The sequence below is a fragment of the Melanostigma gelatinosum genome (assembly GCF_949748355.1).
Source record: "Melanostigma gelatinosum genome assembly, chromosome: 16".
Classification (NCBI taxonomy): domain Eukaryota; kingdom Metazoa; phylum Chordata; class Actinopteri; order Perciformes; family Zoarcidae; genus Melanostigma; species Melanostigma gelatinosum.
Window position 1 is genome coordinate 9359990 of NC_136649.1, and position 72089 is coordinate 9432078.

General features: G+C 41.1%; 2 protein-coding genes and 1 long non-coding RNA gene across 3 annotated transcripts; 2 read left to right on the top strand and 1 right to left on the bottom strand.

Moving 5' to 3' along the window:
- Positions 1-3238: 3238 nt before the first annotated feature.
- kiz (kizuna centrosomal protein) lies at positions 3239-37128 on the top strand. The gene is made up of 14 exons (XM_079286330.1): positions 3239-3288; positions 15978-16140; positions 17429-17503; positions 18793-19417; positions 19501-19759; positions 22673-22792; positions 23487-23651; positions 24873-25023; positions 26999-27155; positions 27648-27710; positions 29122-29214; positions 29594-29663; positions 35940-35974; positions 36903-37128. Exons 2-14 carry the CDS (start codon positions 16048-16050, stop codon positions 37004-37006), a joined length of 2010 nt encoding a protein of 669 aa, XP_079142456.1. The 5' UTR covers positions 3239-3288; positions 15978-16047; the 3' UTR covers positions 37007-37128.
- LOC306790196 lies at positions 12601-14565 on the top strand. The gene is made up of 4 exons (XR_013772689.1): positions 12601-12713; positions 13048-13132; positions 13423-13482; positions 14302-14565. It is a non-coding gene; the product is annotated as an uncharacterized lncRNA (long non-coding RNA).
- Positions 37129-62696: 25568 nt separating the features above from the next.
- On the bottom strand, positions 62697-64237 carry nkx2.4a (NK2 homeobox 4a; the record flags this gene model as incomplete). The annotated part of the gene is made up of 2 exons (XM_079286687.1): positions 62697-63358; positions 63871-64237. The coding sequence occupies 2 exons, from the start codon at positions 64235-64237 to the stop codon at positions 62697-62699; spliced, it is 1029 nt and encodes a 342-aa protein (XP_079142813.1).
- Positions 64238-72089: the final 7852 nt, after the last annotated feature.

Genomic DNA, 72089 nt, shown 5'->3' on the forward strand with positions numbered 1-72089 from the left:
AAACATAGACATACAAATAAAACCATATGCCGGCACATGCGTGGCTGCACACTGTGATATTTTGCAAAATTTAAAATCAGACCTGGTTCTGAACAGATGCTACTAATATCATCATCTGGACACATTTCATCTTTTTAACACAACTTTGTGAAAATACCGATACCTGTGCCAACTACAAGTGCCTACGTTTTGAAACGATTATAAAAGCCCGGTCAACTCTCTCGCTGGGGGTATCAGCCAATTATAGAAACAAGTGACCATTGAATTAACACATGGAACTTGAAAGCTTTTGCACTCTGATATAGAATGCTCTCTGGGAAAGAAAAATAAAAAATGTCAGACCTTAATTTGCAATTTCACAGGGAGTCACCCGAGTTCTGGTTAAACAATAGGTTTCAACTGGATGGAAACACAATGGGATTGTAAATGTTGAAATGTGCAGCCAACGTGTTGATAAATGTCACCGATCTTCTTAAACATGTTTTTGTAAATGCTATCCAGACAAAAACTAAAAATGAATAACTAACGTTCTGACTGATTTTTTAACTCCTACACCTTCTTTCATCATAGATGAGAATTGAGGATTTGCATTAACAGCAAACACTGCTCCGGTATCTAAGTGATAGTGAAAGGAGCGAAGGGAGAGCCACGAAAACCAGAGCTGTGGAAGAGCAGCCACAAAAGACAGATAAACCCAACACCACAGAGAGGTGAGCCAACTGTTCCAAGTCTCACACAAGGGGAGGAAGAAAAAGGGGAGGGAGGGGGGGGGGGGGGGGAGAAGATAATTTAGCATTTGTGTAAGCTGTTTATCAAATTATTAACTGCACAGATGTTTCTGACTAGCTAGGGGCTGAACATGGGCTCTGCCAGGCAGGGGAACAAAGGTCTGAAGGATTCAACGGAGATGTGCACTGAATATCAATTTAATTTACTAGCTGTTAATTCTCATGCAAATTGTGACCTCTGTTAGGGCGTATCAATGGCCATACACATTGTATGTCTTCAGAGGAGCAGCAGGCAGAAACACTGTAGAAAACTACAAATGGGAAAAATAATATTTTCAGTGCAGCCATTCATGCAGGAAGATTTGGAAAAAATGTATGCACGGCACCTTCTTCTTTTTTTTAACTGATAAACACTTGTAAAGGCTATACCTACTCTATCATCAAAAGTGTTATTGTTTTGCACCTTTTTGGGCAGTCTGTGTTTTTCAAACTAAGAAGGAGCTCTACTGTAGATAACTCACTGTCAAGTTCAAATGAATGCTGTTCAGGAAACAGATAAGAACACATTGTGGAAGAGGAGAGAGGATCATTTATGAGCTGTTTTCTGTGCATTTATCTATGCAAAGTGACTGACATCATACTCACCATTTCGAATGTACTTTAATTGGAGTGTCTTTATTTTTGATGGAATCTCACCCATGGTGCCAGTGCATCTTGATAAGTTTTCTGCCGGATACACAAAAGTAAGGGAGAGCATCGTGAGTAAAACGGTGGTTGTGAATGTCATCTACGTTGTGAACCGTAATCTGCTGAATATGATCACGAATGCACGGTGTGACATTCAACAAAGGTTGATCACTGGCATCAACCCTCCGCTGAGCTCAGCTGGAACGGCAATGTTGCAAGCCCCATTTTCTTCATCACCTTCAAAAAGGGCCGCCTTTCAGCTCACCACAGCACAAACAAAAAGCCTGGCGACAATATCAATTATACATGCAGGAGGCAAACAAGGGGATTTATTTCACAACAAATAGCCTCATGGAGAGATGCTGAATGGGATGTATTAGCATTAGAAAAGGACAACAAAACTCCCCAGTTCAACAGCTAAAGAGCAATTTGATAGGACTGGAATTGGGGAAATTGCTTGATTAGGGTGTGCATTTGGAGGGGGCTGTCAATTTCAGAATCCCAGCAAGGATGTGTTGTGTTGTCCCTTTGACAAAGTGACACACTGCTGCAGTCAAAACATGACATTATGAAAACGGTCAGTGGTGAACTTTGATAATGCAAGACAAGATCGGGGGATGATATGGCATCCATCTGGGTAAATGAGACATCAATCTGTATCTGATAGAGAGTGGGAAGCTTGTCAAATGAAGATGAAGATGGCCCTTTAATGGCTGGTATTCAAATGTTGCAGACATTTTTTGGAAGCAAACGGTGGGGTTTTCTGAAGTATACGGTCCCATTTAATCCTGGTGGCATCATTTACACTTAATTCGAATTAACCGTGGTAACAAAAACACATTAAAGCATATGTATAAAGGAGGTTGAACATTATATTTAGTTTTACACTTTCTAAAAGGGCTGTTTCAGTAAATATTTGTAAGAGTTGTTGGAAAAAATATTAGTTTTTCTTACCCGAAACATTTGTCTTGCCCTTTTTTTTAAAACACTTTTTTTTGTCGTAAACGGCATACCTCTACCATGTACAAATAATGTTTAAAACGGAAGTAACGAGGGGGGCTCCCGCCCGTACTCGCACCACGTGTTCTCTGTTTTTAATCAGCAGGGACTTCTGGGAAGCGGTGCTCATGGTAACCAATGTAAACACCGGCCGACTTCCTCCACCTCCTTTACCTCGTCTCGGCTCTGGAGTTGCGCCAAAGCGGACGGAAATGCCAAACATGGCTCGCAGCGATGACAAGTATTATGAGAAGATAACATCGATCCAACAAAACATGCATAACAGGTGAGCTTTCCCTCTTTTTCGTTAACGGGACGTGGCTTGGTAGAGACCGCGGACTCGAGTTCTGATCTCTACCGCCCGGTAGCCTCCTCCTGCCGCTTCCCACAAGGAGGGAGCAGGCTAGCTACTTAGCTAACCAGCGAAGTCACGGCAGTCTATTTACTTTGGGCGCTTTCTCCAGCTAACAGCAGTACTGCTGCGGCTGTTCTTGCATGCAGCTGAATGAAAAGCTAACCTGACATGAACCGTCAAACGTTAGCATCCACATATTCGCCAAGTTACTCCGAAACTAATGCTCGCGCTTGTTTGTATGGAGTTAGCATTAGCTAACTCGCACAGTGTATCAACAATAACATACGCATGCACTGTTAGCTGATATTATGTAACAGCGTATTTGCATGTCAACATTAGCATATGCATTACAAACAAGTAACGTTAAATAGGTAAGTACCGTTAATATTGCTGCTAATTACTCATTAATTAGCCAAGCAAACCACGGGTGACAGTTCCCCTGACTTGTGTGTGCAGGGAGAAACGGAGGCTGGAGCTGGAGAGGGAACTGTTTGCTTACTCCAGATCCGATAATAGAATGTAAGTTATACTGATTTACTGTATACCAATACATATAGTGTTCTTATACCCTGACTCACCATACCTTGTTCTTATGATTTGACTTTCATATTAAGCTGTGACTTTGCTTTATGAGACATTTAAGTAGAGATCCCTATATGTATGTAAAATTTGTTTTGCAAATTTACAATTTATACGTATGTTCAATGGGTATACATATAGTATTCTGTATAGTCACTTTTGTATTTTTATTTGGAGTAGGCACTGGCATTTGTGTTCATCTGAATTGTTATAAACAATATCAACACAGTCGTGTGTGTGTGTGTGTGTGTGTGTGTGTGTGTGTGTGTGTGTGTGTGTGTGTGTGTGTGTGTGTTTGTCTTTGTATCCCGGTGGGGACTTTGACCTGACTGCACACAGACCCATGGGGACTCGTGTCACCGTGGGGACAAAAACTGAGGTCCCCACCGGCAAACCCCTCCTACAAGCTTCAGAACAGTGTCTAGACATGCCCCATGTAGTTTTCTCAGAAGTCCCCTGGAAACCATTTTCAAGAAAAAAATGTGTGTGTGTGTGTATGAATGCTCCCCTAGTGTATACACACTAGTACTGCAGTCCCCATGAGGTAGGCTGTTCTTGAAGTGTGTATCGCTGTTTGTCCACTCTCTATTGCCCCCTATTGGTCAAAAGTAGTATTACAGTTTGGGAATACACTTTAAATGTGTCTTTTTGACCAAAGATAAGCATGAATGAAATGCTACATTTGATAAAAAATAAATATATGTATAAATAAATAAATACACAAATACTTAATATTAATATTGATATTATTTATATTGCTATAGTTTTTTAAAAATTTGCATGAAAACAACGATAACCATAATGTATATTGTCTATATATTTCTCATGTAAAATGCCTGTTTTAAGTTTCTTCCATACAATTGTAATGATATTTTACCACAATTCATTATCTCATCATTGATATTATTGACAATAACAACAACAATTATAATAATAGTCTATATTTGATTTATTTTGCCATGTCAGAGGTGTAAGATCAATAAGGTCTTGTTTTGTTGCACTGCTTTTTTAAAACTAACTTTTAAACAGTGCTCACTGTTCAATGACAATGATATTGATGATAACAGACAAATGCAGGTTTAGAGTTGTATCCATAAACATAAAATAGGAGTAGAAAAGACATTTTCCTTTAAATCAATACAGCAGGATGGTTTGAGGGGCGGCTATTTTCTTGTGTACACTTACTATTGCAATCGTTATATTAGGCTAATCTCCGTGTAAACTACATATGGCAAGTTGCGGACTCACTGAGAGGTTTTGCAGTAATGACTGAAAAGACAAGGGGAGTAGTAACATCACAAAGCATAGAGAGTCGCAACTTAATGCTTCATCCACACACTCTTGTACAGCGTGGGAAAGCACATTGATATAGCCAGATGCCGTTCTTGAAGTCGGAGAAAAATAAGTCCCATTACTCCCATTATTCATTCACTTGTTGGCGTGTGTGTGGGCTGGTGTCAGCAATGTCTTGCTCCTTATTTATTTATGTTTTATGATTTTGGACTCTACAAAATTAATTGAATTATTTATTTATTATATCTTTAAGCATGTTATAGCATTCTGTGTCAGTTTTTGATTTGATTGTTCTATTATTATACTATTCAAATGCTATGCATCTTCTATAGTAGGTCTATAATACGCCAACTGAAACAGTATAGGGTTACGGTGGTGTGCTTATATATTTACCCATAGTGTTAATACTTAAAGTGCTTTCCTGTTATTTGTAGCCTATAGTATCACTCTAAAACATATTTTACTGTACGATGCCTTCAGCCTGAAATCAACAGGGTGTGAGCTATTTATTCAGGTTTTAGGAGCAGCATATCAGACAGGATATATTACGCAGCAGGATAAAGAGTCGTGAATTTCTACATTGAATAAAATATACTAGGATAGTTTGGGTTTGGTTGTCCTCCAAGGATATTTGAATATTTTTGACTTAAAGTATGCAATTTGACATCATTTTGGACCACTATTACGACCATAGATAACGCTGCAAAAGCTAAAAAATAAACTTTCTGTATAGGGAGTTAGGGCGAGGGACTGTTAGACCCAGCGATGCTGCTGGCCACCAGCCCGCTGTTGTGACCATCTTCTGTAACTAGTGAAGCATTTAAGCATAGTGGAATTAGCAAGCTAGCTAACTAGCCAGTTGTCTAGTTTGCTAGCCAGCTTGCTAATTTAACAATGCTTGAATGCTTCCCTATTTACAGAAAATTAGCCACCCAAGTTGCTACTCATCTGGCTGGTGCTGAAAGTGGGCCCTTCTACATTTCACTCTTTGGTGTACCATGATTTATTTTTCGCACCAGCAGTTCTCACAAGCAGCTGCGAGCTCATAATGCTTTTCTGACCTCTTCATATCAGTTTCTCTGGATGAATCATGATGGCAATTCATAACAGTGCAGTGCCAGTGTTTTTGCACCGTGCTTAAGTATGCTTAGTATGATTTTACAGGGCAAACATTTCCAGAAGAAACAAAAGGTCAGACAAAGCCTGTGATACATGTAAATAATGGAATAACTCCCTGCCTGCTCAGGAGAAAGATAAGCTACCTAGCTCAGTAGCTAGCCATCTGTCTCTGGAGCTAAGTCTGCTCTCTTCCAAGCTGCAACAACACTTAGCCACACAGACGTGCGTTGTCATTATAACAACTAACTCTTCAATAGACCACGGAAAACCGTAAAATGTATTTATATGGTGGCACCCCTTGTAGCTAGCAAAGCTCATTGTAAGTTGTTTTGTAACAACTAGCTATATGGTGGCTACAGGCCTCATTTTTTAACTCTTACTTTGAATATTCCCGTGGTGACCTTCTGATCTAATGCATGGAATCTGAGGATAAAACTCTCTTGCGCACAACACTATATATATACTATAGGAAGAACTTGGAGCAACATTGCATTGGGGTAAGGATAAAAACCCTGACTTTTTGTCCCGCCCTTCCGGACTGCCGAGTTACGATTTTCCAAAGTTCTGTACAGTTTCCCGTAGTGATTTATGGCATTTTGCATTCATTTGGCTTAAATAGACGTTCAGTTAATACCTAGAAAGCAATGGGCTAGCATGCTGACAATTTCACAGTAATTAAATCTTTCCACATAGATTGAGTGGTATGAAAATCAATGGGAAATTCCGTACACCTTTCCTGTAGTAATTTATGGCATTTTGACTTTATCTTGACTTTATTTGGCCTAATTTCCCCAGAAAAGAATGGGCTAGGAGGCTGACATTTTCACAGAAATTCAAGGTTTGTCCATTCATTAAATGGTATGAAAATCAAGTGGAAATTCCAAACACTTTCTCCATAGTGAACTATGGATTTTTGACCTAAGTTGGCCTAAATTCGCATAGAGAACAACGGGCTAGGACCCTGACATTTTCACAGCCAGTCGACCTTTGGCCAAAGACCACGTGGTATGAAAATCAAGTGGAAATTCCATACACTTTCTCCATAGTGAACTATGGATTTTTGACCTAAGTCGGCCTAAATTTGCATAGAGAACAACGGGCTAGGACCCTGAAATTTTCACAGCCAGTCGACCTTTGGCCAAAGACCACGTGGTATGAAAATCAAGTGGAAATTCCAAACACTTTCTCCACAGTGAACTAAGGATTTTTGACATAAGTCGGCCTAAATTCGCATAGAGAACAACGGGCTAGGACCCTGAAATTTTCACAGCCAGTCGACCTTTGGCCAAAGACCACGTGGTATGAAAATCAAGTGGAAATTCCAAACACTTTCTCCACAGTGAACTAAGGATTTTTGACATAAGTCGGCCTAAATTCACATAGAGAACAACGGGCTAGGACCCTGACATTTTCACAGCCAGTCGACCTTTGCCCACAGATTAAATAGTGCGAATATCAATTGGAAATGGACTGTGTTTATTTCACCCAACAGAAAGGATTCGAACCAAATGACACTTATCTTCCCAAGTGGCCGAAAGCCAGTTTACACCAGTCTTTTCTCTAACTTTTTATACTTTAAAACGGGGTAGAGTTTTGAATCCTTTTCTCCTTCAAAGAGGGGCTCGTCACCATTACATACCTATAATCTGGACGTCGTAACTGCAAGTTAAGGTCCCCAAAAACAGCCACAAAGGGCTTAATTGGGGCCTTAATCCCTTATATTAGTGGATTTTTTGACATATGCAAGAATGGCCATAACTTCTCAAATATGGATCCCAGAACCCACATATTGTGGACACACATTGTGGACTAGGCCTACAATAGGATCACCTGAATAAAATCCCTCTAGATTATCTAGAAAAGATTTTTGCCTGTATCAAACTCCGACTTCAGCATGGGGTACACGTCCCTAAACTGTACACCCTGTCGCACTCTTGGTGAGATTAGACCAACTTTTACTTCTGAAGATGTCAGAGCCCTGCTTTTTTAATATGTTGTAGACAAGCCCCAATGAGGCACATTCAAGTTGGATGGGACTCCCTAGCACTTAGCATGCCTGCGCGGGAAGAGGGGCAGTTGGCCTACATTTGAATGGGGCATTTTGAACGATAAAATGAATGGAAAGTGATTACCCAAACGGCCCATCCTTCAACTAGTCATAACTTCTCACAACATGGTTGAATTTGATGGGATATTATGAACTGGGTAAACTGGGTGAGATGGGTGAACTGGGTGAGATGGGTGAACTGGGTGAACTGGGTGAACTGGATGAGATGGGTGAACTATGGATTTGTCACCGAACTCGGCCCAAATTCCCATAGAAAGCAATGGGCTAGGACCCTGAAAATTGAACGGTCAGTCGACCTTTGGCCGATGACCATGTGGTATGAAAATCAAGGGGAAATTCCAAACACTTTTCCCATAGTGAATTATGGATTTCTCACCGAACTCGGCCCAAATTCCCATAGAAAGCAATGGGCTAGGACCCTGAAAATTGAACGGTCAGTCGACCTTTGGCCAATGACCATGTGGTATGAAAATCAAGGGGAAATTCCAAACACTTTTCCCACAGTGAATTATGGATTTCTCACCGAACTCGGCCCAAATTCCCATAGAAAGCAATGGGCTATGACCCTGAAAATTGAACGGTCAGTTGACCTTTGGCCAATGACCATGTGGTATGAAAATCAAGGGGAAATTCCAAACACTTTTCCCATAGTGAATTATGGATTTCTCACCGAACTCGGCCCAAATTCCCATAGAAAGCAATGGGCTAGGACCCTGAAAGTTTAACAGTCAGTCGACCTTTGGCCAAAGACCATGTGGTATGAAAATCAAGGGGAAATTCCATACACTTTCTGCGATGGTACACTTTCTGCTATGGTAAACTCCGTACACGTAGAAATTACGGCCTTTTGACTCAATTCTGCCTAAAGACACCTAGAAAACAATGGGCTAGGAGGCTGAAATTTTCACATTAAGTCAACCTCTGCCCCAAGATGAAATGGTCTGAATATCAACGGGAAATTCTGTACAGTTTTCCCATAGTGATTCATGGCATTTAGCATTTATTTGGCTTAAATAGACGTTCAGTTAATACCCCTAGAAAGCAATGGGCTAGCACGCTGAAATTTTCACAGTCAGTCGGCCCTTGGCCACAAACCACGTGGTATGAAAATCAATAGGAAATTCGGTACACTTTTCCTGTAGTAATATATGGCATTTTTCTTCATTTTAAAGTTATTTGGCCTAATTACCCCATAAAACAATGGGCTAGGACCGTGAAATTTTCACAGTCATTCCATCTTTGCCCCATCGTTAAATGGTATAAAACTCAATGGGACATTCCAAACACTTTTCCCATAGTGAACTATGGATGTCTCTACCCAGATGACACTTATGTTCCGACATGGCCTTCAACAGTCTTTTCTCTCAAAATGTCCACTTTAATTTAAAGTAGAGATTTGATTCATTTTCTCCTTCAAAGAGGGGCTCGTCACCATTACACACCTATAATCTGGGCCTCGTAGCTGCAAGTTAAGGTCCCCAAAAACAGCCCCAAAAGTCAAAATTGAGGCATATGACCTAATCTTTCGGCCTGTTTTGGCAAGTGAGAAACGGGCCATTAAATCGTAGTGAAAGGTTGGAACTGCCTGATTTTTGCATAAATCAGTCGCCTGTGATAAGGTGATCCAGGATCTAAAGCGAGATATCTGTAGAACCTTGGGAAAGCTAACTTCCGGTAGCAGCATGCTAACGACTTGAATCCAATTGAACCTTGAAGAGGGTCCTGTTTTGTCCATCATATGTGAATTTCATCAAAGAAGGCCATTGACAAGTGTTTTAAAATTGATCAATATTAAAAAGTGGTCACAATCCAGATTTTACCAGTCTTTTCTCAAACTTTTTATACTTTAAAAAGGGGTAGGGTTTTAAATCCCTTTCTGCCTCAAAGAGGGGCTCGTCACCATTACACACCTATAATCTGGGCCTCATAGCTGCAAGTTAAGGTCCCCAAAAACAGCCACAAAGGGCTTAATTGGGCTCAATTGGGGCCTTATTCACTTATATTTTGGCATATGCAAGAATGGCCATAATTTCTCAAATATGGGTCCTAGAACCCCCAGATTGTGCACACACATTGTGGACAAGGCCTACAATAGGACCACCTGGAAAAAATCCCTCTAGATTATCCAGAACTGATTTTTGCCTGTATCAAACTCAGACTTCAGCATGGGGTACATGTCCCTAAGCTGTACACCCTGTCGTACTCTTGATGAGATCAGACCATCTTTTACTTCGGAAGATGTCAGAGCCCTGTTTTTTTAATATGTTGTAGACAGGCCCCAATGAGGCACATTCAAGTTGGATGGTACTCCCTAGCACTTAGCATGCCTGCGCGGGAGGAGGGAATTGGCCTACATTTGAATGGGGGATTTTGCCAGGATAAAATTAATGGAAAGTGATGACCAACTGCCCCATCCTTCAAATAATCATAACTTCTCACAACATGGTTGAATTTGATGGGAAATTGCTTGGCAACATTCCCCTTGATGACTTGAATAGGAAAATATTGCGGAAAAATCTGCAGACCCTCTGGAATGCTATCTCCTGTTAGCAGCATGCTAATGACTTGAATCTAATTGTACCTTGAAGAGGGTCCTCTTGTGTCCATCATATGTGAACTTTAGCATAAAAAGCCATTTACAAGTGTTTTTATTGCACCCAACAGAAACAGCAACATGTACACATCATTAACAGTCTTTTCATAATATGTTAGTTAAATACACATATAAATACTTCTGTTGAATACAATGGCTTGTAAATAGTTGTAGTTTCTATTTTATGAATATCAATGGTTGTATAATTTTTTAACAGTTCAAAAATGCTTCTATTACTTAACTTCATTAGAAATGCTTGTTTCATTTCAATGTCCTTTTTTAATTGAATTTTTTTTACATACTTTATACTAAATTCTAGTTGAGCAATAAAGTCTCAACTTAAGCAGGTATTTTATGTAATCCTTCCGTTTTAGTAATTACTATTACCTGTCTAAGTTATTAACAACGGCTGCAGACCAGGCCGAGCCTCAGAGCTCCCTCATGCTGATCGTGACCGAAGGAGTGGGGGATGGGTGAGGTTACGGTGGGGACAGTCAATGTCATGTTCTGTGTAAAGTACCTTAAGTTTCATTGCTGACATTACACAAAACCTGACGTTTACCATCATCATGGGGACCATGGCGTGGCCCCTCCCCCATCAGTGCATGCGCCCGTGGAGAGGTGACTCACTGCCTCAGACTGTCGAGCGGCTCCACACACATGTAACTTGACGGGCTAGCTGTGGAACCTGGATGGAAATGGTAAGTTTTTAATTATTGTCCTTGCTCCTAATGTTGGTACATGTACTGCCATATAAAAAGAGCTGTTGCAATGTGCTGGAAGTTAACCGAGATGGACAGCTAATATTAGCTAACACTAAGCTAACATGTGCAGCTAGCATGTGCAGCTAACAGAGCTGTGAGTGGAGCTGGGTCTGGATAAAGGTGGAGGTGGGTCTGGATAAAGGTGGAGGTCTGAACAGACGTGAGTGCAGCTTCCTGCTGTCACAGTGTTTTAACACATTGATATTCAGGCTAAATGTAGCCTCTGCTCCAAGGAGATGAACTACAGCAACAAGGGCTCACATGTCCTCTCATCACACTGTTCACTGTTTCGGGCTTGTCACCTTTTTCACTCATGAGTTTGCAGGTATGCGATCTGAGACCAGCCTACCGTTAACGGAAGGCTGGACAACTAATTACAGTTAACTACAAATGGATAATTTACACATCGTGGGGCTTTTTTACAGTCACAAAATGATATTTAGATATTGTTTAGAATTTATATTTTATCATCATTATCTTTTCCCACAGAACGTGAATATTATGCTCAACAAAGAGACATATTTGACATATTGAGTCAAGGTTAACTTTAAAAAAAAGTATTTCTTCACATGTAAGCAGATATTGTAATTCAAATAACCATGGGTATTGAAGTAGAATATTTAGCCTCATACTTTCAGAAATAAGTAGATCACCTTACTATAATGCAGCCTATAAGACCAGAACAAATTACTTTTAATTTCAGTCAAAATGTAATAATAGCAGCTCAGGCAACAATTTTAATTACACAAAATTCTACCACTGCAGCTTGAAATACTGAGAAAGTCTTTTGTAATAGTGGAGAATATTATACTGAATACTTCAGGGAGTCTATTGGTTTCAATCCCAAACTGATCATACTCTCAGGGTTTAAATCATATAACTATTTAACCATAGTCTAGACGCAAATGAAACACATTTTGACCCATCAAAGATGATGTTGAAGTTATTAGTTCATCGTAAACCATATTAACATTTCTATCCTCTAATATATTTGCAGGCGCTGATGTGACAGATGGCTTTAACCCTGAACAGACCAACGAGGTAGGATATGTCATCTTCTTTGGGTTCTTAATTGACAGTTAACCTGCTCGACTGTGAATGTCGAACAGAAATCAAAACAATGCTAGAGTAATTCATTTCTTACAGACTACAGCTAGTTAATCACACATATTAGACTTCCATTATTACGACAGTGTTTCCCACAAGGAGAAATTAAATAGTTTGCACTGCAGCCACTTATTCATAATGTCTGATGAAATATAAGTTGTAGTATTTGTTGTTTGGTTGTGTATTATTTTATTTATGTAAAACAGTGTCGATTGGTAGGTAGGTAGGTAGACTGGTAGGTCGACTGATAGGTAGGCAGACTGGTAGGTTGGGAGCCTGTCTAAACATTACAAAAAAATGATTTGTTTTTCAGGAAGAACACCAGCGGTCCAGTGACAATACCGATATTCTTGACCCCACTCCAGCTGATGTCGATGAGGACACAAGTGTTCCAGAGCTCATGAGAACCGACAGTGGAGTTGTAAGTTTATTTGCAAAACTTCACATTCTAACATGAAAAGGGCCATGACATCTGTCAGTTTACAGGAATCAGGGTAATATTTCCAGAGGCTGTGATGATTATTGAAAGCGGTAATGTGAAGTGCCACTACGAGACAAAGCACAAGTCTTTTGAGCTAACGTCTCGCATCTCAAATAAAGGCACAGGAAAATAAACCTAAGAGCCCAGCACTCAATTTCTTTTCTAAACATGTTGCCTAGTTTTAGTCTATTGTTTTGTCTTGACATTTATTATTGTTAAATGCTTGTGATTTTACAATGAAGAATATCCAAGTCTAATCCTTTCTTCTTTTAAGCTCAACAGACAAATGCTCAGAGACAAAAGAGAACCTCTATCAAGTTCTGAGTACAGTGATGAGGATGATCCACATCCAGCCAAAGGTAATATTTCGAGTAAATGTGAGGATTGTGAAAATTTCTGATAAAATATTTCTCTTGGAAAGAAAGCACACACTGTCCAGGTACATTGCTAGCCTTAATCATTTGCATGCCTTTTACCTTGCCTGTATTATTTATTGATTTATTTCCAATCACTTTCCCTAATACAGTTTCCTTAAAATACCACATGAGTGTTTATTCTGTGGGCACCAACAGATTGTAGACACTATTTGATTGGATGTATGAAATTAATTGAAAGTCTGTTATTCTCAGTTTTGCTTGTGTTTTAATAGGTAGTTTGGATGAAAAGATGCTGGTTGGAGAGGCCTCTGGTCAATCACACACAAAAAAAGGTAATCTTTTCAAAGTTGTTCAGTTTCTCACCTAGGATCAAGTTATTTGGTGAGTCCACTGACATGAGAATACATTTTATAGATTCCCTATCCAAAATAGAAATAAACTAATAAACTATCATGTATCGTTATGTAGTATGTAACTTAGTTAATACGTGTATTAAGTAGTTCAAATGAGCTCCACCTTTACCAGCTGCAACATTAAAGTGATACATTCATTAATGCATCGATAATTATTATCCAATGATTTCAGCCTACTATAAATATATTATTTTGTCCATTCTGCATAGTGAGTATACTTTAACTTTCAATATTACTCTGTGCGTTTCTATCACGCACCTGGTTTTTGTGTGCCCAGGTTTTGAGGCTAATGAAACACCATATTAAAGTAACTGGCATCATTACGTAAGGAAATATAATTTCACATCATCCAGTATATTGAATTCAGAATCATCTATGTAAAGGACTCATTTGTTCAGGTCAGTAGATCTCATCTAGTCCTAAATCACATAATGTCCTCTGGACTAAATGGACAATGACCAGTTGTTTTAAATGAAGTACTCCACTTGTGTCATGTAATACTGAAGCTAGTGTTAGTAAACCGTGTCTTTGTTCATACTTCTGCAACTACCGTCTATATTTCTGCTGCGAGTTCTATTTTTGTATTAGACACTGTTGCTCCAAATACTTATGTTACTGCAACTACAGGTTGTTCTACTCGTATTTTGTGTACTGCTACAGTCAAGATCGATACAACATTATAGCCTCAGTACTTGCTGGTTTTTGAATAACATTAAATTACTGTCTCATTTTATTCAGGGTCATCACAAACAAAAAAACAGAAGTGGACCAACGACGAAATCCAGGCTGTGGAAAAAACACTCATGGACCACATCAGATCTTGGAAGGTTCCTGGAATGCATTCAGACGTCACCACTAGCTCTCAAAGGAAGGAGGTGGGAGGCAGTGAAATTTTACACAAAAAACCGAATTGATGCACTAAAGCGAAAGTCTTTGCAAGAAAGGTAAGCTTTTACATTTGTGCACTATTGTGTTCAGATGGAAGACTACAGGTACAATCTTTGCTGGACATTTATGCACTTCTGTTGCTGGACGTTGTTCAATATTGTCAAATGGAAGGTTTAACAGGTTTTTTTTTTTTTTTGAAGAATTCATAATCGTGCCTGTTCTCTTTGACATTCCTCCTTTTCTTTGTTAAATATTTGAATATTTCTATTTGCGTTACGGCATTAAAGTTGTACGAATCTATTTTGTGATACACAAACATATTTTCGTTGTATTTTTTGTTATTTAAAACCATTTCACTACACTTAAAAAGTGTACATTGCAGTGCAGTTGTAATAGAAGTTGTACACAACAGTTGTGAGGCATTGAAAGGTTTTGAAACAGTAAGTGTTGAAATAATGTTTACAGAATTACAATTTAAGTATTGTAGTAGTCAAGTTCAGTATTTGTTTTGCAAGTGAAATACTACTTTGAAATATTATGCTGAGAGCATTGCAGTTGTGATACTGTGATATTCAGCTCCATCATTTGTAGGTTTTTTTTTCAACTGAAATACAAAGCACTGAATATCACAGTATCAAAACTGTAATGCTTTCAACTGTAATATTCAGTGTACTATATCTGAAAAATGCACAGAACTTTGAAATAAAGCTGTGAAGTTTGAACATTTCTGATTCTGATCTGACATTTACATTGAGTGGAGTTCAATATACACAGATGAGTCATTATACAATTACAACATTTAATGGTGAATCCACAAATGCAATATTAAATGAATTAACAAAATATAATACAGAAACAACTCTTTTTTTAAAATAAAGCTCTAGTTTCTATAAACTTACCCTCCATTGAATACCTTATATAGGCTTGAATACCTTATATAGGCTTGAATACCTTATATAGGCTTGAATTCCGTATATAGGCTTGAAAGACACATTTTTAACAGTGTCCCCTGGTGGTGGTTTGTATTATGACATGATAGGAGCGTCCCCGCTGGGATAGAAACACCAGACAAAAATTCAGTTTGTTAAATTTGAGAAGTTTTGATACTTGAGTTGATATTTTGGTTCCCAGGACCAAAACAAAATTTATGTGATGAAAAGTATGCCGTTATTCCATTCAGAAAATGAGGTCCCCACGCGTAACCTCTACACAGGCGTCCCCACCATGTAGCAAAAACGTGTATGTGTGTGTGTGTGTGTGTGTGTGTGTGTGTGTGTGAGACAGAGAAAGTGTTACAAGCACATTGCACCTTTTGGATGTAAGCTGAACAGCCTGTTTTCATCATAAATTGATTCTCATAAATAATAATGTGCTGGGTTGAAACAGCTGAGAGGAGAATTGAGAATAAGATTTAAATTTAAAATGTATTGTGCTTAACCTTTTTCCTCTGAAAAGTCTAGCTCTTATTTTTTGACAATGTTCCGAGATAATATTTCTTTTGAATAATAGTTCTCCACTGCCTTCAGCTCACAGATAAAGCGTTCCAAACTGCGCAGTTATCTCAAGGAAATCTGTGACAGGGGAGCACGAGCAAAAATGAGAAACCTTGAGCTTCTGAGAGATGTGGAGTGCATAGAAATTAGGATGAAGGAATATAGTCCTGACCATTGTCCCCTGCAACAACAAAAGGTATAACACACACACACACACACACACATTTTATTTGTTCAGTGGAATAGTTTTTCTCATTATAGAGTTTCATGAAGAGCAATCTGAACAAACACCCTGCCCACAAGGTTTATAGAGGTTTCCAAAATTTTACTTTTCTCTAAAATATTTGATTGCATTTAATTGTTTATTCATTTTTGGAATACTGTGTGTTTAAAAAAACATTTGTACACAATACACCATGACTTTAGAATAAGAACAATAAACTCACAGACCTACAATAGAATAGTATTGTGTAAGGAATGTATATTAGTTATTATAGCATGTGTTGGATGCACATTTGCCTTAATGCAGTGCTGTAATTTAACACAGAGTAGTAATAGTTGCTTGCAATTGCTTGATGTGACAACAGTAAACACTCAAACTGCAATTTATCACGACAAGCAAATGAACGAGGGGGAAAACAATGAGCGAGTCAGATTATCACTTAAAACTCAACGACAGTGCTTGACAGCTTAATATCAAATTAACAAAATTGGCTAATTATGACTCGCTGAGTTAATTGCCCAATATAGAGACTCTGAAGTGCTCCAGAGGTTTAGTCATTCTCTCCCCTCAAGCAGTTGGTTTATTTCCTCTTGATGCTTTATGAGTCCTACATGTCTGTTGTTATTTTGGTGGTCCTGTTGCTCGTTGTTTCCGTTGTCTAAAGTCCCCCTGAATTTTGTTGTCGAAAACCATAAATTCCTCAAATGGACAGGGAGTAAAGTGACGGTAGGTGCGTACATTTATGACAATTTCAGTGTAATCTTTCTTAGTATTGGTTAACATTTAAAGACAAGAGTGGGCAAATGAGAATTCATGAAAGCGGCCTTTTTTTTAAATGGTCTGGTTCTGTAAACTGCCATTGTTGTGATGAAAAGGTCTGGCATGTTTGAGCTAATCCAAGTGCCCTTCAAATGGCCATTAGCTTTTTTTAATTGGAGTTGGGATTAAGGCAGTAAGTTAGTCTGTGGCCGGTCAGATAAATGTTAAAGTGTGTCAGCAGCCACACAGAGAACAGTCACTTGGGAAAACCCCGCTGTGATCGACTGATGCTCGACGCTGTCACCTCTGCTTTCACACCACATGCAGATAATATTCTACAACACTATCGCAGCGTTTTAACAGACGATTCCTAGTGTTTGCACGAAGAGTGGGGTTTGCCTGTCGCACGCCAGTTAAATGTTATGTCTATCATCCTCCTGTCACTTTTCTGCTCTTATCTTACTCTTATCTCCGTATCATTCTGTCTTTACATCTCTTACAGGCTGACGTTTTCAAAAAGATTGCCAGATTTATGGAAGCAAAGAAGAATATAGGGCAAGGGCTTGATGCAGCAACGGTAATGCAAATATCTGCGACATAAACTATTAGTATGGTAATAAGAATAGCATTCAGGTTTGGAAGTAGCATATTTGTACATCATGTACTTTACACGTGTACTGTGTTTGTGCGCCTGTTTTTACACATACTTTCTTATGTAGCACTTGCTTTTTTTAAATAGTTGGATCCTTCTTTTCTTTAAAAAAAAATGTTTCCACAAATCTCAGTTCTATCAAGCTATGTTTTCAGGTTCAGAATAACAAAGGCAAGTAGACATTATGCCTGGTAAATCTGTAGAGGAGTCTACATTTAAACTGTGTATCTGCAGTAGCACAGGTGTCTAATCCTAGCTGGTGCATCTGTACAAGCGATGTAGTTCAAGTCCATAGCTGCTTTCTCCCTTCACTTAAAGCAGTTAAAGCTCTTTTAGATGAAATGTCTAAGACATCTCATAATAACTTGGAGCATGCCGTCTAGAGCAGTCACTTGTAACTGTGTGCAAAAACCCCCGTCAGCCTGTCGATATTGTAATGAGCAAAATGGTACCGTCACTCCATTATGCATACAAGCCATTGGCTGGCAGTGTGCATGTCCCTCAGGCTGCAGCATTCATTAAGGGAAGCTTACCGGGCTGAAAGCTGGAGACAGATGATAACGGGATATGATTTTCATATTTAATACATTCCTTGGAAGAGCACACGCGTGCCGCAGATTGATAGAAGAATCAATTGCTACTTTAGTGAAACACTTTCTACTTTGCCCTGCAGCTACCGATGGAATCACTCAGCCAAGAAATTAACTTTTCCTCTTTTTTTTACCTACTTTGTGGATCTGCTGGGCAAGGCTGCATGGTTTACAGGGAATGTTATTAAGCAGCTAACTGTTTGGTATTTAAGACGCTTATCAGAAAAGAAACAGAAGCCATGCTTTTTGTTATTACGTTTGGAGGGAGGCTTTTTTTTTTGCTTCACTCTCCCCCCCCCCCCTTGGTGACATTGCAGACATGAATCAAAACTTGTCTAAAGGATTTCTAACAAGATGAAAAGTTAAAACATTGATCCTGAGACATTCTTCGAAAAGACGTTGTGAAAAGAATTCTGACCTTGGCCCAAATAAGATACTTATTCAAATCCGTAAAGTGGATGTTAACGTACTATTTCAAAATAGGCTTATTCAACCTAAGCAAGAAATTTGTCGTCTTTGAAAATTGTATTTATTTACAAATATTATTTTTACAAGGTAATGGGAATTGTGTTGCCAAAAAATGTATATATTTCATCGATTTTCTTTTTTCTCCCATATTTGCAGGATGAAGCTGTGTCTATACAGCACCAGGACAGCTCCCTCTCTCACCCAGCTAGGGGTTTTAAACCACCACCAGCGGTAATCTCTATGGGCCGCCAGACCTCCGGAGGGTCTGACGCTGAAGCTGGCACCACAAGTGTACACTCACACCAAGCATTGCATCGTTCACCCAATCGCAGCGTGCACTCCCGCGAACGTCTACCAAGTGGCCTTTTGAAGGACTTCAGAGTTGGCGGAGAGGATGCCGCCAGCAACCGAGCACATTTATCAGATGACATTTCAGGCTCAAACGATTCCCCCGACGGCTGTAATTTGAGTGACAAACATGAAAGAACGATGGCGGCGCTCCCATCTGTTCCGTCCATTTGTGCCTTAACAGGCGCAGCGGGCAAAGCGCCTTTCGGAAGTGATGATGAACAAGAACCTTCACCTCTGGTGACCTGGACGCGGCCTGAGAAGAGTCCGTCTCCCAGCAGCAGTAGACTCATGAAGGCTGACGATTCCCCTGCAGAACACACTGACTCCCGAGAGGTGGCTCATCAGCCAGCCGTAATGGAAGACGGGGAGCGAGGTCGCAGCCATTTCATGCCTCAAACCACTTTGGGAAAAGAAGCTCAGGATATACCAGGTTTGCAATGCTATCTGCTCGCTTATTACCTCGTCGTGTCTTTTTACCGCCTTGACTTAAATATTTAATGTGTTAACATTCAGGTAGACGCGGGAGCGTCAGCACACCGAGCTCCGATGTGCAGTTGTCGGAGAGCAGTGTTAGTGACCTGTCCATTTCGCTGACACAATCTGAGCTGGAAGAGGATCCGCCTGAGGGTGTGGCACCTGAGAGGAAAGCCACTTCTGGAGGGAGCGGTGATCACAATAGGCGCAGCCCTGAATCATCCCTCCACTCTGACGGGTCCAAGAACACACCACAGTTAAACTGTGAATCCTCAGCTCCAGTGGGGACTTTGGAAAGGTACGGTATGTGTGACTTCTGTACATTGTCTGGAAGTGGATGTGGAAGAAAAACACTAACAAAATGCTTTATGGCAACACATTTCCTAAAAGGCGCACAAATGCAGTCGGTGTTTCTTTCTCACCCCCCTAAGATTGAAGGCTAAGCAAGCTGGGAAAGGAGAATGTTCTGCACAGCCACGCTGAACCACAGAGGGCTGTTAGTGATAGGAGCAGGTGAAGACACCGCACAGTCCTTGCCACCATCACATCAGAGGCTGACAGAGGGGATTGTGGGGGTCACGGTCCATGCCGCCATGCTCTATGAGGCTCAGCGGTGGCTGCGGTGGTGGCAGTGATGCATCTTATAGGGAGAGCTGTAGGGAGACCTGTCACCAACAATATTGCCATAATCCAAGATAATGCTGTAACAGAGCAATTTTCTGCTTGAGAGACCTCAGGAAGTCCCCAGTGGAGGAGGAAATTTGTGGCACCATAGAGTGTTCTGGAGGGTGGGCATGTGGACAGCACTTACAGCCACAAATCCTTAGCGTGATGATGGCCTCTGAGTTGAAGGATCATTTTGGATGGGGTTAGAGCCACAGACAATCCTGTGTGAATGTTTGTGCCCAGAGCTTCTTCAATTTCCCTACAATACACAGTATTTCCTTGAAAAACTGTTTGTTATGTATATTTCTCCTTTACCATATTCTCAGGGACAGTCCCTTTTTTCCTGTTCCTGTCCTTGGATTATGTACATTATGCTTGTTTCCCATTCAACATTTTATTTGTTCGATGAAGTACCCACTTGCACATATGCTCACAATAATACTATTCAAAACAAACACAATATTTCTGAGCATGTTTCGAGTGTGTTGTAAAGACATGCTACACACAGACAAAAGTGGGATTTTATTTTCTCCCCTGCAAGTTCAGCATGTTGGTGCCATGTGTTTCTGTGTGGTCTGCTATACTGTTCATAGTGTGACCTCAAGAGGAGCTGCAGTTAGCCTCCACCGGGGAGACGGTGGTGGGGGCTGCAGCTTTCATTGTTAACACGAAGGGCTTCTGTGTATGAGGAGAAAACCAGAGGCTTTGATGTAAAGCTCAGAGAGCATCCAGGCTCTATCCTCTCCCTCGCTCTCTCTTAAGGTTAGAGTTTATTTCGCTCCCTCCATTCAGCTCACAGTCAGGAAAAACAAGCCTTGGCAATTCATTAGATTATCCCATTATATTTCTCCTCCAGCATGGCTGGGGTGAGTGAGGGTACATGACTGAAATATCCTCCAGGTTTTTTCTTCCAGACTCATCATAATGGCCCCACTGTGTCCTGCTCTCAAATATGTCGTCCCTGAACTGCAGGATGGTTCTGCCTCATTGTTGGCAAGAACGCCACACAAAAAAATCCGGTTCAAGTCGAGAGATGGAATGTAAGCTATATAGGCTTTAAAATTTGTTAAACATTCTGCAATGTCATTAGGGCATTACTTTTAATTTATTTAGTTTCACAAAGATTTCTCAGTAGGTTTTTCTGGGTTTATCTCGTCTCTGTGAAGTTATTGCACATTGCCACGCGGTACTTTTGTAAACTGCGTGCTCACAGTGTGGTTGGACACATCCAAAATGTATCCCTGCACTCAAAGTGTTCTTACTTGTGGTACGTTTTTCCATTCCTTTGTGATATATTTGCCGTCTGTGCCAGCAAGGGGAGATCTTTCCGACACCAATCACTCAACAATGAGACCATTCCGTGTGATAAATCACACCGGAGCCCGTACTGTACACTGCAGACCGATATCGCTGCAGCGAGGCTGACCTCTTCCTCCGAGCTAACAATGCGCCCCTGATGATGTCGACGCACAGACAACGGCAGCATCTAAAGTGAGGTTGGGGACCTTGACATGAAAGCTGGCGACAATACAATGAGAGAGCGAGAGAGAGAGTGGTTTTGCAGCAAAAACACAAACTAATTCACTTTCTCCCTCTCTAAAGGTCTCTTTTTGAAGAGCGTTGACAAATAAAGTGGAAAAAAGAAAGATGAATATTTCAAGGCCCATGCTGATGATAAGGTGAGGGAGAGAGAGGAAAAAAAAGATGGAGCTTTTGCCTATGCTACTTCAGCCTCACTGAAGAGGACTTAGCACGGACGGATTGCACACTACAGAATGTCATGGATATTATTCAAGCTGCCAGCTTAATCAGGATGTTACCAGGAAACAACCTGCAAAAAAGAGGGAGCAATTGTTTGCTGACCCCTAACCCAGGAGCCCATTACAGATTGTCATAAATTCTTTTTGGCCCCTTTTATGTAGGGGGGCTCAGGATCTCTCGGCTTGGGGTTTCATGGGAGAATTGAATGAAGGCCACCCAGAGCTTAATGCGCAAGAAAGAGATGAATTCCCAATATCCACATGCATTAGGCATCCATTTCTCATGTTGCAGCCTCACACAGGACCAGATTAAAGTGTAAATCTCTCACCAAAAGAAATCATTTTGAGGCCCCTTTTTTTTTTGGAACCTTCTTTTCCCCTTTTAATGTGAGATGGTGGTGGTAGTAGTGTTACATGGTTTTAATATTTTCATTATTTTGTATAATCATATTACATATTTATGATGACGTTAACTGATAAAAGCTTATTTAAAGTTCGACTTTAACAGCCGGCAGCTAGTTCTACAAGCTCACACAACCTATCGCTACATGTGGCATTTGAAAAGTCCTGTTATGTGGAGGTACCATTCTAATGATCGGATTCCTCCAGCAGTCCTTGAGTACTGTACCTCAAGGAAATTGCCTGGAAAAACGCATCACCGGTTGTCAGATCAAAGTGAATCGTATTTTCTTTTTCTCCCATTAACCTACAAATAGCAGGATAATCGATCACTTGGCCTCCATTTGTGTTTTTTCTCACCACGTTCATGGGTAATCTGTATTTAGTCTCCGCCAGGAAGGATTCTTTAATCTGCTGGACAACATCGAAGGACGACTCCACGGCGAACGGACCGGCGTGTACGCGGATTCTTCGATTGATGGAAGACAACTCAATAGAATTATCAGGTACACCCTTCCTGTCTTTCCTCCGACTTCTACAATCTTATCCCCCCCCCCCCCTCTAAACGGAATGCTGTGTGTATTTATTTAACGGCCATGGATCGGTTTGTGCAGACGGGGAAAACATATTATCCGTCTGCCAAGGGCTCTCACTTTAGATGAAGTGTCATCACCAACATGCACACGTCTTTATTTCTGAGAGGTTTTCAAACACATGGGATTGTTATAGTAACCGCCCTGTTGAATTGTTATTGGAGGTCAGGGAGATGGAGGATGTGTTTCATTAGACTGGGCTTATTTTTCATCAGCTTTTTTATATTTCATAGCATGATTAATTTACCATAATTGGAGTTCTTGTCGTAAAGTACGGATAAATGTCTGGGAAATGAAAGCTCCTCTTTCCTTTTTAAACCCAGTTCACACTTATCCCCTTCTATGCAAACACGAGTGCTGTAAATGATGTCAACAAAATCTCCACTGGTGAAGAGAGTGGCCATCTCGTGTCACGACCCTCAGTCTAATGTTTAGTCTCGCTGTGATATTATGTGAGCAAGTGTGCATGTGCATCGGTGTGTATGATCACGCTTGTATACTGCGTGTGTGAAGTGTTAGCAGCTGCTGGATGTACTCCGTGTGCTCCTGACCCGCCTGAGGCCGGGGCTCCATGGCAATAGCTGACTGCTCTCTGTATATTGGACAGCCTTTGTAACCGTGGAGCGGGCTTGAATGACGAGGACCTTGAAGCATGTGGAGCAGTCATCCTTCATGAGCTTCAGAGGTTGTCATGGAGCACGGCAAAGGGCTGCCTGCTACCACAGGATCTAGTGGATGCTCAGCAGTCCAGCACTGAGCCTAATGAAATAAGGTAAGGCCTCCTGGTTCGTCTGAACCCAAAACCAACGACCGATGTCAGTGTTTCCCCCCCCAGCTTAATGAAGCGTGTGATTTTGGGATTGTAAATCACAATGTCAATGTAAATCACTCGCGTTGGCTTTCACGTTGCGTTACATAGCAGTGCGTTATGTTACGTTTGTGACAAACTGCAACCTCTGAGATGCCAGGATAAAAGCAGTTCTATGATCAAATATAGTTGTGATACAGTGTAATACAGTGTGTTTTGGGTAGACACTGACATGTTGAACTCTAATAAGTAGTGCTATAACGGAGTCAATAGAGTTCAATAGACTTTCTTTTCATAGAGACAAAGACCAGACTTACAATAAAAATAAATTCCACTTTTCAGACAGTATGTATGTATGTATGTATATATATATATATATATATATATATATATATATATATATATATATATATATATATATATATATATATATATATATACATACTGCATATATATATATATATATATATATATATATATATATATATATATATATATATATATATATATATATATATATATATATATATATATATATATATATATATATATATATATATATATATATATATATGCAGTGTTTTGTTTTTTTTCCTTGGACCAGGAGAGGACACACACTCACAACAGTCAGTGAGATCTTTCACGCTGCCATTCGATACAGTCGCCCCTGTCCACAAATGTAAAGGTCATCTTGGGTGAATGTCATGAGTAAATTAAAATGCCCTATCTGTGACTTCCAGTCCTTTGGATCATGGGCAGTTAATACTCTGAGCCAAATCCATGCTCTGCTTCACTACTCTATTGATTTCACCGAGACCTGCCCTGCTATGCACTCCATCCAAAGAAACTCATCCAGCGGTCTCCCTCTCTCTTCTGTGGAGATGCCTGTTGGCTCTTTGACCCTTTGTCTAGTTTTCAACCAGGTGCTGTATTGCTGTGTGTCTACTCGGTGTTTAACGTGAATTCATTAGTTTTCTATGTCTTCTGAAGTGCTAAGACGGACTAGGCGAGCAGCCTTTTGAGAAAGCTTCATGAAAATTGTATTCATGGTCAAATTTTTAAGCCATTTCTATTTTCCTGATAATCAAAGCATCTCTCACTGTAAGAAGGTGCAATTGTAAGTTACACTGTGTATTGAGTGAGACAGCCTCTCTTTCTCTGCCACCACCCCCACCCTCACCACAGCGCCAGCCTCCCTCCCGATGCCGCTCGGCTGTGGGATCGCTGGTTCAAGCACGCCCTTCTGCTGAAGGAGCGCCGTGTCCTCAGCACCGAGCGCTTGGTCCAGCTGTTCACGCCGCTGCTGCTGGAGCGCCATGCCACCTACAGCCACCAGGTAGCGTTGGAGGCACGCACACTGCCGCGACACACACACACACGCATATGATTGTAGTGACATGCCTTCTTTTTTTCTTCTTTTCTCCAAAAAGGCTTGTGTTTTTGTTTCTTTGCATGTTTTTTTTTTTGTTTTTTTTTAAAGAGAGCTGTAGTTGGTACTGAGTGCCCTCTTTGTGTCTGGTGTTTGAAACCAAGCCCTGCCTGCCGACTCATCAGATTGCTCCACACGTTGACCTAGACAGAAGGGAAGCCCTGACCCCAGCGCCAATCGCAAATTACAGCCTCTGCTTGGCTTCTTTCATCTCACGTGGCGTATTCATGTGAGAAACACTTGCTTTTAATTTGGCATTAGCCAAAAGTATAGCCGTCAGCTGCAGTCCGATGGGATGAGGCAGCCATCGGGACCCTCTCCACAACGGACAAGATTATTTTAGATTTCCCTCTCATTGACCTTGTGCAGATCAATTAAACAAAGAAAGCAATTGCAATTGCATATTCACACTTAAAACCCAAGGATTATGTCAAGAGATTTGTCAAGAATCCGACTTTTCTTCAGAAGGTGTACCATTCTATCTGCAGGAATGATCGTATACACGTGCAGGTTTTTGAGTTATCATTTTCTGCGGACTCATCTTGGTCGGGGTTCTTGTGGCTCGGAGGTCTTGCTCCAGTGTCCCCGACGCAATGAGAGAGGCTAAGAGGGAGACTGTGGAGCTACTCTAAAATATGAACCAACAAAAGACACTGCCATCTACATCATTTTGTCCAAGTGCATCAGGAAAAGCCTGAGTGAAAATCTTTCTCTCCCCTTTATCTCTCTCTCTCCATCTACTCCATCTATTTCTCTATCCCTCCCTCTATTTCTCCTTTTCTCCCATTATTTCTCTCTCTCTCTCTCTTGCTCCTCTCTGTCCCCTCACACAACAGCTTACTCCCCTCACACAAGAGCAAACAGAAATTTCCATTCAGGCAATGCCACACAGCCTGGCCACTCCGATAAATGGGAGCATGCAGCTCGCATGCACACACTCAAAGAGGTCCTTTTGAATATTCAAGTGCTAACAGTTGCATTCATTGATATTTAAAATGCACTGGGTCCGCGAAAGCCCTCAACCCACGGTACATTTGACTAAATCTAAAAAAAAGAACAAAGACCGATATCGGGGACAAGGATCAAGACAGTTTTTATTGTGCTGCAACATCAAATACCAAGTGGCAAGCTCAGATTGGCATGTGTTTGCCTCTCTTCCCCTCGAGGAAAATGAAAGCATGTACATTTTCAATCTTCACTGCGACCTACTGATAACAACTTACAATGTACTTAAAGTTTGCCACTGTCGAAATCCTCCTGATCATCCCCTCCCTATTAGTGCTCATTAAAAGTTGCAAATGGCCATCTGAGGCTGAGAGGCAGTCTTTGATCACGAAAGAGAGATGATGATGGCAGGATTTGATATGGGGGAGGGAAAAAGGAGAGAAAGGAAATCGGTGTATGGCATCTCCCTGCTCCTCATCTCCCGGAACAGCTCCTCTTAATTGTGTATCCTCATCTCCCCAGAGATAAAAACAAAAAAAAAAATGAGCTGGAGAGGGAGGAAGAGAGCAGTTTGTCTCAATTCTCGCAGCCAAGAGGGGAGATATCTGGAACGTGTTGCACATTCACGCCAGGGTGATTGGATTCTTCAGGCGCTTCTCTAATCTCATGGATGAGAAGAGGGAGGGAAAAAAAATTGTGATTGCGAGCGGGAGCGAATGTGTGCGAAATAATCGTATTTTTTTCTTTTTTAGTTAAACGAGTGAGAGAATTTTAAGTTATTTTCTCTTGGCGTTTGAACAGGCACCGCGGCTGCACCTCTGTGCGAGCAGCCATGGCCAAAGTAAATTACTTGCCTAATCGGCGAGAGTTCAATTTGACACTTCCTTCACTAAATGGGAACAATTAAGAGTGTGGTTTTAATTTGTGCCGCTCACAGGCCAAAGTGCTGCTGAGGACACTTGTGTCCCGGTCCAGTGAGGAGTGCCCCTCAGCAGAGGACGAGACTGACTTGTCTTCTTCGTGTGGTCCTCCTCCTCTCCTGGCTGACGGTGATGTGAAGCCTGCCAGGCCGATACAGAAGCAACAGATCCAAGGTTACTAAAGAGTATTAGTATTGAAATAGCCATGGAGCATTCTAATTGGAGTACAATATTAAAAAGCTGGGTTCTGGTTATTTGTTACGGAGGAATGGTTTCATTGTCTAGCAGTGAAAAACTAACTCTCCCCTCAGCGAGTGTTTTTGTTGCAGTTGCCAGTAGAATCCCACAAATGTCCAAAACATCCCACATTGTCTGTCTTTGCACAGTAATATGAAACGAGGCCATTAACAGTGACAAATGTAGACTGCTGCTATTTTTTTTCTTTTTGCAAACCACCTCTGCAGAGAACTAAAACTTTGCTTTTATGAAAGAAATCAATTTCACCATAGAGCCTGTTTTATTAATCCCTCACGGCCCAGTTTTCCTACAGGCTTCTATTCAGAGCTAAAGAAAGACCCCCCCCCCCCCCCCCCCATTCCCATTGCTGTCCCGAGACTCCCGTCCTCCCTGCCACTGCTTCTCACTATGCGCTTCCCTTTCTTACAGAACTACAAAGTGCTGAAGAGGACAGCCAGGACGAAAGCCCTGTGGAAAGTGTTCCTATTAGAGGTAAAAAGGCATCGCCGGTGCCCCAGCATTCACACTGTCCTTATGTTGTGGTTTGTTTTCTTCCCACTGCAGTGAATAATGGGCTCTTTTACACACTGGCTGAGGCAGGACGATCAAGGTGGATCCAGGGTCAAAGTACCACCTGAAGAGCTGTGCTAGTTCTCTCTAATTATCTCCGAGAAAACACCAGCTATGTTTTCAACCTGGCCTGAGGCATTCCGGCAAAGTTGATAATTCGCCTGGCCCGGCATAATGCGGCCGCTTTAATTGTCAGGACGCCGGGGTGGGAAGCGCAAGAGATCTGTCATCGGTTCTCATTATCTTCTAAACAATGCTCTGGAAAAGGCTGGACTTGAAGAACACTAGATGTGAAGGCATCCTGGAAGCAGCTGGTGTGCCCATCCCTGAGCCGCACCTCTGAAATGTAAAGCGACCCTATATTACCCATGGCTATCCGACGGCCTACTGGGTGTTTCATGTGCCTGCAACCCTAAGGTGCACAGCCAGCAACATGAGTCCAGTTTCAAATCGCTACACTTAATCAAAAGAGCCATCGCCATTAAAAAAGAAAACGTGACAAAAGGTTTTACGAGGGAATGGGTTTGCCGGGGAGAGCGAGATCAATGTCACAATCAAATACCGTGACCGTGGTACTGAGTAATTGCCAATGCATGCATGTCTGTATGTTGTTGTTTTTTCATGACTTCATGTAAAAGCAATGCCTGTATAACGTGCTGTGGGTGTGTATATGTTTTCTTAGAACATGACTAAAATTGGCACTTTTTTTGACAAACCAGGTAAAGCATGTTAGGATTAGGTCATTCAAGAGCACAATGTTTCCCTCTCCTTTGATTTGATATGTGTGTTTCAGCAACATCATTGAGACAACAGCCTATTTATTATGTACTTCTGCTTTGTTTTTTTGCCAGCACAGTCTCTTTGCTCCTCTCGAATATGATACCTACTTTTAGTGTTGCCGGAAAGTAATTATGAGTGTTTTTAAAACAGAAAATCAATCATTGCCGTCCTGGTGGGGGATGCTACGATAATGTGAGATGCCGATCGCTGTCTCATGGAAACTGTTGCTACATACTGTAGGCTAGAATCAACAGCTTAGCTGATTGAGCACTGTGTTTTCCCCCTCGCTCCGTCCAGCAGTGAGCGCAAAAGACTCGGCTACTGAAGCGTGTTGTCTCATCAAACACAGAAACCTCTGAAAGTTGGAAACCTGGGTTTTAAGCAAATATTTGACAGTGACTTTTTTTCTGTGTGTGTGTGTGTGTGTGTGTGTGTGTGTGTGTGTGTGTGTGTGTGTGTGTGTGTGTGTGTGTGTGTGTGTGTGTGTGTGTGTGTGTGTGTGTGTGTGTGTGTGTGTGTGTGTGTGTGTGTGTGTGTGTGTGTCCCTGAACAGAGACAAAAGCTTATCAGTTACTTAAACAATCAGCCATGCAGGAAAGCCTGCAGAGTTCTGAGGAGGAGGAGGAGGAGGACGATGGCCTCTCAGGTAAGGGATGCGGGCCACTCTACCAGGCAACTAGCGAGCAACGGGAGCCTAACCATCGGTCAACACTGGCCATATGTTCTCACATAATGACATCACAGCAGGACCATCTTTTTTGTGCTCATAGATTTAAGCTAAAAGCAATCAGTCCAGGTTTTCTCAGCCTTTTGTTTTGGCTCGTAATCGAATTATTTCAGCAATGACGGACTTCACCACTTAACATCGATATCAGTGTGCATGTCAAGACACCAAGATTGAGATACATAGTCTTTGCCCCTCATCAGCCTTACCATAAATTTCTATGTTAATATGCATTTCAGATTAGCTTGTGATGAGATGTTCAAATCAAATGGTTTTATCTGGCCCTGTTTGCTCTTTTAAGGAATAAATCATGGCCATGAAGAGGACCTGGGGAGGGCCAAACGCTCCTCACATCAAGACCCTTACCCTCGGTAAGAACATTGTTATTATTCAACGGGCCACAGGAAATGGGCCACCAGACACCAAAGTGGTTGATGTACATTTGCATGGCCGCTCTCATAATTCCCTGTTAATTTCCATAAGATCAAGGGGGCGCCACCCATTAACTCGCTTACAAAGACAAAAGGCCCCTAAAGCCCCTCTCACTCACCGTTTGCTGGCTTCAGCCGGGTTTTAGAAATCAAAAACAAAAACGGCCGCCACAAAAATAAATTGGGAGTCATAATCTCACTGGTGTCAGGCTTGTCGTCAGAAGGCAAACGGATCATGTCAAGAAGAGAATCAGGGACAACTGTTTTGGAAGGAGGAGACTCAAGTGTTGACCAGGACAAATGTCCTTTTCATTTTTCACCCTCGAAGAAGCATTTCGGCTTCTCAAATCAGAGCCGTAAGTGGGCTGGAAAAGAAGATCTAATGATAAATAGCTCGGTGGAAGCTAACACCGCCGCGGCTACATTTAAATATCAACGCGACTTCATCAAATCTGCAATTGCGTGTCGGGTCCTCAGAGCACCTCTTCACTGCGAACCCATTTGGGCTGCAGTAATGGCTGGGTAAACGTTATGAGGAATAATCTTCTCTGATTTCATGTGATTACTGGGCACCACGCTGACACAAGGGCTGAAGTCTGTATCTCCCTGGCCTGGCAAGCAGGCGCTCCCAGTCTGCCTATTAGCCCAGGGAAGGGCCTAATGGGCTGGCTCTATTGTGGCCCTTCATAGCTGCTGATGTCTGCCACTGCCAGCCCCAGTGACCACCCTCTTTAATAAACATGAGCCAATTTCAGCACCAGACCCTCTCAGGTGGTGTCCTGTCTCGTTGTCATTAATGCGTGTGGAATGCCCGCACTATATGTGATTCAACAAAATTTGCAGGACAAAAAAATAAATAAATGACAGAAACAGACAACGACGTGATCTGTGGTGAGACACAAGTTGTTGTGGACAAAATTGGACGAACGGGCAGTAATGCATGCCCGACGCTGTAATCTCACTAGGGTTAGGAAGGAGGTGGTGACCAGTCACCGTGACCATAATCTTTTCTTTGGTCATGCAACTATTCCCCCCCCCCCCGTCTTCTCTTTGCTTCTCCTGGACGCTCAGATTTTAGCATTCCACGTACCCCAGTCACTTCTTGCGCTTTATTGCTTCCACGAGTGGTCTGGAAGCCCTGCACTTAAGCAGAAGCATAACACTCTCTGTGTCTCTCTCTCTTTTTGCCCCTTCCCCATCTACTTGCCCCGCTTCCTCTCTGTCTTCCTGTGTGTGTCCCCCCCCCACTCGTTAATTATTTGCTTTATTTTATGAGTGACATCAAAAGGAGGATGGAGCTGGACTCAAAATACAGAAATGGCTTCCTCTCTGTTGTCTTAGACGACTAATTATGATTTGCCAGTTAAGCCTGGACTACAGCGGAGGGATTGTAGTTTAAAGCAGAGGCTTTGGTGCAAAAAAATGCATTTATAGCCCTTTGTGAGGCTCCTCATTATGTGTGGGCCCGATTCATTAAGTAATTGGTTTGCAGTTGTTTACATGAGTATTAAGGCCTTCTATTCAGGGCCTTTGAGAGATACATTGTGCAAATGTTGCATGTTATGAATGCAGAATGAGAGGCGGGGGGCCAGTCCTATTGGCCAAACACTGCACTCGGCTGAAAAGCGAGAGAAAAGCACTGGGTGCTGCTTTGCATAGCAATGACTAGGGCCTTAATAAGCTTTACAGATTAAATACATGCAGTCTATACAAGATGCAAAGAGATACTCTTAACACATTTATATGTGCTCATTGCACTATTATGGCGTTGGAGAGAATTGAGGTCTTTCATATTCTTTATTCCCCCCCCCCCCCTCCTTGCTCTCTCCCACACAGTGTTTTTCAGTCAGATACTTTCATAGAATGTGCTGTTTATTGTATTATAACTCGTGGGGAAGCGACTGATTTGTCCATTACAAATCTTTTGCTGTCTTTGTGAGTGGCAAAGTAAAATCACTTTGTGGTTGAGTGGGGATGAAAGGAATAATGCACGAAGGAGTGAGTCTTAATAAGCAGCTGCACTCCATGTAAAGACCACTTGTTCCCCTTTGTGTGCGAGTGCATGCCACTGCTTCCTCTGGTGCAAAGAATCATTGTGCTCCTTTCTACTGTAGGCATTTCAGATGCCACTCCTTTCTTATTTTTCTTCTTTTCTTTTAATACCCCCATCCCCCCCCCCCCCCCCCCCCCCACCTGTTTGAACACATGTGCACAGGCACACACATACAGAACAAAATCCTCCAGCTATCAGCCGGTGTGATGATTGTTGTGCCTAGTGCCTGCTTGACAAAAAACCTTGACTCAACAATTAGTGGTTTACAGCTTTGCCTTGGACAACAGGATGTGCTCAAGCATTCAACCTCAAATCACTCAAAATGTCAAAATCAGAAGCTCTCTCTCTCTCTCTCTCTCTCTCTCTCTCTCTCTTGCTCTCTCTCTCTCTCTCTCTCTCTCTCTCTCTCAGGGAGCCGATGTGTGGATCTCTGACTGGGAGGAGGGAAGGAGGGGTGAGAGGGACATAAGCTGAGAGAAAGGACCGGAGGGGAGGGGACATAGAGAGAGGGAGCGAGAGAGAGAGAGGGAGACAGAGGGAGACAGAGAAACAGTGACGGACAAAGAGGGAGTGAAAGACGTATTCCTGTTCTGAAATCCAGTGGTGAATGAAGGGAAACGCATGTAAACAATTTAACAGACAATATCACGTGGCAGCATCTGAGAACGTTTGTTTTTGGAGAATAGTACTGACTACGTTTTTCTTTTTTCTTTTACATTTGACAATTAATTCATTGATCTCCTTCAGTTTCGACCAAAGAATATGACAGGGGTTATGGAGAGAGGGAGCATTGAGAGGCTCCAGCCAGAGGAGGTCACTGTCCCACAAAAGCTACCTCAAACCAGTAAAGATTGCTCCATTAAAACAAACAAGTTGGCTTTCAAACACTTTCTGTGCTTTATCTTAACATTATTGACTCAATTAAGCTTTTTAAATGGATTTACTCTTCATCTGTCTGCAGGCTGTTAGAGGTGAAAAAAGGACAATAGACTGACATAATCATGAATTTTGAAATCTGTCATTTCTAAGAGCATTTTGTTGGTTTGCTCTTCATACTAACATGGTCGCATTTTTTAGATGCAGATGTGTGTATGTGTCGGACAAGCCGGTCTATGTTAGTCCACAGGGGTTGTGGTGCATGAACAAAATGTAACATGAGATGATCTGTCCTTCAGCCACCCCTTGCACTGGCCATCTCCACCAGACTGCCACCAGTCAGGAGGAGAGCGGCGCTCTGTTGAAGTCATTGGCCCCAATACCTCTTCCTCTAAGTTGCAGTACTCACTCATTGCCAGCAGAGAGCACTCACATGTTAGAGAGGGCCCTCTCACACTGCACTCACAGTTGCCTCTCACTGTTTGCCCTCAGCGAGCGCTACATCCTGCTACCATTCAGGCCTGTTAGAGTACATCTAAACGGAGCCTAAACAATGTTTCTGCGGGGGTCATAGCTGGGATGGGAGTAGGAGTTGATGGGAATGATGAGGTGATGGGTCTCCCTTTACCTTTAGACAAGCACCGCTGCGCAAAAGTGCTATTGTGCTATTAGCATTTGTGTGTGGGTGGCAGGAGCTTATAAAAAAAAAAAAAAGCCAGGGTAAATAAAAGCAGTTTTCTCGCTATCTGCGTGTGCAAGGTTGTATTAAATGCTTGGTAAGCATTATTTCCTCTGTCAGTCCTCACATTCCCTAATGTGACTGTATTACAAGTCAGTGAGTCCAAGCAACAGCCTGTAGCCTAGCTTGAAAATGACTTATGTTCTGTGTGAAGATGTCTTTGTCCATGTGATATTTATTGTCAATGTATAGCTACAGCACTGAACACATTCTTTTATAGAGTAAACCTGGATCAGATGTGTGATTGCAGCCTTTTATAAGTCCAATTGTCTGCTACTTTAACATGAAAATGTTATGTACAGCACGTCGTTTAGGCTGAACAGGTCTGCCTTGACACAGTTGAAAACAGCAATCTCAATGGACCACACTTGTATTTGTGAGGAATGTGCAGGAGTAAGTCAGTGTGTATTTGCTCCACAGTAGATATACCTTATTGAGATATCACAAATGATTTGGTGAAACAGAATCGGGATGCTGCTCTCAGGAGCAAACCAAGCTAATTGTGGCAAACTGACAAAACAAGACGGAGGTTTGATTTAGGAAATACACAGACATCAAGCTCCTGTTGTGTGTGTGAAACCCATCGTGCAATTGTAAAGGTTGTTGTGGACTCCCGCTATAAACAAGAATATGAATTGTAAAGGAAGGAGAAAGAGAATGAGCGAGGCTTTGGGATGGAAAAAAGACATTACAATCGCTGTAATTTGCTTCATTTTACCAGTACTACCTGTCTAGAGCTCGTAAAACACTGGCCAGCCCAGTCTTACATGTTCAGATCATTTGCCTCAATTAAGGGAAACTCAGCAGAAGATGAACTGGCATAAATGTTTATGGAAACGGAATATTAGATTGGTGGGGTCAGATCCAGATCGGGCTCTCTATGGTAATAGCCCTGTCTTGAAATCAGCCCTGTCCCTCACTGAAGTGGAACAGCTGATAGACTATTCCCGTCCCCGGGGGAGGGGGGGGGGGGGAGTTCAAGAAAAGAAAAGCCCAATTTACTCTCCGTAACAGCTATTATTGTGGCAAAGGAGAGGAAGTAATCGTGTATATTATTGCTGTGTTTTTGCTGCTGCGGGGTCTGGTGGATGCAGTGGTTTAGTTGTGCTTCAGCGTCTGTGCTTTATCTCCGATTCACTTTAAACAGCTGAATGTGGATAGCAGGTGGATGACTTTTTTAAAATATTGATACACATATATATTCCTCACTTTACTATACACCCTCAGCCTGTTCCATAATCTTTCAATATACCAGGACTTTTGAGCGACAGTTTTTACAAAATATTTGAAATCTTTATATCGCCAGAACAACTATGATTATATTGTCTCTCTGGTGGCCATCTGTCAGTGTAGTACGGGCAGCATAGGAAACGATTCTGCCAAGCAAGAAGAGCTCACATTTGCTGTTCTTAAACATAGCGTAGTCTAGGGATAACAATACCCACCATCATTTTGGACATATTTTGCCAAACAAAATCCTCTATTTTAACAAAACACTGTCGTATGCAAGCAGATCGGCCGATTATCGGTCATTGTGTCTTTGCTCTCTGTTTGTTGGCACCGTTTCATTGACTCAGCCTCTGCTTTGATTTGCTAGCATTTTAAGCACCTGAGGTTCCGCATGTTGTCTGAACAGATGCAAGAATCATCCAAATGTCCTGTAGGAAGCCCCTTCAGCATGTGAATATAAAGGGTATATTCTAATGATTATGGTATATTTTGCTTTTAGCACCAAGCAGTCTGTTCACAGTTAGGAATGGGAGTTGCATCTTTTCTTTTTATTTTATTTTTTTGGTTCTCTCGCATGCTGCCTTGAGTGGTGCAAAGCAGGAATATATAGTTCGGAAGACAGCAATTGGAACGCAGCCAGAGTAATTTGCTCCTCATACTCGATGTACAGTCACATGTGCCAAGACTTAGTGGAGGGAGAGAGGAGGAGATGAGCGTGATTGAGAGTAGGACAATCAAAGAGGTCATGGGTTTGAATTGATGCAGATGGAGGCGCTCAACAGTTTTTTTTTTTAGTTTTTTTTTGCCAGAGCTCATCTGCTGAAAACTCTGCATCTTTTTTTTTGTCCTCTTCCCATTTCCTAGAAAAGCGTCAACACAGCTCCAATATAGACAGTCCAAACAAATAAGCCATATGGATATGTAAGCTAACCTGGGAGATGATGAGGCTATAGTGTGGGCTCTTGAATAGGCTCTGTGATGATGTAAATTAAAGAGGAGGCCTTTAAAAGTGGAACGGGGAGGTGGGGGGGGGGGGGGCCTTATTGCATATGCATTGAGGTAGATCAAAGCCTTTTTGGAGGTCACACATTTACATAGCGATATCATCAGAGCTCTGGGAACCTGGCAACCCTGTCTTTGGGACTATTTTTGAATGAAGAAGTCCTTTTAGAACAGGAGTCAAGGAAGTTCCCTCTGCTGCACCGTCTGCCTGCTTTGTTTTCCCTTTTTTTTGGGTTGTTTTTTGGTGTACAATAGAATCTCTTTAAAGAAAGAGGTAATAACTTTACAAGGCTAACAACTGTCCTTGTGTTTCCAGGAACTCAAAAGCTCACACTACTCTACAGTCCACAGGTGAGTATAGGCAAAGTCATTTCAATTGCATGTGTCATCAAGAAAATGTCACTTTCATGTTCATGCGGTCACTGGCATGCATTTTTGGTGAATGTTGAGCCACGGGAGGACACTAACAGTTTGATTAAATGTCACTGTAAATGCAGTTCTGCCCTTTTTGAGGATGTGTAAATAATGATAATTGACCTCGAAGACAAATCCAGGTTGCTGAAAGCTTAGATTTATGTTGCCAGCAAGCAGGACCTAAATCCTCCAACAGATAACTAACACAGTCCTCCTTTGGCTCTGCTGTGTTACTGATCAAACCTGCTGCTCTACAGAACCCCTGAGAGATTCTAACGGGATTCTAACGGGAGCAGACAGACAATGTTCTTCGCTTCGACATTTACATTGTTAGATCATTATTATATATATGTATTTGTTTTATCAACACATACCTACATGGTGTCTGGTTCCAGTTGAGGCACACTGCGGTTGACCACTGGTGTCGGATTGCATCACAGTTTCTCTCACTTCACTGCTCTATAGATTGAATAGACTCGCAGCAATTTCTCGCAGCAATTTCTTTAGACCTGAGCTGCCAAATAGATCAAAAGTGACAGTCCTCTGAATACGGCGTGAGCAGTTGAATCTTAATGTATGAGTGCTACACTCTCATCTGTATTGACAGAACAGGACATCGATTCAATGCATATTATCAGGCTGTGTTAATAAAAGGTGGAATGTTAAGATTTTCATGGTGCAGTCAAACTCAAGGTACGATTTAGCTTCTGTGCCTTCATCCTTGAATGCTGATAGAGAAAGCGCAGAATTAAGTGGAGAAAGAAAGTATGTAGACGATGTAAGAGGTTACATCTCATTTAAAGCCGGGACGGGTAAACATGCTGCTCTAATAGTGCATCTCGTATTTCTTTCTCTCCACCTGTAGCTTTCTGGGGCCACTCGGATGACAGCGACTCGGAGATTGAAGCAGCATTGCGTCCTCAACCTTTCGACACAAACGACGATGACATCGATGGCTTCTGTGACTGATATTTCCCCACATATGTTTTTTTTAAATGATCTACATTATTTCCGCTGCAGTGTGGCTCGCAGTAATTCACCCCCCTGACCAGTGTTTTAGTGGTCTGCATTGTAAATCATATGCACGCTGTATCGTCAAAAACAAATAATAAAGTTGACAGCTCTCACGCTGGGTAAAGTGCGTGAAGAGTTGTCCAACACTCTGATGTTAACCCTGCTTCAGTCTCTTTATCTGAACAACTCTCCCGGCTCATAATAACAGCTCGAAATAGATTAAACTGATCTTTTAAAGCGATTTGTTTGCACTAGGCTGAAAATCATGCATTTTGAATGCCGCAAGCATCTCCGAGTGCTCTACCTCCAGCATGCTCGAGTGTACTGATATGAGTCACCTGTGAAACGACAAAGCACAATGGCCACTCTGCACGCTGCTGTGCGACCTGTGAACCTGCTGAAGAGGCCCATCTCCCAGGGCACAAAGTGTTGCAGCGCTAACAAACTCCCAATATTTCGAACCGCCCAACAAAACGCTCCACACATATTTTCACAGCTCCTTCTTCGATGCCCACAAAGACGCACGTCTAAATTCGTCTGTGTTATTGTGTAAATGAGTCACAAGCAGCCAGATTGTTGCTGAAACCACAACATAGCCTTCTGCAATTTATCATTTTGCAGCACGTTGAGCGCTCTCTACCTATTAATAACTCGGAGCTACTGTGTGGGAGGCCACATTCCCAAGTTTACATTCCTAGTTCATTATGTCTGTAGTGTAAATTTCCAAATCTGCCATTCTGGGATGTGGTAAAAGCCCCTGGCATTCAGTGTCAGCAGGATTCCATTAGTCAGCTTTAGGTGACTACATGCCTGAACCTTTTTAAAGTAGGACTCCACATTCATTACCAATAATGGCTTCAGACAGCCCTGACCCACCACAGAAAGGGACTGTGGCAGAATAATTTGGAGTTTGCTAAAAGGCTCCCTAACATAATATCCATGTTAAGGAGCATGTCAACAGACACTTGTGTGTGACAGATAGCTCACGGTGGAAGCGGGAGTTGTATTATACTAATGTGTACTAACACAATAACATTTAAAAAAAAGGCACTTTTCAGATTCCATGCCAGAGAGACGATGAGGATGAAATCCAGCTCGTTCTCCTCAGAGCGCGTGTAGTCAGATGGGAGGACGTGGACGTTTTTATCTTGCAGCTCAACGAGAGTGTCTGCATTACTTGATCTATCATGTTGAGGTTAGAGCTCAGCTCGGTTCTTACGGCAGTGGTTCTGTGAAGGTGATCCTTGTTTATTGTGACGAGATACAGATTGTATCAAGAGTGAGGGAGGATGGAAAACAAATGTGTTTTTCTTGATAGTCCTACAATACCACTTGTGATGTCAATGTGGAGCTAATTGTTCTTATTTCATTTTGCTCCTGAGCACTTAAAGTTTCCGAAAGATTTTTTGTTTTTGGGCTTTTCTTCATCAATGGCCTCAAAATGTAACCAGCAACCATTAAGAGTGACCTTTGGGATCAGTGAGCTCATCTCTGAAGCGATATCTTCAGCTTTTTAATGTAGTGTTTACCACGATGCTCTGTCACTCATTTAGGCTTCAATAGCAGTTGAGATATGTATTTTTAGCCAAATGAGAAAGCACAACAATGACGTGCACAACAACCATGACGATCGGCAACATGTGACTACATCTCGTGTTTCCTCTAAATGCTATGAGCCTTTCTTTATGTGCCCATAGAGCTCCACAGCTACCGTATTTAACAAAGGTCAAGGGCTGACACTATGCAGCTCTTTGTTAGACGTACAACTACAGTGTCTGTAAAAAATAACGTGTCGGCTGTTTGACATTTCAGTGGTGATATAACAGGTGAATCACACATCACAGATAAACCACACATCAAGCTTATCGGCTACAAGCTTGATCAGAAATTGAGAGATTCTTAAATGTGGAATTGCCTTTTGGGTTTAGGCCGCTGTTGGGATAAAACCAACAAGACATTTAAATATCACATCGTGGGCTCTTTTTCACTATTTGCTGATATTTTATAGACCAAACTAGTTTTTTAATAAATTGAGAAAACAATAGGTAGATTAATCAATAATGAAAAGAATCGCTTGTAGCTGCCAAATTTGATGTTCATTGTGATATTTTAGATCGCTGACACAGTTTTTTTCGTCAAATCTCATTACATTAGCTGTGCAGCATGTACAGTACAGTGAGTGGACATGAGGTGTCATTGATGTATGGTATGTCATTCAGAAATATTGTCATTTTTGTGTTGTACATAAAAAGTACAGTGATATAATCATGGGAACAAAGATTTAGGACTTTACACGGTTACATGATACACAAAAAAACATAAATATACTTCCATATATTTGAATGTGAGCTCGCAATAAACCTTGTTTTATGAGAATGCAAGCCTGTTCCTTTCAGTCTGGCACGCTATCAAGTGCTGAGCTTAAAGCCATTCGTGTTCAGTCCACATCAATTCAGTCCACATCAATTTTTTTTCTTTCTCACCAATTGCTGCCACGAGTGTCTGGAAAGTTGAGAGGAGGGTCTTGCTCCCTCACAAGCCTGACTGACCTGCTTTTTGTCCAGACAACTTCCAATAAGAAGGGGTCACTGTTCTTTCATTGGTCTCTTGCATTCTCGTCTCCTGCATGCGTCTGAATTGTTAACCCAAGACACTTGTGCAACTAGCATCAGAAATAGTGCATGCGTCCCTCCATGTTGGACGATTCCATGCGTTCCATGCATGAGTAATCATGACAAACTCGCATTGGTTTCTTTTTGAAAAGTCTGCCAATCCTCGTTGTGCTTTTAAAATGGGAATTATGCATGGGTTTCTGTTCGAATAAGATTTTAACATTGTCTGAAGTTGGGGTACACGAAAGCAAGTGGGACAGTTAAACACATTCATCTGCTGTGCTAGGGTTCTGCTCTCATGTGTTTGCGTAATATATTCCTGCCTGCTGGACAAGCCCAGGCTCTCGAATGTGCACCTTCCATTCTCCCCGAGCCTACTTTTATATTGTATCACTGAATAATCATTAAGAGCAAGGCCATTTTGATCTTCTGCCTCAATAGGCCTCAATTAAATATTCATTCATTCTGATGTGGCCTCCTCTGCACCTTCTTTGGTATGTGTGTTCGAGAGACAAAAGGCTGTGCTTTTGATTACACAAGCTTGGGCTTTTTCAAAGAGATCAGGCACCATTATACAGAGTTAAACAATCTTTTCCACTGATCAACAGAGTTGTTGGTAAAATGTTTACTTTGCCAAGGATAAATGAATTTGTCCTTGTTGAAGCGAAAATAAGTCAGTTTGCAAAGCTTAATTGAGCCGAGTCTCCAAGGCTTTTGTTTCATGTGTCGTGCTGTAGTGCTTTGAACTGCAACAATGTATCCGCAGATACGCCCCATTTGGTTTCCTTATCAACTAAAATATACGCGATACCCTTTCAGCGTGAAATTGTAACACCATGAAATCATTTTAATCGACAGGAAGTATCAAACTCTAAATAACAGTGTTTGCAGTTTTTCTTTTTGTAAATAAAAGCAATATAAATGAGTACAACATATTATTACATTTGCCTTTTGGTCATGTTAGTGTCATGGGTGCAGGGATGGCAATCTTAGTCACTTGCTCTGTTGATGCAACACTTTGGTAAATAACATTGGCATTTAATACATAATCATTGTCCACAGAGGACGTACTGCATCGATTTTCATGGTCCCTCCCTGACTCTTAAGTTTGATTATTTACAGCTGCTTTTCCTACTGTGACACGTCAAAATGTCTGTCATGAAAAACAACATCAAAGCAAAAGGACTTTGAGAAGCAAACTTGAATACAGGATCAGTAATTGGAAGTTTTTTTTCTTTTACAAATGATGAAATATTGAATATGGTTATATCCCCCTAAATCCTGTTTTGTTGTAATTCCTTTTGCATCTGATTTATTATGTGTAAAACATTGTTATTTGTTCAAATGTTACCAACAATGTTTTGTTTTATGTTTCATTAACAAAGAGCTTTGGCCCAGTAAGGTGTTTTCTAAGGCTTTTAGTTGTCATTCACTGATGTAGTATGTCATAATTAACAGCATCTGTCTCGTTATAATTGCCACACTCAATCACCATAGAGACCCTTAAGTTATTTTAATGCTGCAAAGATACTACACTTCTTTACCTTTTCAAGATTGAATCAAAATGATTGGCCGTGACTTAAGTGAATTCATCTCCTGTTCTTTGAGTTATTCATTATTTACTGCAAAATAAAAATGTAGCCAAGCATCACACACCTTGTCCAAAATGGAAGCCAACCAGCTGCTCACACGGTTGTGAGACTTGTAACCATTCAATGTGTCACTTTTGTCTCCAAGCACGGTAACAGTCATTTCTAATCCTGTCAGCAAACATGTAGGACAAAGCGTACAACATAAAATAAAGAAAGAGAAAGCCATATTAGTATTACACAAAAAAAAATAATTTGGCTATTGTTCTAGTTGTGAGTGCTGATTATTATTATTATTATTAAGTCTTATTATTCCTTTTCACTATATGGAACATGTCTTCAGCCCTGCCATTGCATGTATCACTTGATTCAGCAAGTATCTGAAAGCGCAGTGGGTGAACAATAGGTCCAAGGATGATTTGCACATGAATGATGTCTGTGAATGAGAGTGGGTTACAGAGGAAGGCTGTCTCTCCATAGTCGGGGCAGGAAGGTTTCCTCCCCTCTGCCCCCACTCCAAAGACCAGGTGAGATTCTCCGACACAAAGGGCCAAGTGAAAATCTGTTCAGCATGGACGCCTAAAACCCTTATTATGGTGATGCTTTACGGAGGATTTCAGTGGACCTATAAAAAAGCACTGCGTTGCGCCCTGGATACTGCTTCTTTATGGATTGCTGTTACATGTATAGGGCTTTGATTACAAGACGATATTTTTTGCCATATATACATATATAGATATATATAGATACAGAACAAGTCTCCATTTCTGTGTGGAACCAAGATGAATCTTACAGTTCATCTGTAATACGGCCGTTCACAATAGGTTGAGTGTTTATCCTGAACTTTTGACTGTGCAAAAATGCATCTCATTGTCCAAAAATATGTTGACAAAAATGAATCCACCAGAATTCTTTCAACATTTTATATGTCAGTGGTATTTCTGTCAGTGCCGGTGTCTTTGTTTGTCACTTGGTATATTTGGTGTATTCAGGTTTACACTTTTCAATTACATATTCCTGTAACATGTAATCATTACATGGGACGTATCGTGGTCATTTCATAGGTTGATACTTGTATTTGGGTTTCTACTAGAACATTTTTACATGCTTTAATGTTCAATAAACACATTCTTTTTCTTATACTGTCTGTTGTAATTTACCTGTATTCACCATCTGTCTGAAACACGACGTTTCAGCACCTGTCTCTTTAAGGCATTCTCCATCTGGAAGTGTGTTCAAGCTCTGTGGTGCACAGTAACTACATGCTGCCTGTCCATGTTCAGTTTGTACTCTGAGAACAGTTAGCAGTCCTCTACCTGTTGACCTGAGAGGCAGAAAGAGCTCACATTGTAAAAGACAGTCAGAGATGTATTTTGGTCCTAAGCACATTGAGAGATTTAAAGACAAGAAGCAGGATATTCTATTCTCTGACACACTGGAAGAAAATATCTGAGAACTGGTGAAATGTCTTTACGTTTCTTGGTCTTAGGAGTGAGATTGAGTTGTCAGCTGGAGAGAGATGAAGTACTTCCAATCATTTGTTAGTTTAATTCCCTCGCAGAGAGCATCTAAAGCCGTGTTTCCACCAGGCAGTCCAGTTCAGTTTGTTTCACATTAAAACAGTTATTTTCGTGTTTGCAAAAGTTGTGGATGCTAGCAATAGAGCCACACAACATTCTTGGTACCACCTTGGCCAAGCATGCTAGAAGGTGGAGTTTAAACACAGCAGACCACTGATTAGTCAGAGAGAAGCGTCACTACGACACAGGACATCCTGACTTGCACAAACATTCTGTTTTTAAACAGCCAAGCTGCCGTCAATAGCGTCACAATTTTTGATTCCCTCAAACTTGTTTTGAATAAATTGGCAGCTTGCAAAACTAGGATGGACACACTATGTACACAATTCAGGAAGTGCAAATCCTCTGTTTGGTTGCTGTTGAAATGATTCAGGGACTGTCCCGTTGAAGATGATGTCACAGCAGTTTCATCCTAAACATGAGGGGGGACCATCTGCAGTGGTAACACGGCATAGAGAAAAGGACCTGGTACCAAAAGTGAGTCGAGTCGAGCAGAGGAGGTCCGAGGATTGAGCCTTGGGGATCCCCGCACATGTTGGTCCCCTCAGATGCATAATTACCAATTGAGAACAAATATATCATATCATAAGAATCATAATCCCACCAGAATTGACCAGTTGGTTTGTCAAATTTAGCTGGTAAATGACCTTATGAGAACGCAAATGCCATGTTGGGCTGTGACTACATCATTTTGTTTGCATGTGCATGGTTCACATGAAAGTAATCTTAACTGTGTGATTTAGAACACATGAGTTACTAATTGGAGCACTGGATTTGGAAAGATCTCCAGGTATTGGTGCATCAACTTAGGTTAAAGGCATGGTTCTCTCCTGCCTGAATGAAAGTAACTAAAGGAGTAAGAGTCCAGGAGTCATGGTAATGTTCTCCAAACATGGCTGGAGTGAACAGAACCCATGTGCCCCAGTTTTACCTCTGCTTGTGGTTCGTTTTTTTGTGATCCTTAGGCTGAGGGGATGAGAAGGACCGGCTATTCTGGGCCATAATGAAGAGACCCAAACTGGAGCTGTGGTCAGAGATCTCCAAATCTAGATTGCCAGATTCCTGCTCGAGATGCTTCAAATCACATTATAATTAACCGCATTTAGGATGGAGCGCAGAGAGTCCCTGCTTATAGCTATTCCCATGATTCTCTCTCTCTCTCTCTCTCTCTCTCTCTCTCTCTCTCTCTATGCCTTACACTCTGTTCCTCTGTCCCCATTTCTTGCTGTCCCTATTTTCAGTTTGGGTAATTAATATGGAAAGATGGAAAGGCATCATATTCTACAAATTCCTTTGAGATTGGCTTGCAAAAGCTGTTAAAGCCAAGTAGGTAAATTAGTATTCATGCAGGTTTTCCTGTTGCAAGTCATCTTTTCCTGTGGGACCAAGTAGTAGATTGGGTAGACAGGCAATGCTCATCCTTGATTATGTGAGCAGAATGCCACCACAGAGCCAAAGCCCAGCAGGAAAAAATTTAAATAAATCATTCCTTAGGCAGTAAATCAATATCTGTGACCTGCTAAATGTAATTGACTACACTCTAATTCTTTAACCCTGTGTATGACGGTGAAAACACATCCTGAGGTGGAATGATTACCAGCTATTATACAAATCCATGGTTTCTGTGTCAGTTAATAACCATTTACAGCAAAATTATACATACGCCATGATGATTTAGTGGCAATAAACAATTGCTGTAATGCACTAGTCATGTCTTTGTTTTGTCAATCAACTGGATCTCAGAAAACCACCTATTATTCAAAATAGGAAAATGGCTTGGTAAAGAGTTTTTTTGCTTTTAGATGCATGGAAATTTGTATGTAAATTGAGATGTTAATATTTCAGCTTGTGCTGAACACTGGATATGGCCTTTAATGTTATGGTTCATACGCCATAGGAGTCGCTGGGACCATTTGATGCAGTTACATGACACAAAATGCTTTAATGATTATGGACTCACATTACTGTAGCTCCAGAGATTTTGTACAGCATAACAAAGGTTATAAATATTTGATTATGTCAAATATATTGTTAAATATTTGTTTGAGCACAGATAATGCACCATGTTGTTGTTGTCACCATTCAGCATTCAGTATTATTACACATATCACAATCAAAACCAAAGAAACGCATACAATTATCTTTTCCTAAAGTTTATTCTAAACCATTTACATCATTTCTTTCACTAGTATGTTCTCCCAAGCTTTACTTTTTTGTCCACCCCATCTTGTTAAAACACAAACTCATTTAACAGTACATGTATCCCTGGCCTCAACTTGGCCAGTTGTCAGTGGGCCCAGGACACGGGCTCTGACTTTGGCCAGATTAATTAGCAGTCCGCACTCCACAGTCCGTTTCCCAATTCCTATTAGACCCAGCTCAGCAATCTGGTGGAAGGTAATTTGGTGCTCCATGCACACAGGGCGCTGCATTGACACCTTATGCTTCGTGATTGAAGGCAATCTCCTGGGGACAGCGCTAAATTTATTCATGGTACGCTCTCCCACAGCCACTAGAGACGTGTCTGTGCCCGCCTGCCACACATCCACAGATTTCCTGCTCTGCATCTTTTCCCCCGAATGCACAAATAATACTAAATGATCTGAGGGAGTTGTTGCAGTGTCTTATATTCCAGCTCTTGCGGGAACCTGGTGATCTCTGGGTGAGTGACTTGCCTCATGCTGCGCTTACGAGCCTCTAAAATGAAGACAATGCATTATGTCAGGCTCGTGATTGTTATTGCATGTACAAATCTTCACCCTCACAACCTCTTCCATTCTCCCCATTCTCCCAAGGGAATACACGTGTTAACAAAAGGTACGCACACACACACACACACGTCCATGCTCGGTGCAGCTGGGTCACAGGAAGTGGCGTTAATGTAATTCCTTGTTGATGGCAGAAATCTGTTGATAACAGAGATGTTAGTAAAGGTGATCAAAGCAGATTAGCCCAAGACACAGCAGGGGGATTGGTTGGAGCCCCTGTCATTAATACAGACTGTTATCTGGGAGCCGCCACGCTCACTAGTCCTCACTGGGGGAATACAGGGTCAGCCATTACCATGGAGTAGAAATGCTAATGCTCAACTTCAATCAACAGACCCCCGACTGCCTGCCACCGTTTATTTACTGCTGAGGTTTCACAGCCGTTATTAGCCCGTGACCCAAACATGTGAACTGTGGCTCTGCTAAGCGTTGTGGGTAGTTGCTTGAGAGGACACAGGGTCACTTACAATGTAACCAAGGAATGGCCTTTTGTTGCGAGGCACACACTCTATAACATAGGTGTGAGGCTGAAGCATAGCATCACACGTACAACCTGGCTTTTCATGTGGGACGCTTTAACCTAAAGTCTCTCAGGTGTCTTCCCACAAGCCCTAAAAACTGCAGTTATTAAACCGCTGCCAAAGAAGGCTAGTTTAGACTCCGCAACAATGAAAAATTATAGGCCAATATCAAACCTCCCATTTTTAAGTAAAATAATTGAAAAAGCGGTTTTCCAACAGCTGAACAACTTCTTGGCCGTAAATAACTGCTTTGATGTCTTCCAGTCAGGCTTTCGACAGCACCACAGTATTGAAACTGCTCTTGTTAAGGTCTTCAACGACATCCACTTAAACATAGAAAATGGCAGAAGTTCAGTCTTAGTGTTACTAGATCTCAGTGCTGCATTCGACACGGTCGACCATGCCATACTCCTAGAAAGACTAAACATCTGGGTGGGACTCTCTGGCACAGCACTTAACTGGTTTGAATCCTACTTGAAGGACCGAGAATACTTTCTGTCTGTAGCTGATTACACATCAGAGCTGACTAAAATGACATGTGGTGTTCCACAAGGTTCAATACTGGGGCGTCTTCTGTTAAACATCTACATGCTTCCACTAGCTCAGATTATGGAAAACAACAAAGTGTGTTACCATAATTATGCAGACGACACACAAATCTACATAACTATGTCACCAGGGGACTATAATACCATACAAGGGCTGGGTAACTGCATTGAACAAATCAACAACTGGATGTGCCAGAATTTTCTTCAATTAAACAAAGATAAAACAGAAGTAATTGTTTTCGGTACCAAGGACGAACGATTGAAAATCACCGCTCAGCTTCAATCACTGATGTTAAAATCCACAAGCCAAGCCAGAAATCTAGGTGTAGTTATGGATTCAGACCTCAACCTGAACAGCCATATCAAGACAATTACAAAATCAGCCTACTATCACCTGAAGAATATATCAAGGATTAGAGGACTTATGTCTCAACAGGATTTGGAAAAACTTGTCCATGCATTTATCTTCAGCAGACTGGACTACTGTAACGGTGTGTTTACAGGTCTCTGTAAAACGTCCGTCAGAAAGCTGCAGCTGATTCAGAACGCTGCAGCTCGAGTCCTGACTAAGACCAGGAGGGTGGATCACATCACCCCAGTTCTGATGTCTTTGCACTGGCTTCCTGTCCAACAAAGAATTGACTTTAAAATCCTGCTGTTGATTTACAAAGCACTGCTGTATTTGGATGTATTGAACACCATTAGTAATGTACAAGTGAAATATGTAGTTTGGTACATGAGGAAATTCAAATGGCACACATGGTGCCCAAATGTGCCCAAATGCACATTTTGGAAATCTCGCCTAAACTTTCTGGACTAAAACTTCTCTCATTTTGTTCTGCTTCACTTTATCAAAGTAAAACTTTGCAGAGAGACTGTTCACATATATGTACCGTAAATTCCGGGATATAAGCCGCTACTTTTTTCACACGCTTTGAGACTGCGGCTTTTACAACGATGCGGCTAATTGATGGATTTCCATGGGTGTGACGGTTCCCTGCCATGTTCCTGGTGTGTGTGTGTGTGTGTGTGTGTGTGTGTCCCTTTAACGGCAGGAACCCGGAGATTGTAAACGGTTTCATAACAAATTATCCAGTGACAAATGGTGCTTGGCGCGAGCCGTCCTCGCTCCTCCACGGGGTGATAGGAGAGAGACCCATTTTGCCAGGAAGGCAGAGCTTTATCCTGGAGCACTGGCCCAGGTGTCTCCCGTTGCGTTTCAGATCACCCATTTTGCGCTTCGTGCACGCACCCTCATCAAGGAAAAGACACGAAGAAATGCATATGATGCGGCTTTCAAGTTAAAAGCGATCCGTCTGGCTGTCGAAGAAGGAAATAGAGCTGCTGCACATACGCTCGGCATCAATGAATCGATGGTGAGACGCTGGAGACGGCAGCATGAAGAACTGACTCGCTGCAAAAAGACGACAAAAGCTGTGGATGTTACCGGCATTTATTTAATTAAAAGTTTAAAAAAATCTTTCCTGTAACATCTTGCCGCGTTAATATCTTATGTTTCAACGGGGACACCTGCGGCTTATAGACAAGTGCGGCTTATTCATGTACAATTGGTTTTTTCTTTTAAAAATGAGCAGGTGCGGCCTATATATAGGTGCACTCTATAGTCCGGACATTACGGTACTATCATTTGGAAGATGTTTTAGGCTGGGAGCTGCATCATTTCAATGAAATAATAACAATTAAAGGGCTTTTTTTCAGGCGAACCTGAAACTTTTCAATTTGAGCTGTGTGCCATGTTCATTTACTCTTAACCAGTAACTTATACACTGATATTTACACATCTGAACAAATCTCACAAGTGTTCCCTTTATTACAACACAATTATTGAAATAGACCTTGTGGTTGCAAAGATGCACTCTTTTGAGTATGGGTCTGCAAGTTTCGAGCAGATGCCTAAAAATAGGGCTCGGAGTTAAGAGGTTTTTAAATCTCCTTTTCTTTTGCCTTATGTTTTGATGCTTTTAATGGTTTTATGTGAAGCACTTTGAATTGCCTTGTTGTTGAACAACTCTACAAATGCTCTACAAATAAACTCACAAACACTACGAGCTGTGAGAGCGACACAAAGGTTAAAAAAGGAGCTATTAGATCACAGTAGTATCTTCGAGAGCTTTACTCATCCCCTTCATGCCTCACAGTGATAAAATGATGTACGAGCCATCACTCCTGAGGCTGCAAACTTGTTTGGAGTCATTGAATCATCAGAGCAGAAGAGGCAAACAAGTGCTCTCAAGTCTTGCAGCGCTTGAGGTGAAAGAGGTAGTTTGACAATTAGCCCTATGAATTTGGTTCCCTCGGCATCAAAACAAGAGTGCTGTCAATATTTGTTACACAATACATTTAGGTCTCAAAGGCTGGTCTTGGCAACAATACAACGGAGCATTTGTTTACTTCTGTGCAAACAATAAATGAGCTGGCATATCAGTCAATCAATCGATCGATCAGTATCTGCATACTCGAGATTTCAGCCACATGTACAAACACAATCTTCTGTTGCCTCTCCGTTGTTCACTCAAACACACTCACACACAAACTGGACTAGTAATATCAGGTTCCAAGATCTATTCAGCTTTCATCTGGTTAGGGGATTGATTTTGAAACATCTTTCGTGCCACCCCTCTACATGCAGACTGGAGGAAATTTAGTTTGGTCTGCCACACAGGGAAACAAGTGTAGCTCTTTGTATGTAAACACTGACATGAACACAGCAATGTATGCCATTCAGTTCGTTCTCTTTTTCAAAAGCCCCATGCATGCTCGGCGAAGGAAGGTCAAACAGAAGGCCTATTCATTGGCCTATGCTGCTTTTCCTCCATTTAGTTAATCATTCAGTGACAATAAAAGAAGATCCAGTGATCAACAAAGTGTTCAGAGTTATTTGAGTAAACACCACAGAAACTTTAAAGTCTTTAATGTTTGTATGTATTTTATTTATATATATATATTTATATGTATTTACAGCTTCCATGACTGCCTTAATTCAACATATTTTAATATAATGGAAAATATGCTACATAGTCTAAATATAATGGCACGAGCAAATTTCTCTCTGTTGAAAAGTATGCCATTAAGGTTTGAATAATTCCCCATACTGCAACACTTTCTCTGCGTTTTGGATACGTTTTCATGAAATGCCTTGAAGCTTTCCATCTGTAATGTAGCGGCACATTTCCACCAGGCAGGTGTAATGATATGCAGCAGCTTGGTAGATATCTATACAAATGACCTCCAGTAATGTGACATATAATATCCATCCATCAATCCATCAAGGAATTCACTCCTCAGTCCATACATCATGTTAAGAAGGACGACATGGATTTTTTTTTTAGCCTTTAAAAAATGTGGTGCTGCAAAGTCTTCATCATCACCACGGAATTAGCATGGAGGGAAGTCAGTAGTAGGCGAGGCAGCTTGTGGATCTGCTGGATTTAGCAAATTCAGCCTCAGGTCCCGCAGTGAAAAGAATCCATGAGGACATGGTGGACAGATTCTGAAAGATATGAGGTTTCCTTCAACAACGTCATGCACTCTTACACTAATTACCAGTGTTGGGCCACTTACTTTAAAAAGTTATCAGTTACTATTCAGAATCAGAAACAAGTGCGTAATACATACAAGGAATTTGGCTTGGTGATTGGTTTCACATCTGTATTTAACCTCTGTAGAAATAGAAAAACCAAGACATCCAGGCAGCCAGCAGTTTAGATGTATTGACCCGCAGGAGCTACAATAGCTTTATGTTACCTGAGTGCACACAGCTCTCGAGAACTCCACTCCTCTCTGAAAAGCTGCTGGTTTCAATCAACCTCAACTCTAAAAAAAGCAACAGGTGATGTGTGAATTCAGGCTTACCAGTGGATTAGGATGGCAAGCCGGCTAAGAACACACAACATATATGTGGCTATAGGTAAAGCATTGCAGTTTCAGGATGAAGTGATTGAGGGGCCTGTTCAAAATTGCGGAGGGGTAATTCTTTTCATAATGCTACTGCTTCAAAATCAAAGAATATATTTATTAATCAGAGCACTCGGATAAGAATGTTGCACAAGCAGCATCTCCGAATTAATTCTGAATTCTGAAGGACAACTCAATGTTCCATTGCCCTAATTAGTTTTGCTCAAAACAGGTTATTAGGTTTGCCCTCTGCTTTCCATAAAAGCCGCCTTGTTAACCTTGTCAGCTGTACGGTTTCAGTGAGAAATGCTGCAAATGTTGACAAACTATTTCTTAAGGGAAACTGGGGGACAAGTGTTTCATTCCGACTGAGGTATGCACTTTGTGCAGTCAAATTTATAATTTAATTTATTTCATATAATATTAATTAAGTTTGATAATATTAAACTCTAAAGTAAATGAGGGAAGCCAATTGTTCGGTGGACATCAGTATGAAAGGACAGTTGGTAAAATAGCTCGGGTCTCAGATGCTACATAATCAAATTCAGCAATAACTTTCGACCAGCTTAATCATACTAGATGGAGACATCTGAAACTACATTTGGCCCTCAATTTCCTTAAAATAGCTGGTCAACGTTAGTAACAGATGTTGAACTAGAATCCTGCTGCAGTGTTCAGATTTAGGGGCAGCTTTTTTCCCAGAGCTGTCACCTTCCATAACACTGCCCCCAACCGCCCACTCCTTCTATTGTAACTGTTTCCCAGGCAACTCACCTCCACTGCATTATACACCATATTCATACATAACCGTCTATTTTGTTGCCACTAATATGCCTCATACTGGTTGTACTTGCTCCTATAGGCTGACCGAGTCCCCCTGACCTCGTTAAAGTACTCAGATTGCACCTTGGCAGTCTCTTTTTCCTCATATGCTGCCACGCTCACATGCTACTTCAGTGTAATGTTACTTGGTGCAATAATAACGTACACATCCCCTGTCATGCTATGTAAATGTGTAGTATTTGAGCTATTATTGGTTATATTTAATTGTATGAAGTGATGTCACTTGAGGACTTAGTTTGAAATAAAAATAATTTTGGGGTGTGGAGTTAGAAACCAGTGTACCGGGCCTCTGGAGCCAGATCCTCATCTCTGCTTAAGGCTAGCAGCCCAAGGCAACATTAGCCGCTACTGGCAGAGCACACCTGAATATCCAGCCAAAGGGTCAGCAGTTGAGTTGCATTGTGGGTAATGTAGGTTCCAGGTTTTGAGAAGGAAGAAGAATGTGTGGAATAAATAAGAAGATATCTCTGGTGTAATCATTTTTATACTTTCTTCAAACTATCCGTCATGAGGGCGGCAATGTTACAGAAATGCAATGCTAAATCAGTGCTAATTAAAAAAAGGAAAATCAACTAATATTATAGTGAAAAAAATCGGAGAATTTGACTAGACATTGAATGAGTTATAAGGAGTTCATGTCTTATCCTGCTGATCTCTGGGCCACTGACAGCCTAAAGATGAGAAACTGTGAGCTCGCCATGCTGATGGTATAAGCGATGCTCTCCCACGCCCCTTAATTGCTACCCAGTCTGTAGCGGTAGGTGGAAACTCTCCCCGGCCCAGAGAGGAAGAATGCACGCTCAATGCTCAAGTGTGACACAGGCCCGGGAGCTTTTAAAGCATGCACTTTAAAAAACAAATCCTTTAACATTTAGTAATGAATCTTTATAAAGTAGATAGTAAATGTTCAGACTTGTTTTGTCAACTGCAGACTGAGTTTGTCTTGTAGTTACATGTATTAAGTCTGCAACTTAAAAGGCGCTATGAAATGGTAAATAACTACCAGCATAACTATCTTAAACTTTAATCGTGACCTGAAAGACCGTTTGTCAGAAAGTCCACTAGACAATACAAAAGGGAGACGTCAAAATTATAAATTAGGTATACTTACAATATATTCCACTGCATCGCTGGAGCTTGAACCATGCCATGACACAGTTTCATATTTGACACCAACATACAGTTGAATCATTGTTATTATAGCAGGAGAAAAGAAAGAAACACCTTGATGTCATAACTTTGACCGTCCTTCTCTTGCTCTCTTTTTTTACACTTGAAATGTCGTGTGGTCTTACTTGTGAAGAACCTTGAAGCTTTTCTGGAAGGTGCCGAGCTTGACGGTATATAAGGCCGGAAGAAACGAGCGAAGGGCAACGCGGTCAATCAAAGGCCACCTTTCCCTGCTCTGCCCTTGCTTTGGGGTCTTCTTGCCAGTAATTCTCTGATTTGACTTTGATGTGCCTGATGAATAATTGTCTGGTTTGCTGATAACTTGTGGGAGTCAAGTGTATTCTGGTGGCACTCAATGCAAATAGGAGATATTTGGGTCCTTCAAATCACGACAGTAGCTCCTCTACATTTGCCTCCCCGTTCCGTGAGTAAACTGACCAATTAGCTGGGTTTGAAGAAGACATTTTTGATTGGAGCAATCAGTAAACAGCAAGGCCGCTCTGTGATTGTCCCCCTGATTAGATGAGTTGTCACTTGAGAAGTTGTTTGAGATTTTAATTTATGGCCTTATATCGCTGAAAAGTATGGTAATTACCTAATCCATTCTCCACAGTTCAGCACTTGGATTAAAATGCATCCATACTGCCTGTGTTGATGACCTCATTCATATTGTCTACAAATTGAAGAATATACTTTTCTGACAGATGTTTTGGTTCATTTCACTTACTCGCTGTTGCATTTCTATAATGTCGGCTCTGTCAACCGGCTCCATACTCACGAATGATCACATAATAATCTGCATAAGGAAAAGCTGATTATTATTCACACCCATCGTTGAGTGTCTGTGCATTGCATCCTAATTAACACTATGGCCCAGTTAATGACTAAAAGACTGAAAGCAGCGAAAAATGACTACGCCTCCTATGCAACTAAATGGCCTGTGCAATAATTCAGTAAATACATCAAATAAGCAGTTAAACATTTCAATGACAAAGCATTCTGGGTAATGTAATAGCAAAACAGATGTTTTAACCTATAGTTTTATTTGGTAAGTGGTAGTCCACTTTTAAAAAAGATTGAAAATAAGCACCTGTTATGATGTGGTGTGTTCATGGACCGAATACAGACTCAGACAGCAGAGTTCTATTTCAAAACCACGATCATTTATTTCTCTCAGTCAAGGGAAAAGACAGGAAATGGACAAAGTCAATAGGAGGCGTCTCCACGCCTCCACACGGTTCCAAGCCGGAAAGTGGCTAATCCTGCGGAGCGGCAGACGAAGCCGACAGGAAAACTGTCACACGTCAGTACGGAGGCGCGTCCTCGCGCTCCGCTCGGATCTTAGCCGGGAAGTGGCCGGTCCGCGGCTGGCAGGCAGGCTGGATCGTCTGTGTGACACCCGAGGCTCGACACAGGAACGCCAAGACTACACAGTTGATCTCCGAGGAACGAACTGGAAGGCTTCCTCGTACAGGTGAAAACCAGAGGCTCGACACTGGACGGCAGGCAAGTTGAAAAACGAAATGCATCGTTAGTAGCGGATCTTCAGAGAGTGAACAACTGGACTACTCACGGGTCGGAATACCAGGTAGGTAAACGGACGGACTGACAACTGGAATGAGAGTGACAGGAGTATTTATCTCAGCTGGAGGCGATCACCGGAGATGAGGCACAGCTGTGCCTACGGAGAGAGGCGCGGCAGTGGGCGGGACTCGTAGGAGGACCCTACTGATGGAAATACAGTTAGACACAAATCCTCACAGCACCGGTGCACGATTTTCAAAACACATTGCTTATTTAGTTTGAAGACAGGTTATGGTCTATTCTGTTCGTCAGAGCTTGAATCCACACTAAGTGAAAAGGAATGACTTCATACAATTATCATACAAATCCGACTTCATACTAAAAACAAATGTGTTCATTTGTTCACAATAAAAAGAAAACATGCAAACCAACATCATGTGTTTATGATTCATATTCATATTTGTTATGGAAAGATGGTATTCGCTTGGAATATATAGAAGCATAGTGCTAGCTCCACACTAAAGACGTGAAAACAGCAGAGATTCCCCAATTCCCCAAAATCAAGTATTAGTTATTCACACTTGTTTTCCCCACTTATTGTTTAGGTTGATATGACTCATGATAAAAGAGAGCTAATACAGTAATACGTGTGCCTCACAGTATCACTAACATCTCTTCAATATTTTTGAAGAGATGAATAACCTGCCGGATGTGTAAGAAAGCCACCCATGTCACCTATAAGCTTTACCTTAAAGTTTCATTAGACGACATCATACCATGTAATCCAGAGCACACCTATGGCCAGTTTGCAGTGTATTGACCATCAAATCCCCAAATGATGTCTTAATCAATACAGCAGACGGAGTAAGTAGGCAGGGGAAGGCTGCATGTGTGATACAAAGCCAGGATTAGGGCTGATTAGGGCAGTTTTAACATGTCCTGCTGATTAGGGGCCAGTGGATCTGACCGCTAATTAGCTGTGAAGTGTGGCTGGCCGCACAGACAGGACAGCGGCAGGAGGAGGGGTTGGCAGCCCAAACTCGCCCCCTCCCTTGTCCACTCACCACCTCCACAAAAGGCTCCGGGGCTCTTTGATTGGGCGTGCTGCATTGTGGAGAAGGGGAGTTGAAAAAGAGTCCCATTTCCCTTTTGCTGTGCCACTACCCCCTGCTGGGTGGAGTCAATGTACCCTTTCTGTGCCTTCGTATGACCAACTGGCTACAGCCGGGCAAATAAACACTCCAGATCAACTGGCCAGTGTGACTCCCCTCTGAAACACAGCCTTTGTCCCGAGTGGATTGTGCCCTAATTGGTGTCCCCGAGACAAATTCTAAGCGTGCTTGTTATTTGCACTGATGAGGTTTTAACAGACAGATAATACACAGAAGATACAAGTTGCAAGTAAATAATAGAGTCTGCAGCCTGCTGGACGAACAGAGGGAGAATCCCCCTTTTTCAACACGTAGATGCAGATAGTTGGGAAAAATCACAAAAACCCAAATGTCATCATTCATAAACTAAAATGTAAAAGGACATGTTTCTTGAAATAAACCAGACTTTTAGTAAAAATGAAATACCACACTTTCGTGAAAAATATTTTACAATCCAAAACTGTGGACATTGAGGACTTTTAGATCAGTGTCTCACAACATTTTGAGCTTGTATTCCCTTAAAATGAAGCACTATTGATTTGTGACTCATTGTCACTAATATATGTGAACTAGAGGGATTTTTATGACTTTTTAATTGTTATGGCCTGAAGGGAACCGACTCACTATTTCACAAGAAAAAAGACATAGCTTGAAAAGTCAGAAAAAGTAAAATGCCTTATACTTATACTTATTTATTGACCCCTCACATTTGTCTTGCGACACCTTTGGGAACCATTGCTTTAGATCTAAATGGAAACCTTCTCCTAAACATAGCCAAAATGATTTAATGTAACCTTAACCCGCCCGAAATGAACAAATGTTCAGAGTAATGCATTTTTTGTTGTCCTAGAAAATGTACGAACTGACGTTAATGGCTATGGAATTAGATTGACGTCACTACCTGAAGTAATTTGTGTATTTGCAGACTTAGAGGGGTATTCAGTTGTGTACCCGCATTTCCTTTCCCTGCCTCCACCCGGACACCACCTGACCACAGCAACTCAAGAGGCAGAAGGGAGAAAGAGTAAAGGAACATGGGATTTGGGGCGTAATCCTGTTTGTCCTCGGGGTCACATGCTCTACAGAGTTGGGATCATCAGCTACAGTCTGGAAGTTTATTCGAGGGACAAACAGCAGTCTAATTGTATTTCCCTCTGGAGAGCAGTCAGTGTCTCCTATACTGAATGCTGGAGAGGAGACAGGTTGCTGCAAGATGATAATTGAAAAGAAAGTGGGTGGTCCTCTTTGGCCCCCGTGGCCCTCTGGGACGGTTATATTGAGACGCCTGCGTGTTTTGGAGGGGGCAGATTACAGAATGTTATATTTGAAGAAACGATTATGTCCTTCTGGGCTTAATTTGACAGACGTAGCTATTGAGTGGTAGCTGTCTCTGTTGTCTTTTGCCATTCATCTCAATTTGTGTTTATTTGTGTGTGCTTGGCTGTTTGCTGTTGGATCATCGCCCCCCCCCCCCCCCAATTAACTAGTTCTGAGAGCATTTTTCTTTTTTTTTTCTTTTCAAGCATGTTTAAAGCGTCCTTGAATTTTCCAGATTGTTTTTCTTCGTGTATGGTTTCTGGCTCCCTTTTGTCTTTGTCTTTTCTGTATTTGCAGCATGCACACCCATTTATTTATTATTTTTACCCATACAAATTAAAATGCATGACTGTCTGCATGTAAATACACTAAGGGTATGGTGCGATGGCGTCTCTAAAAAGAAAAGACGAAAAATAAATGAATAAAACAAAGTAACACACACTTACAGGCACACACACGCATAGATAACTATGCCCTAGCCAACACACACTGATCTTATCCATTGCCTACCTTCATTGAACTGCTCTTCAGCCCTGGCCCTATTAACCAGTAATCCGCAGACTGGCAGCTGGCCATTACTGTGGCAACGGTGAGCTGGGAGAAAACTGCTTGCTGGTTCAAAAGTAAAGAGGACTGCTGTGAAGGACAGAGATGAACTCTTTTGTTCTGTAAATGTGTCTTTTTCATATTTCTGAACACAGGAAAACCAATTTCTAACTCATTTTCACTTCAACTCTTTACATATTTGGATGCGACGATTAAATGTCTTTTATGCTCGCTTGATTTTTTTATTTATTTGTCGGCCAATTGAAACCCATTCCAAGGATGGAGGATAATTATATCATGCGTGGCCTTGCCGATAGAACAGACAAACAGAGGAGTGCAGGAGTATTTTGAATGGCTTACAAATGTCTTACAGAGAAGCTTTTCCTTCATGTCATGGAAAATATTGGTTACTGATGTTTAGAGTCAACCATTTAACTCATTTTCCCATTTTGCTTCATTGATTTGGAGTGTCTGATTTATAATGACACATTTTACAAAATATTTTTAGTGTGACAGAAATGTGCCAGATATTTTGAATGAAAAGCATACATTTTGGGGGAATTCCTGAATTCCTGACATGGCAGCAAATACAACAAATGTGATAGTGTGTCACCATGGTGTCACTGTAAAGTTTGAGCTTGCAATGCTTCCCTCACAGCGGCCGTGGATCATTACAGTTCAGGTGTACAATGACAAAGCAACCAACTTAAACTAACACATTTTGTGAGGCTCTGATGCATTGTGTGTCATTGTGTCTGCTGATGCATTTCTTGCATGTTTTGTCAATAATAGAAGACGGGAAGGGTTAAAATGTTAAAGAAAAGAAAGAGTACACATAGGGATGGAGTGCAATGTGTGACAGGCTCCCACACGTCTCTAAGCAGGTCTTTCTCTAGCCTGCTGTCTTGGAGTCCAAACACAGTGGCACCTCAGTGGGGGCTCCGCGGCCGTAATAGATTTTAGAATTGGCTAAACTCATTTTCTTAAAGGAGTTTGTGGGACTTAATGAGGCATAACTAATGGAGGTCCCACAATCACCAGTGCCATGCTGGAAGCACCGTGGCAGGACAGAGCAGCCATTGATTCTTGCTTCAAACCTCTTGAGTTCCTAATCAGCTTCTTTGGTTGTGCGTTTCAGGCCTGACAAACCCATTGTTGGCCTGTGTCGCTGGAGGTCAGTAGTTATTAGTGGCAACTGAAAACAGTTTCTCTAACTACTTATGAGCGAATTGAATAACATGCATAGGGGGACTTGGAGGGGGGATTACTGGCAGTGCAGCGAGTCCGACCGGCGCAGGAGAGAATGTGACATGGTTCTCTAATAAGGGATGCTGCCCCCCCCCCCCCCCCCACACACACACACACTCCTAACCTGGTCCTCCAACCCCCTCACTCCCCCAGACATTTGTGAATAGTCCTCAAAAGGTTTCTTTGACATTGCAATGCCTCGTATTGCTAAAATTATATTCATAGTAAGCAATGGAATTAGCCAGTGCAAATCCTGGTATACTTGTGTGTGTGTGTGCGCACATGTGTGTGTGCACATATGCATTTGAGTTAATGTTACAGTATCGTCAAACCAAAGGCAACGGTGAAAGAAATGTGGTTTCATGTATTTAATTTCATGGAAATCTATTAGAGTGAGAATTGCTTTCGGAGTCCTATGGCCTTCTTGAAATGTTTTTTTTCCCACTCTGTAGGAAGATGATTATTTGCAGCCTATTTTTTCCATTTGGAAATGACTGAAATTGGAGAACTTTCTGCTTTCTGGGGCAAAGACTTGCAGACTTGCAGTGACTCATTCTTTGGAAACCCAGCAAATCTAGCATGCACAGGTGTGTCATAGAAAAGAGAAAGATTGTCTCTCCTTGGCAGAATGCGAGGGCAATACACTAATTAAAATCTCGCTGTGCGTCTCTCAGAACTTACCAATTCAATGCATTCATTCGCAAAGTGAAATGAAAAGCAGACCTCGCCTCTCCTAATCATTTGTCATGGGGCAAGTTTGGGGACTATTTCTGGGGGAGGAAGGAGAGAGGAGGTGGTGGAATGCGTCGGAGTAAACTTTGCACTACTGACTTAATATCCATCCGGGAGGGCTATGTATATCATATGTTATCATAAAATACACAGTAAACACCATGGAATCCTCTCTGTGTAGTGGAGCAACATTTGTCTGCCTTTTACCTGCGTCTTCAGGAAAAATCTTACTCATCCACTATATTCCACTCCACAACCCAGACTCTGCTTTTAGCTTTCTCTTTTAATTACTTCTTTAGTGAAGACCAACAACACAAAGCAATTCCCCCATCCTGTTGTACCGGCAAAAAAAACAGTGAACTGTGTATATGATGAGGGTTATATGTTTGCCCTATTTCTGTGTAAACTATGCAGCCAATAATGTTAAGTCCTTGCCAATTAGTGCTCTCTAGGTTGCTAGGTCGCCATGGTCAATTGAGGAACACATCAATAGGACTTGAAAAGGTTTCTCTGCGATCAGACCTTCTGACATATTAAGTAGAATAATGGGGAGGAAGGGAGTTGGGGGGGGATGCAGAGATTGAAGCATGGCTTTCTTCTCAGTTCACATTTTGCAGTGCAACCTGCAATTACCTGAGAAGAATAGTCGAAACAAATCTTTACATCAGTGAGATAGATAATCCTACAAATGGCCATTATTCCAGCTCTGATGGAAATATCTGCTTTTTGTGTGAGAGACAATTTTTATATAATGCATGTTCGATTTGCTTTATTCGTGTACGTGAATGTGAGTGTGTGCATGCAACTCATTTGGGGCATTGTGTGTGAGAATATGTTGACCTGGGCGTCTATTTGTATGTATGCACGTGCACACGCGTGTGGGTGTGGACGTTCTGCAGCAACATGGGAGCAACACACAGTGGCGGCTGCAGCCTCCAAAAACTTTCCAGAGAGAGATGATGATGATGCCAGCACCAATTACAGTGCCCAGTCTGTCTCATATATCCTTACAAAGAGAGGTACACCCCAATAAAGCAAGAGAAGCAACAGGCACAAAAGACAGTGATTACCAAGCATAGCCTATTAGTGCGCCATAACTATGGCTATTGAAAAGAGAAAAGAATGGCTTCACCTCCACTTTCATTTCATGAGGCACACCATCGAACATCTTTGTTGACAGCTCATTCATGCCCTCAATTTAAGGACAGAATCTATCAGGAACACCTTGCAGCATCAAAGTGTATATTGTGGAATGCATTTCTCTTGTTAATGCTCCTATCAAACTCCCTTCTCAATCCGAATGTCAGGTGCATATTGGCTCTGAGGCTTCCTTCGAGTGTAGGGATGATAGCACATATACATACAGCTGCCAGGTATGTGAAGGGGTTGGAAATGGGGGCTCTCCAAGGTCCCTATTGAGACACACTGATAGCCATCATCATCATCATCATCATCACCACCACAGGGTGTCATCAGCAAGGGGATTGAGAAGTAATTTCCAAACGTGTTTAAATGACCACAGGAAATGAAATGTTAGATGATATTATCAGCCACTGCTGGTGTAAAAAAAAGAAGAAGGTTTTGGAGGACAGAAGCAAAGGGGAGCCGACACTGATGCTAAGTGATGACCTAAAACACTTTGGAGTTTGTTTGCACAAATCATTCATCATCTTCAAAAGAGATTGATCAGAATGACGCTAATGTAAGTGCGTGTGTTTTTTTTGTGTTTTCGTGAGTGTGTGTGTGTGTGTGTGTGCATACAGTGAATGAGAGTGTGTGAATGAAAAAGACACCGTGGCAAAGCTGCTGAGTATTTTGAACATTTGCTTGAAGTGAATGCATCGGAAAACGATGGGGATATTTGTTATTATTTAAAATCAAAATAACTGTAAATACATACACTTGCATTCTCTGAAAAGTCTTGATATTTTGTAAATGTTTGTGATATATTTTGTCAAACAGTGAAATTATAACAACATTTAGATTTAAAATAGAAGAGATCAAAGTGATACATTTTTTTTAAAGAACTTGACATATTGCTATGTATTTAGATAACAGTAGAATATTCTCGAGGTATCCCCAAAAGTGCGTTAATCCTTATTATCAATATACTCCATAAAAAAAGAAAAGACCAAATGATCAAAGGGAGCGGACTCCCATCCAGCTCTCAGTTTCAGTGAAGAAGCAGAAAATGTTGATGTATTGTCTTAAATTATTTAAAATTTTAAAAGTTAAATTAAGAAGCATATTTTTCTTATTTTGTATTTGACATTTGTAACTGATGGGAGGGAAATCTTTATTTTATTTTGAAAATGTAATGACAGGCCTGTGCATAAGAATAACAACAACAACAACAACAATAATAATAATCGAATTAACTTCAATGCAGCACCATAATAATGCGAGGCATGTACTCCATTCCTTTAGATAATATTCCTTCTTACAATAATTGGTAGTCATTGTGTATTTTATGAATGCTCGCATTCACAATACAATTGAACAATTACATTGCGGCAAAAACTAAAGTCTGGGCCTATTCAACATAGTAAGATTAATATGTTTGATAAGAAAATAATTATTTTATTGTATCAATGCATAAATTGATGTCACCATTAAACCTGCTGGAAAGCGTTAGGGATTTTTAAAAGGGTGATTTTCCCAGTCTGAGACTCCTGCAGACATCCTCCATGAAAGGCAGCCCTCCAAAATGTCACCTGAACAATGCTGGCGCCCTCATCGACCTTGCTTTCCTGCTCAATTTGGTCTCAATCACAACAGAATGAAATTGCACTCTAAAACAGATCCCTTTTTAAAAAATTACTTCTTCAGGAATAGCTCTCACACTTCAAGTTATTTATTGTTAACGTTCACTTGGTTTTGAAACATATACAGCAGCCATCACGCATTTGTTCCTTTTTAACTTACAAAAGAATAAAGAAAACATAGAAGTGGACGCAATAACGATTATTATACAGTTAAACGCATTCTTGTGTGTTAGCCAGATATACAATTCCCTACTTTATTTAATAATTCTAAAGGAATACATTAGTTTACAATATTGATATGATAAAAATATCAGGTTATCCCCGTAAATAAGGAGTGGTGGCTTAGTGTACTTCAAACCTGATCCCACCCCCGGTCCGAACTCAAGTGAAGCAGCATTCCTTTTTGTTTCAACAACATAGACTACGTTTAAAACATCATGAGGAAGGTCCAAAACATGGATTACAAAAGGTCCAGAAACGACATAATTGCTTTCAAGGGCAGCCATTTCTGTAATGTTCAAAAATAGACTCCCCTCTCAGAGATGTCAAGAAAATGTGCCCTGATCAGCTGGTGCGCCTCTGTGCGCCTTGTCCTCTCCAAACCAAAGGGCCCACGTTTTCCGCCTTCATATGTTATTCATATGTGCGTGTGTGTATGTGTGTGTGTGTATATATATATACATATATATATATATATATATATATATATATATATATATATATATATATATATATATATATATGTATTTGTTCTTGCATGGGCTCATCCGCAGGTTCACATAGAAAAAGTGGAAAGTGACAGTACTGTTTTAAATCCTACCACGTTCTGCCGTAGAGGAGGTTTGAGCTGACCATGTTACTGGTGTAATCTACAGCAGATGTGTCTATCTGGGCCATGTTGAGCTGGCTGTGCAGTAAGGGGGGGCTGGGCGACATCTCCTCCATCTCCAAAGCGTTCACCTGCTGCTGGCTTTGATGCTGGCCGAGGCTGCCGGTCGGGGACGCGAGCACAACCCCGGCCCCGTTCTGTTGCTGGCTTTGTTGCTGGTTCTGTTGTACCTGTTGCTTGTTCGGCGTTGGCGTGTTGGAGCCGTTCTGGCACGGTTTACCGTCCTTCACCAGAACTGGCACGGCTACGCGCCTCGGGGACTGCGCCTGCTGTTGGCACAGGTTACCGTCCTGTTGCTGCTGCTGCAGCTGCTGCGTTGCCTTGTCCTTGGCCTGGCGCTTCATCTTGTACCGGTGGTTCTGAAACCAGATCTTCACCTGGGTCGGCGTCAGGTGGATCATGCTGGCCAGGTGCTCCCTCTCAGGCGCCGACAGGTATTTCTGCTGCTTAAACCTCCTCTCCAGCTCGTAGACCTGAGCCTGCGAAAACAGGACGCGCCGTTTCCTCCTGGGCGCAGAGTGGAGAACTGGCATGGATTTGTTGGCGTCTGCCATTCCCGAGAGACCCCCCATGCCGGTCATGTTCATACCTGTGGAAGGTCCCATGTATCTAGAAACTTAAAAATATACATACATATATGTGCGTTCAATAAACAGAAGAGGAGAACACTGTTTCGCCTGAAGTAGTCTTTATTGATTAATGGCTGATAATTATGTAAGTGGAAATCATTAGCTTGAAAACACACTTGATAATACTACTACTACTACTACTAATAATAATAATAATGATAATAATAAATCTATCCAGATATTGCTTTGAAATATTTGTCCATACCAAAAGTAAAGAAGTAGAAGCAGATATGAAATAATGATCTCCTTTTCAGTTTAACCGCCAGTAATATCCATTTTAAATTAAAGACACCATAAAATAGTGGGCATCATTTGCATTAACTTGTTATCGTTAGCCTCCAAACATAAATTAAATAATATTAGGAAGCGATACATATTAACTGTGCGCTTTCCTCCATAATTCCAAATTGTATTTATTTTATTTATTTTATTAACGAACGAAAAATGTGTGTAAATGGAGTAAAGAACTTACTTGTGGAGTATCTTGGATCAGGGTTGGTGCTGTACCACCCTGTTGCTGCTGCACTATTCCGCATGCTTTCCTGGTACGACGGGAGGTCTCCCATGTTGCCAATGCTTCCATTGCAGTATCCCCCCATCGCGCTGTGGGAGAACTGGGAGACGGTGTGCGGCATGTGGTAAGTGGTGGCCACGGTGGCGTTATGGCCCATGGAGTGCTGCTGCATGCCGGTTTGCACCTGAGGCTGTCGGTAGGCTCCCAGTGGAGAGGTTAGGTTCCCTGCGCCGTCCATGGCACTAAACTTCTTGTAGGTCTCCTCGATTGGACTCAAAATATCTGTCACTGAAAAAGGCGTAGTGTGCTTTGGGCTCAACGACATGATTCAGAAAGCAGGTGGATTTTTTGTGTTTGAGCAGATCAACCGTGTTGTTGGATCGGCTCTCTCCTTACTGGATGTCTACGTAAGAGAGTGCTTGTAGAGCGCCTGAGATCCTATTGATCGCCTTGGAGAAGGAGGCGAGCCCAGGGCGCTCTTAGCCCGGGTTTATTGGAGCCAGTAGCCAGGTTTACGACAAACACAGGGGGCGGAGCAAACCTCCTAAACCATCAAGCAATAGTCATTGACATTTTAGGGAAATAATTCATGCAAATACACTTTGCCTTATATTAAGTTGTAAACGTGAATGAAACTACGCCACATATTTATGATTCTCTCCTTTCTGACAGCTATAAACAGGTGAGAATAAACCATTATGTTCTGCACATCAGCTGATCTGACCACATATGACTATTTTGCGTCAGAAGGGAATTCCACTCTTTCTAGAAACTTTGAGAGCACTTTGAACAGACATAAGGGCCACAGAGTATCATCAAAGAGGCACAATGAAGTTGTACCGGCTCATTTATGCTTCTTAAGCATCATTTTGCTCCGCCAGAAAGAAAGGGGCAAGTCCAAATTAGCTCAAAATGACAAAATGCTGAAAGGATGCTGCAATAGGGATCCAACCTGTGAGTATATCAACATTCCTAATCAGGCAAAGGATATAATATACAGGATTTATGGATTATATTTGCCAAAACTGATACCGTTTTTTTCTGACACTAATTCAACTTGTTCGTGGAAATGAATTAGGAGAAGTCACAATTATATTTATTTCTTAAAAAAAACCAATATTATTCATCCTACTTAATGCAATTGGGAGACAATGTTGTCAGCATCAAACCCTCAAGTCTGGTCACTATGCACTAATAACACTTTGCATGTCTTGACCTGACATTGTAATCTCTGAGCAAACTGACTGGCGCCAGGGGAAGAATCAGAGGAAGAGGCACACAACAGGGGGGGGGGGGGGGGGGGGGGTCAAAAGAGAAAAGAGCTACAAACTGCAATAATGAACACCAGTTAATGTAGCTTCCCATTACAGCCTAACATGTGCCCTTTATGGATCTAGAACGCATGGCACATAACCATCCAATAATTGAGAGGGATAGCTAGTTCATGCTGCCCATAAACGTCTAAAATCATAACACTGATAATATGTTTTTCATCCCTAAAAGCAGACAACAGCAGGAGCAGGTGTTCTGTGTTCGGCTTATTTTACTACATGAGGAATGTGTTCCCATCTTCCTTTATTGGAGGAAGGAAGCACTCGTCTCCATGAAGCCACTAATGTAATTTAGCATGGCACGGAGGCAAGTAGCTGCCGACCCTAATTGAGCAATTGAAGACGTGACATGGTCAGCCATTAATTAAAGCGATGTATCGAGAACACCAATCTCCGGTTAAATTGACAGCTGGATTGTAATAAATCATAATTTCGGTCTTCGAATGTCTTCTCCTTTTTTTCTGTCGACAGACGCCTGGATTCCGCAGAGGATTTAATGTGAAGTGGTTGGACTTTATTGTTGTTGAGGTAAAGCAAACAGTGCATGCGTATTCCAAAGTCAGCTGGAGTTGACAGAAAATACCGTGGGGGGAAAAAAACAGCCTAAAACTGAAAATGTGTTTGACCAAAGAGGTGCAAACAGGTGTAACCCAAATGCTCTCACTAAAAAAAAGGTAATATTTCGATCAGAGTATCAATAATAATTAAAACAACTTCTTACTTAAATCAAAGAAATATTTACCTGCAAATATTCCTGTACTTGTCCAGACTTCTCTGCGCCGTTTCCACTCTTCTATCTGCTGCAGCATGGTGTCTTTTCATGGCGTAAAGAAAGGTAGGCCTCGGCCCAGACCTCTAACATTATGTAAATGAGGCAAACCTCTCAACCTTGTGGATTACTGAGTCAGAGAGCAGGACCCTGGTCCACAGACCCTCCACATTACGATCCCATAAAAATCCGGAGCTGGTTGGCTGCATGCAACCATTTTGAGGGCTTTGGTCCACATTTATATAGTTGTATAAGTAAACTTTTTATATCCAGTGAATATGACGTGACCAAGGCATCGAGAGCGGGAAACACGGACGCGCCAAGGAGCCGAGAAGAAGGCCCAGCAAAGGTTTGTCAATAAATCGGGACACATTTTAAAAAGAAAACAATTCAACAATTCAATGTTAATTAAAATGCCAAACTTTTATTTTATTTGTTACACCCGTTTATGTTAATAGTTATTGGATAGAGCTTGTTGCTGTTTGTGCATGATACAACGGAGTGTGATACATGCTGACAAATACAATATATTCATATGAATTAGCCTACACTGACCCTTGCCGCCCCAAGGAGAATAAGTAGAGTCCCTGGTTGCTGCATGATGAGGAAACATATTTAATTCCCAGAATTACGCACAGGGCTGTGTGTTACTTTGCGTTTTAACTGTCTTGCTTTGACCTGCAAATACACGCTTTTGAAATGATTTGAAACTTAACTGTCAAACATTTTCTGTAATTTCCCTCAAAATATTTCACAATCTTTTATCGTGACTTAATTGCTTACATGCAAACTAATACAATAATGTAATAAAAATAATGACAACCAAGTGTCCCGTGTGCCAAGAATTGCTTGCCACCTGTGACGATATCATCTGGTATTGTGAGCATTAATGAGAATACTTATTGGTGCAAAATCGCCCTATCAAAAATAAACAGTGCTGACTGGGGATATTTTACCCAATTTCAAAGTATATAATGTGCAAGCGTTCTTCTGGCCATTTAAGTGTTGTTGACCAGAACCAAATAATAACCCATTTATGTAGTTTATATTATAGAGACAATCTTTTTTTCCGATATCATCACCCCCTCAGCTCAGCTCAGCACAGCAGATGGACCAAAGCGCCTGGTTGCTGAAGTGCTTTTCTCCATCTCGTCGTTGTTGGTTCAATACCCTGAGAGATGTGGAGAGATGGCTTAAGGGCCAGGGTCGTGACCTGCAACCTCAACCACACACCGGCCGAGTGCAAAGTGCAGAAAACATGGGGATTTATTTCGTCTTGCAGGCGTTAAATCTCCAACTTAACTTTTAACTTGTTCTCTAATGCGATTTAAAGAAATAACAAAAACGGTAAGAGGTTTCCATATTTATATTCAGATATTTCTTGGTGATTGAATCGTGAATTATGATTAGACGATAGATGCCAGTGCAATGCTACCATAAAACCAAAATCCAGTTAAACTTGCGTGCGTAATTTACGCACGACCTGTGAACAGAACATATATTCCGTCTTTGTCTTGTGCCCCTCAGTGCATCTACTAGATGTCTAGTGATTTATTATCGGATGTGTTATCGGTACATCAGCCACTTAATTATTGCGTCTATTGATCCTAAGAAAGAGATAGACTTAGAAAGTATGTTGTGCTTCGAAAGAGTGTGATTACGCACATGATTGCTTCATTTATAACTGCAATTTTACCTCCAAAATTGAGGAGAAACATAAATATACTCAATCAGAAAATAATTTAAAGCTATGTGAAGTATTCTAAGTTTCATAACATCATTTAACGTCGGGCAACATAAAAAGTAATGATCATTTTCTCATAATTCCTTGTCTATTAAAATCAAATAAGAAAATGACTAGCGATAGAATAGGTTGATCGCAAAATGTCTGCGGCTCTGTAAGGCGTTTTCTTCCAAGGTATTTTCCCACCGGAGCATTATTACGCATGTAATACAATAAACCAATTCCAATTTTGAACTTCAAACAAATCAGAATCAGAAATGTAGGATTGAAGCCACTACACATCTGTATTGTGGCCGGCCCAGTGGCTGAATTGTTGAGGACATTTGTTGGGAAAATTCCTCACCTGCAAGTCAGTGTAGTACCATTTAGATCAAATACTTTCTCTCCCCTTAAATCACCGAGCAGTGTGAGAGTAAAAAGCGGGCAGGTGCATATCTTTCAGCTGCACTACTTGAAACAGTGCGGTTCCTCAGCTAAGTAGGTTAAAGGTCCTCCCAAGTGGAGAAAGTATGCGACAGGCCTCTTCAAGACCGTATTCTTCTGCGGGAGTTTGCATTCATACACAATTAATGTCGCTTGATGGACGAAATGATGCTAATAGGGCGCCAAAAACAGAATGTGGGCTTTTATTGGGATGCTGACCATAATCTGATAGCTGGGGGAAATGGTGGAGAATTAAAATTTGTAATAGGATTAGAGAGCAGACGTTCTTTAAGGTTCACTATAATGTGCACTTCATTTACTTGATTAAGATACAGCAAAGGTTATAATCAGACTCTGGGAACTGCACTAGCTGTTGAGGGAAGACTGCCATGTTAGAAAATAGTTGTTGTTTTTTCACTGGAAACTATGGTTTACTGTGTAACACATGGGCCTGTTTAATTACTGGAAGAAACAAGTTAAATTATCTGTGTTGCCTGAAAGAAACAGTGAGCTTTCAAGCCAATAATCTAAGGCCATGAAACACCAAATAAAAAGACACAGGGATGTAGTAAAAACTGCTGACACGAAAGCTTATTATTGTCTTTTGTAAAAGAGACGAAACCACAAAAAAAGAGATTTTGTAAGATCTTATTTTACTTTGGAAAAAAAGCTGTCCCCTCTTCTGTGAGATTGCAGGAAGTAAAGTCAAAGATGTATAAAAGAAATATATTGAACTTAACAGCAAGTGTGACTGGAAGCCACTGCTTTATTAATGATGTGCACTGCAGACACTCGTTCACAGGTGAGAGGTTATCAGTCTCTTCTTTTGTTTTAGACCAAGCTGATGCCGCGCTAATGCAAATGCAAAACAAGTGTTTCTTTTTCTAAAGCTAAAATCATGTGTGAGGTACAGCCATTTTTCTAATGAAATATTGTGTTTATCAGGTTTTTAATTGTATTCATAAAAAGAGACATGTGAATCACACATAAACCTCAATCCTGTAATGTTGTTCAAACTATCAGCAGCTTATGCTCAGTCTTAAAGAGTGTGTGCATCAAATAAATGAATTAATGGCTAAATACATAAGTTAAAAAAATCTGCAAGTCTGTTGATGGAGATATGGAGGGGGTAAAAAAAAGCCAGAATTCAACCTTTTCCGGGTCTGAAACAGCTTTAGCCTCCTGAAATTTAAGGTACACAGGGTTCTGTGAGTGCTGCTGTCCCCTGCATTGTTTTGAGTGGCAACATTTTAGCATAGCTGCTCTCTTTTGAAACAACAATTACAACAAAAAAAACACACACACGCAGCAGATCAATGCAGATAACCAAGGCTCCAAGAGTGCCTGGTTGGTCCACTTCTCTGCTGCATTAATTGTGGCAGCGGTGAGGGCAGGTAAACAAAGCTGTTGGAGAGTATGGTTGTGACTCAACCACGGCTCACTCTGGCTTTGTCACCCAGTTACTCATGTGGCAACTTGTCTCTGCCAATCTCTCCCTGCGTCTGTTTGCCCTTGGCAGCCAATTGTTGTGATAAGATGAGGCCTGTTTGACGACACGTCCTGAAATTTATATATACAAATTTGGTTCTCTTCACTGCAGAAAGCATACTTGTGCTCAAGTGCTGGAATTGTAGATGTATGTATGAACTGTTTTTTTTCCATCAAAGTTAGAGCTGTTTGATAGTTTGTGTATCTTGGCATTTGTTCATTTTTTTTAAGCTAAATTTACATGATGCTAAGAGCAGTTTTAGCATGAAGTTGTTTTTGATGAAAACAGGGTGTTTTGGCAGGTTTATATCAATTCTAAAATAATGTTCAGGGATGTTTTTTGGCAGGTTACAAGGCTAAGTGGCCTTTTTCAGGAATGTGCTTGCATTTTCTTCAGTTCAGTTCCTCTATTTTGCAAGGAATTTGGAGTTTTGGTGTTGTAGAAAAAGTTTCACACCACCATGGGTGGTAAAAGAAAAAATAATAATCTTCAAATTTGGTTTAACAGCTGGAATGCATGCAAATAGCTGAAATCAAGTGTTTCCTGGTGTCCATTTATGCCATGCAGGAATTAATTTATTCGGCTTGTTTTCATGTCACAGTCAAGAGATGCATCTTCTGATCAAAAGTTTCAAAGCACTTTGAGTGCTGCATGTGGAGACCGAAACTTTTTAAATGGCCTCACAACTAAACAATGGAAATGTGCATGTTTATCCCCACTTTGGGATGCTTTTATCCAGTCGGCCACCTGCAGTCTACCATTATTTCGATGAATCCACATGAACACATCACAAAAACTACCGTACTTCAAATTCTGAATGTATTGATCCTCACAGATACGAGCACTCACCACGTGCTGCAATTTAGAATATAAAGTCGAAGCCCATTTTTTTCTGAGCTGCGTGAAAAGATTAAAATGTTAATTTCTGCTCGTTTTCTTTTCAGAAAATGAACACTGAACCAACTGCTGCATGGGAGTGGCAGTAAAAGACTATCTCCAGAAGAAAACACAATGGGATTACACATCAAAATATATATTATTGGTATATTGTAAATTAGTTCAACATCATATTCTTAATGTGTGCATACAATCACCATTGAACTGTTTGTTTTAGAACTGTATGACATACAAATTCATCTGAATATTCTCTACAAGATAGATATTTATTTGTTTGCTCAATTCATATTTTTTTGTAAATGAATCTCTGTCTTGTATAGTGTGGATTTATATTTGAGCCTTTCAAAAAATAAAAAAAACATTTGAACGATATGAACAATTTTTATTGATATCATTCAAATAAGAGGGTTTTTACTTTACATTATTTCTCATTTTATTTTGCTAACTGTAGGTACTGTTCATCAACTGCATACTTTTACATCCTGACTATTTGTATTTAAAAAGAAATTGCTTTAATGTGTCTTTAATCGGTTGTTGACAGTGAGTGTACTTTCAGCAAAAAAATAAAAAGATTATCATAAAAGTGGGACATTATTTTGAATGCCTTGTTCAAGGTGTGCTTTCCCATGGGGACTTTGACGAGCCGAACAGGATTAAACCAGAAATCTCTGTTCAAGAACTTGATAGAAGTTCACATAACAGCCTGTATTACGTTATTTTAAAGGGACATATTATAATGGGACTATGTGAACTTACCCCCAAGATAAAGTTAGAAAACACTGCTGCATATTCCTTATATAAGCTGTTGATGTAATGGCACAGCTAAAGCAATCATCTTGTGTAAAATGTTCATTTTAAAGTCAAAATATTAAGCTGATATGTAGCCTATTCAGCCCGTGCTGTCTCCTCTAATATTAACATCCACACTTAGCAAATTATTCACATAATATGTGAGCAATGCCCTGCTAAATTCTTCCAGTATTCCTTTAGTGGCCATCAGAGGAACTACATGAAGATAAAAGAGGTCAAAGTCATTAATGTCCAGAGCTCCAATAATAACAGCAGCAAACAACACTGTATGTAGCGTTTGCTTTTCTTGGAATACTGCGATGAAGAACATGGGCATCAGAGTGAAATGTGCGACAAGAAGCACACTGTCCTGAGACACAGGATGCTTTTTAAAGCAAGGGGAGAGCTGGGACTTGTGACAGATTGACTTTAAATTGTTAGTGAGAACATTAAAAAGATTTGAACCATTAAAAAGGTGACATTGAAATGGAAAATGCCATTTCACACAAATTAGTTAGAAGCTACTTCTTCAATTTGTCATGTGCATCTCTTTATATTTGTATTGAAAAAAGAGAAAACCATGTATATCACCGTTTATACAATTATAACAATGCATCAGGGCGAAAGGTGTTTTAAAATAAATACATGTAAGGTGACATTATATGCTTCCAACCATTTATTTTTATTTTTGAATCCATTCACACGACAGACTATGAGCTCACACGTCTGTAAATG

Coding starts and splice junctions, on each gene's coding strand:
- kiz (XM_079286330.1), top strand. CDS start 16,048: ATGAGAAACCTTGAGCTTCTGAGAGATGTGGAGTGCATAGAAATTAGG. Junction 16,141..17,428: donor GTCCCCTGCAACAACAAAAG/GTATAACACACA, acceptor CATCTCTTACAG/GCTGACGTTTTCAAAAAGAT. Junction 22,793..23,486: donor CAACTCAATAGAATTATCAG/GTACACCCTTCC, acceptor TATATTGGACAG/CCTTTGTAACCGTGGAGCGG.